The sequence below is a fragment of the Carassius auratus genome, unplaced genomic scaffold (genome assembly GCF_003368295.1).
Source record: "Carassius auratus strain Wakin unplaced genomic scaffold, ASM336829v1 scaf_tig00215778, whole genome shotgun sequence".
Lineage (NCBI taxonomy): Eukaryota > Metazoa > Chordata > Actinopteri > Cypriniformes > Cyprinidae > Carassius > Carassius auratus.
This window is the reverse complement of record NW_020528240.1, coordinates 68,728-140,816: the sequence shown is the minus strand read 5'-3', so window position 1 is coordinate 140,816 and position 72,089 is coordinate 68,728. Positions and strand designations below refer to the sequence as shown.

Genomic DNA, 72,089 nt, shown 5'->3' with positions numbered 1-72,089 from the left:
ATTGACAGGCTGTTTGACACTGTGTGTTGGGTCAAAGGTGTCAGACCTCTGCGAGCGAGAGGTGGGTTTTACTGATTACGATGCAAATTACAGCTGAGCAGAGCCGAGCAACTGAGCTTCATAATTACAAGGGATGTTTCCACCATGAAAGGCCTCTTGAGAGACTTCATCTATATGTGTGTGTGATGGCCCCGATGCAGCCACACATCAGTGAGCAGTATGTTGCACACGCATATGCATACAAACACTTATTATTCATATGTTCTTGTAATTTTTCCTGCACATTCTTTAGTATTTCGTTTTATTCTTTCAATAGTTTCTGTTTATATATTTATTTGGCAATAAGACCCAAACACGGTTTATTTTTTATTAAGATATTTATTTGAGTTGTATTACATCACTGACTGATTGAAGTGCACACAATTTAGTAGGTGTTGTGCAGTACATGCATCTATTAATATTACTTTCTTTGAGTTTAAGTTACCGCTTTGCTGCTGAGGAGTGGATGACTGGAGCTTTGGATGGTTCAGCTAGTTCCGGTTGGGGTCCGTGTGAATTAAGGGGCCGGCATGCCGCCTTAACCGCTATTTTAGTTCCGCTTGCCGCTATCAATCAGCAGATTAACTGGAGGGGGTGTGGTGGAGGAATTTTCGAATGTTTGTGTTTGTATTTTCTTTTCTAATTGTTTGTTCTTTCCCTTAGAGTTATTATTTGTGTTAAAATCATGCACTTAATTATAGTGCAATTATTTAACTGACCCTGGTCTTGATTTTGTCGTTGTTTTAGTAAAGTTGTTGGTTTTGTCTTCCCTTGTGTGTTAATGTGAACTAGTCCATTTGTATAAATGTGTCCCGGATTGTTTAACTGGTAGATCAGTTCAGTTTGTCTTTACACGCACTCAGTGTTTGAGTTTAGTTTGTTCTGTTGATCTCTTTTATAGGCCTAAACATTTGTTTTGATGATTTGGACATTGTTTCCATTTTGAAACTGTCACGTACAGTTATACAAGAAGCACGGGAGAGATTCAAATGCAGGTAAAAGGTTTATTGAGGGGCAATCCAAAAAGCATAAACAGTCCAGGCAGTGTCAAAACCAGAAAATCCAAAAACATAAAAACAAAACAAGAACACAAGGGAAAAGTAGACTCTGGAAGGTATCATTCTTACGACAAGGACTCTGTGACAAAGACTCAGACAGACCGGGTATAAATACGCAGAAGGATAATGGGGAAACTGGAGACAGGTGGGGGAACAATCAATTTACTAAAACAAGGAGGAAGGTGACCAAATAAGGGAACAGGAAGTGATAAGATGACAGACACTGTGGGAACGGAGGATCCCTAGTGGACACCCAGGGAACACAACCCAGACACTGTGACCGAACTCCCCCTCTACGGAGCGGCTTCCAGACGCTCCACGATAAACAACACAGAGACCAGGAGGGAGGTGGACAGGTGGAGGCTCAGGGGGAGGGACAGAGGGCCAGACTAACAGAGGGGAACAGAGACAGGAGTGAAGACACAAAACAAAAAACAAACAGTAACATGAAGCCCCCCCAGGGCGGAGCAGAAGACCACCATGTCCGTGTGGTCAGAGTGGAAGCCCCCCAGGGCGGAGCAGAAGACCACCACGTCCTCGTGGTCGACGCCAGAATCCCCCAGGGCGGAGCAGATGACCACCACGCCCCTGTGGTCGATGCCGGAGTCCAACAGGGTGGAGCAGAAGACAAGCACGCCCCTGTGGTTGAGGCCGGAGTCCCCCAGGGCGGAGCAGCAGACCACCCAGTGACTTGACTTGTCTCTGGAAAGTCCCCGGTGACTAGCCCTGACTCTGGAGGGTCCACTGGAACCTGACTCGACCTGACTCTGGAGGGTCCACTGGAACCTGACTCTGGAGGGTCCACTGGAACCTGACTCGACCTGACTCTGGAGGGTCCACTGGAACCTGACTCGACCTGACTCTGGAGGGTCCACTGGAACCTGACTCGACCTGACTCTGGAGGGTCCACTGGAACCTGACTCGACCTGACTCTGGAGGGTCCACTGGAACCTGACTCTGGAGGGTCCACTGGAACCTGACTCGACCTGACTCTGGAGGGTCCATTGGAACCTGACTCGACTCTGGAGGGTCCACTGGAACTAGCCCTGAGTCTGGATGGTCAACGGTAACTAACCCTGACACTGGAAGGTCGACGGTGACTAACCCTGACTCAGGAGGGTCCATGAACACCTGACTTGACTCAAGAGGGTCAACCGGGAACTGACTCAACTCTGGAAAGTCAATGGCCACCTGACCCGACTTTGGACTGCCTGTGGAGACGTGAGACGCCTCGGCTTCGGGCACCACCTCTGGAACGGCTTTGGGCACCGCCTCGGTAACAGCCTCGGGCACCGCCTCGGCCTCCGGAACAGCATCGGGCACCGTCTCGGCCTCCTGAACCGCAACGGACACTGCCTTAGCATCGGGCACCACCTCGGCCTCCGGAACAGCATCGGGCACCGCCTCGGTCTCCAGAACCGCAACGGACACTGCCTCAGCAATGTCCTCCTGGAAGGCATTGGCCCGCTCGGGAACATCCTCCTGGACGGCAGCGGCCTGCTCGGGAACGTTCTCTGGGCTTTGAGGAACGGTAGACGCCTGTCTCTTCCTCCTCCGCCCTCTATGATGGCGAGTCAGTGACACCTTGTCTGGAGACTCAGGCATTGAGTCAGCCATCTTGAGCTGTGGCGCTGGGCTGGCGGCCATCTTGTGCTGTGGCTCTAAGCTGGTGGCCATCTTGTGCTGTGGCTCTAAGCTGGTGGCCATCTTGTGCTGTGGCGCTGAGCTGGCGGCCATCTTGTGCTGTGGCGCTGAGCTGGCGGCCATCTTGTGCTGTGGCGCTGAGCTGGCGGCCATCTTGTGCTGTGGTGCTGGGCGGGTTCCCTCAAAGCAATCGCTTCTTTCCCTGCTCGGTGGCTGGGGAAGAAGCGTTAACCGACATACCGCTGTATCTCTGCGTGACGGAGTCCTTCTGTCACGTACGGTGATACAAGAAGCACGGGAGAGATCCAAATGCAGGTAAAAGGTTTATTGAGGGGCAATCCAAAAAGCATAAACATTCCAGGCAGGGTCAAAAACAGAAAATCCAAAAACATAAAAACAAAACAAGACCACACGGGAAGAGCAGACTCTGGAAGGTATCATTCTTACGACAAGGACTCCGTGACAAAGACTCAGACAGACCGGGTATAAATACACAGAAGGATAATGGGGAAACTGGAGACAGGTGGGGGAACAATCAATTAACTAAAACAAGGAGGAAGATGACCAAATAAGGGAACAGGAAGTGATAAGATGACAGACACCGTGGGAACGGAGGACACCTAGTGGACACCCAGGGAACACAACCCAGACACTGTGACAGAAACCTTGGTATATGATTTTTTTTAATTCAGTAAAATATATATTTTTGGAATATATTTCTATGATCCTCCTTCCTTGACTGCTTGGTCCCTTACAGTGTGCCTGTTTGATCTGTAAGTTGAAATGATCATCTACAATCACATCTGAACGAAATGCACCATCCGTGATGTTTGGGAGCAGTAAAATCATTTGGAGCTTCACAGGAATTTGTATGCATGCCGTAAGTGATTTGAAACCGGGTCTTTGCACACAGTAACCCATTAATCCTAAATTTTAACTTGTTCTTCTGTTCTGTGCAAGAAGTGTCTTAGTAGTTTTCAAAGACTTTCCTATGGTTGTGGGGGAATAAAATCCATATCCATACCCAAGCCATATGGGATCACAATATCATTGGCCATGTAAACACTACAGCTATATGCAGTTGTCAGTTCATCTGTTAGTGCTTAAACCTTTTCTTTATACACACAGTTCCGTCATTTACGTGAGTTACAACCACATTCTACAATCAAATCGACTCCTGCAAAATCAGATAATGACAACTATGATGTATTTAAACATATCAGAGTTGTGGTGCAAGAAATCACAGGTGTGGAGATCTTGACTCAGTGTTGCCAGATCTTACTATAATTAAGGCAAATAATAAAAAAACTTATAATAACTTAAATCAAAACTTGTTATTTTGGAAATAAGCCACATACCAAAATACTGTGTCCTGCACCTGTCTGCGTTATTAAATATGAGCCGTGCCCAAGCAACAGGCTCAAATATAATAGGCTTATAATATGTGGAAATGGCAACCCTTCAAGAGTGTGCTCTGCAAATTAGTCTTCCAAACATAAAACACGACTGCTCTCTTGACAGTAGTTTTAGTAAAGAATTTTTAGTTAGATTATTTGCTTTTTGTTGTTACAGAAATGACCATTCTAATGGCCAAAAATAACAATTAGTGATTGTTCAGAAAATACAAAATATGTCTACCCAGATAACAAATTTTGATTATAAAAAACCTAAACGTTTAGGGAACATTGTTTTGAAATGTTTCTAAAATGCTGAAATTCCCCCTTTTCTGGTCGCGATTATAAGTTTAATTAAAGGTTACAAAATCATTCCTTACAATATTCTTCTAACTATCTTTGACTGAAAATATAACATTATTTAAACACTTGTTTTGGATATCCTAAGAACATTAAAATGATCAGTTTTCTTTTTGTGATTATAACATTATTTAAAGGTTACTAAAACGTTTCTGATATTTTTTTTAAATCCAAATACATCATGTTATTTGAACATTTATTTTAAATATTTTAGGAATGTTTTCTCTCAGCAAGAACATCAAGTAAAAACAACATGATGGGGATCAGAAAGTGTTTGTGAAAGTAGGGATAATGTTCCCTGTTAGCTGGGTAGCTGCTTGACAACACTTTCAAAACTGCACCTCCAAAAAAAAAACAAAAAAAACAGATTAACAGCTGGATGTAGTTTGTTCTGTGCTCTTCTCATCTGTGTAATTAAACTAATTTGACTGCTGTTACTTTCACACAGTGTGCAAATTCATAAATGATATAGACGGTGTTAAACTTTTTGACTTAATTATTACATTCCAGCCATAAAATCTCAACTGTCTTTGACTCTGAGAACTCAAAACCTTGTCATTCTTCCAACCCGTTTACTTAATGACACAATAGAATACAAAAAAATTTCAAATTTAGATCATTACAAATTGCACCCTCATGTTCTATTAAGACTCTAAGCATAGTGAGGTCCAAAATCCCGGTTAAGACTCTCCATTTTTTAAGCTAAAATGGATAACGTAAAGAATCTTTTATCCTTTTATCCTGTTCAGATCCCTTAATCTTGTGGCCATTTCAGTTCTCTGCTGTTATTCTGTTCAGTGAAAACAGCACTTGCTTGGTTGTCTAGCTCTGGAATGCATCCGTACCGTAGAATTAAGGCCCGTTCACACCAAGCACGATAACTATAAAGATAACGATTAAAGATATCGTTCTAAAAATCGTTCTCAATATTAAAGGCTGTGTTGCAAGGTAAATTTTTTTACGAATTTGTGCAATTTGCTTGTTGGTTATAAACATTTAAACTGTTATCCATTGTATTTTATGTTGTATCACAAAATGGAATATAATACGAAAAAGTAGGTACTATCTTACAGCGGTCTCCTTTACCCCACAATGCATTGCATCACGTCACGATGGGGAGAGAATTTACCAAAGCACGCCTTGAGAGCATTGAGAGTGACTAGAGAGACGAGTAGTAGATGCGCAGTATTCAGATGGCGCAGATTATAGATAAATAGATAAATATATATATATATATATATATATATATATATAGATAGATAGATAGATAGACTACATATATAGATAGATAGACAGACAGACAGAGAGATAGAGAGATATCGACCAACAGCGACCCAAACGCACTCGCTTCCCTACAGCACAAACATATATATATATATATATGTGTGTGTGTGTGTGTGTGTGTGTGTATGTGTGTGTCGTTATTGTGCACTGCTGCTCATAGACTAGCTCCAGTGCTCATTGCTGCGATGCTAAATGATAGCAACTTACCAGGACACCTCACCAACTCTCCACTCATTCTCCTCCGACCAAGCATTTAATAAGCTTTGACAGACATCAGTTCTTGGCAATTCCTCATTTGCCCTCTAACGGCTGGCTCGATCGAAATTACACGACTGTGGGCCATCATACATGTTTTCTTGCCACCTCTTCCTCATCCCAGTCAGTCGCTATAACATTAGTTCTGATGCTGTGCGCATTCCAGGCAGGGTTTTTGAGCTCGTAATCACTATTTCATACCACTACTGATGACTTTGTACCATTCCAGGCGAGTTACACCAAACTTTCTGAGCGCAAGGAATTGTAACTAGATTATCTATTTTATTGCAACGTTACATTGACCTAAAATCGTTTTTTCTACATGTACCACTTGCATAAACACTGCATCCGTAGGCAGTATTATTCGTATGGGCTGTCATCGTTGTTTCTCGTGCTGTGTGACCTCGGAACTCGGGAGTACATCGATCTTGTACGAGACACGAGTTCACGGGTGGGAAGTCACGGGTTTGATTGCCGTTCCAGTGCACTTTCACGGGTTAAGGGTTGCCTGGAATGCGGCATCATACTAGGCTGAGGCTACCTTTCCTCGACTTTTCCCCAACATCACCGAGTTGCATAAAAAACATTAATATCAAAAACTAAAAAAATAGGTCTTTAAGACCATTTTTGAGACATTTTAAAAATTATATATACCTCTTGAGTGATTTATGTACCCATTAATCGAAAGTGGAGGTTAACCTGCACCATGGCCTTTAAAGAATAGCGGAGTCCACACCACAACTATAACGATAAAGGCACAGGGAAACGATATCGTTGGAATCACTTTCAGAACGATTTTTTTTTCTGATGAACGATAAAAACATTGGCAACCAATCAGAATCAATCCTGCTGTAACGAGCTCAAGAATTTAAAGCAGAAGACGGCGTCCACTTAGAATACACAAGCAATATCGTTCGCTGCGCGGGACGCTAATATCATTATCTTTATAGTTAATATATATATATATATATATATATATATATATATATATATATATATATATATATATATATATATATATATATATATATAATATTGTTTGACTGAGAAATGAAACTGCACTGTAGACGTGGAATTGTTGATTTTTTTTATCAGATTTATTCAGACATTATATATTTTCTGAATATCACCAATTCATCTCGCATTTTCTCACATTTTACCCGACAACAAACAACAGAGAATTGTAATATATATTTATTTAGTATTGCATCCATATACAGTTTTGCATGTTGCAGACACTGTCTAATTTGATATTTTCAAATACCCCCCCCCCCCATTTGTTCTAAATCCTTAATTAACCCCTAATTTACCCTGCGTTCAATGGCATCCCCAGTGTTGAGCGGTCAGACAGGGGGCTGGGCACTAAAATGCAATTACGGAGCAGAAGAATGGCCAAGCTTAGCAATTTGCCCGGTTTAAGGCAAGGAGATTGTAAGTCTGAGGCCACTTGGAATTTTGTGCCTGCCTTTTGTGGGAAAAACAGTGGGATGGCAAAAACCACCCTTTGTGAAGTAATTACTGGAACAGGTCATGAACAGCAGCAGCAGGCTTCACTAATGATAACCCCTCTCCTCTCCCCCTTCTAGTCACCTTGTCATTGATACACTTACGCTGATATAAGCACACTTCACTGCTGGGTGGGTTCACACAATGGAATTGTGCTGAAAAAGTGATTGGTTTTCTGCTTGTTAATTACATGTAACCAGTCCAAAATCCATCAGATTTAACCCATGTAATGCATCATCCACAAAAAGACAAAGTGCTAATTAATGAAAAACGTTTAAACATCTAAAGATTAAAGTCAAAAGTTGGTCAAAAGTCATGTCACCTTATTTCTATAGCGTCTTTCAACAATGCAAATGGTTTCAAAGTAGCTTCACAATAAGAAAAATTCTGCTTTAGGCTAAGCAGCTCTAAGCAGTGTCATTATTCAACTCAAGGCAGTTCAGTGTTGGTTAAGTTCAGTAAAGTTAATCTATTTTGAAAAGTAGTTCAATTCAAGCAGTTTTATAGGAGGCAGCAATTTTGGTTTTTAGCTGGATACGTCAAGTTACTAGTTATCAAATTTTTCATATCAACTGTGCATTCAGTTATTTTTATGAATTGGTATGTTTTGTTCATCTTCAAATAAATATTGAGCTGAGTCAGCTTAGAAGTAAAACTAACTCCATGTTTCTTAATGATGTATTCCAGGTAATATACAAGGTGAAAAGCAAACACTCCTAGTATTGAGCCCTGTGGTACTCCATACGGAACAATGGGAAACTTCTTCATTTACTGATAATGGAGTAACACCTCTTCCAGCAGCTACCTTAACTTTCCCCGAAAGTCTCCCATCCAGGTACTGAACAAGCTCAACCATGCTTAGCTTTACCAGTCAAGAGCTATGAGGCTGCCAGCTGCAGGTTATTGCAATGGAGCTTCTCAAATGTTCGCACACCCGTGATTATGTGATCATCACAAAGAAAACTTACAAAATCTAAGTTCATGTAAATTAAAAAAGACAAAAGTAATTCAAATCAAATCAGTAAAACATTTGTGCTTATTTAAAATGTCAGTTTTGTGAACTTAAAAGAAACAGAATGTTCTAAATGCTCATCAAGGTTAAATTAATTTAAACTAGTCAGGGTTATTAAATCATTTTTAACATTTAATTTCCCCCTGCTCCATACAATTAACTCCTTTGAGCATTAGGGTTTAAAGTGTAGTAATGACTAGAATTGAGCTAGAGCTGACTGTAATGATGACACTATGTGTAATTGCCTCAACAATATATATATAAAAAAAAAAAAAAAATGGCAGAGCCCTTTAATGATACATTCAGAGGTTTAAGCTCAGGTGTCTTTTCTGTGAATCCAAACGGAGCAGGCAGTCAAAACATGATGTTACAAGAACAACTGTGAGTGTCATGTCCCAACATTCTCATTACACATTGTTCGTAGTCATTTATCTAACACTTCAGAAAGGCTACCTGAAACCTTCCATAGCACCAGCATACTAAACCCCAAACATTATAATTTAGTAAAAAAAAAAAAAATGCTTCAGCATTGCAATTAATCCATGCACTAGATCTGAAATACATGACGTAAGGTCCATTGTTTTGAACAGTAATGAAAATACATTTTCAAGACTTCAAGATAAATTTATTTGTATAGTGATTTTATCAATACACATTGTCTCAAATTAGCTTTGCAGAAAATAATGATATGAATGTTGATAATATCTTAATATCTTCATGGCTTTAAATTGCATTTTGTAGATTAGAGCTGGGTGATAATATTGTTTACACCTTGTGTCGACACAAGCAATCAAGCAGTTGAGATTTGTTATAGTATGTGAGAAGAATGTATCTGTGTATGCAGATGAAGATGGGTGTATTGTTTCTGCTGTTACATTACTGTTTTGTTGATCTGAATTTGCCCTTGTTTACAGCTGGTATTAAAATGCTTTTTGGTTGATTGAAGTAGACAAGGGAGAGACATTCCCATTTATACATACTGTTTCAAAATATATTTGATGGGAGGGCTTTTCTGATCTCTTGCTCTAATATTGAGAAATAAGCCCTGCTATTATTTTATGAATGTGAAAGGTGAAAATGGAAATTAACATTTTTGCTCTGCTGCCCATTCATCAATATCACTGAAATAATTGTTTAGAATCAAGGAACCTAAATAGTTAGATGGAATAATAATAATAATGAATTTGTGCATTAAATCAAAGCAAAATTTAAATCTATTTTGCAAGTGAGTTTTAGATTAATCGACAGAATCTTAACAGTTACAAGCACACATATAATATAGAGATATTGCTTACCATTTGTCTTATCAATTTTATTTTGTAGTAAGGATATGATAGAGAAGTTACTTGCCAGGTGTTAAACTTTGCTTTTTTTATTGTCCCACATTAATGACCTTTCACACAATACCAGCACTTACTCCTCCACATTTTGTTGTCCTTTCAGAGTCCAGCTGAAAATGAATTTCCCTTTTAACAGCACAGTAATTTCACACCAAATACCTCAGACATCAAAGACTGTCATCTGTGAAATGAGAACTGTTTGAGCAGAGCTGTGACTTTTGTGTAGAGCCACCTACATTCACCCAAGAGAGCATTTATCTATCATAATGTGTTGGACCTTGGATGCATATGAGAGGCTCTGCATTCAGATGCACTGAGATGCTATTTTAAAAGTCTTCTGAACTTCAAGTCATTAGAAAAAGAGCGAAGCGTAGGAACATTGAGACAGAAGAGCTGCAGGACACTGATGGCAATTAGGTCCATTGTCTTCTATTTATATGGTTATTGGGAGGTACCGCTTTGACTGTGTCAAAATTCTCACACTCGTTGAGTGAAGTCTCACACAGTGGAGCTCTCAAGTCCACTTCAGGCAATTACCTGCTAACTAGGTTGCTGTCACCTTGGTGACAAGCTTGTTAGGTGCGTTTCTAATCTTTGAAAGCAGACAATTTCCTTCAGCCTGAAGAGAGGGTGAGGTGCTCGGCTAGATTCAGTTTAATTTGTTAATCCAATTCTGGCTCTGGTTCCTCTCTGTTTGATGGGAGAAATGTCTAAAATGGGTTGTTGTATCTCAACTTTGGGTCAAATATGGACTAACCCAACTTTTGGGTCAAAAATGTAATAAAAAAATGTAACCCAACAGTTGGGTTATAGTCTATATTTGACCCAAAGTTGAGTTGAAACAACCCAGCATTTTCTACAGCGCAGTTATGTTGTTTCCTTCAACTCATGCCTTTTATTGATGCACTAGAACCTCAAAAGTTATTTTAATTATTTTAGACATGCTCATTTAGAATATTGTTATTTATTTATTTATTTTTTCTCTATATAGTATAGGCAAGTGGGCATATTCGGATAAGGGTAGGTCTTCTGATGGAATTATATTATAACTTTTTTATAATATGAATTGATATTCTCTTTCAGGTAAGGAGGTTGTTTGACAAGCAGTAATATGTCAACCGCCAGACCTTAAATAAGTATTAACCTGTATCTGCTTATGAGGGGGCCATGTATGTCAATATTTTTTAGGATAGTGGGCTTATGCGATACTACGATCTGGCTTCTTGTGGGGACATTGTAAGAGTAAGAATGAGTTATTTGGGGTTCTGGGGTCCTCTATTAGCCCCTAGTATTGGTGGGCTCTATTCATGTTGGCCTATAATCTGCTTTAGGGGCCGATCATTGATGCTGTGCTGTCACTGCAGAGAATTTTTGCACTTATTGTCCCCCAGAGAACTAAGCTGGCTCCTGAGCTCTCTCAAAAGAATCAAGTTATTATTTTCTCTCACACCAAAATCAAGAAAGAATGATATCCTGTGTGTTCCCAGCTCCTAACTGTGGACAAGGCTGATAAGTATCCCAAATTTTAATCTGGTATATTTGCTGGATGGTTTACTCTTCAGTGGGTCAGTTGGGGACAGATTTCATATCAGCTGATGCTGTGATGTCCTTTAAGCTTTTTAAAAGTCATATACATGTTTTTAGCTATTTCAGTTTCAGCTTTAGCTAATTTTGTTGATCTGTTTCCTCATCTTAACATGGACATAATGGCACTTGCATCTGTCATGTTTGCTATAAGGAGAACTTAAGAGCAGAGGATTACTGAACTGAAATTGTATGTGTTTGCAGAGCAAACAGCAAAATTCTGGTTGTTTGCCAAGTCCCTAACAATACTTTACTATTTATTAAGTAACATATTTTATATGTCAAAAGTCTCTTCTCGAGAGTTTATCTCCACGTATGTCATAAAAATATAATAATGCTTTTTGTTTGGGAGCTTTCTAAAAGTGATGTATATAGGCTACTGTGACTACAAATAAACAGAAACAGACTCAACTGAATAAACTGAATAAAATGTTCTAACCACTTTATTTTTGTGTGACTAATTTTTATTTCATTATGATCAGTGTATCACTTATTATTGTAAAACATAGCTGCTTTTGGATTTAAATATTTAACAAAGCATGCAAACAAACGGTTTTATCATGTTCATTTTGTGATAGTGATCGTGATGTTCCAGTGACTTATTTCTTAATCGTTTTCTGATAACTTCTCTTTGTTGGTGAAATGATGGTGTTGCGTGATGTTGTTCCTGAGAAGCGTGTAAAGGGCAGGTTTTAGTGAAGTGCAGCGGAGCTTCTGGCCCGATGATGGAAACGCAGTGTGATTTTTGCCTTGGTGCTACAGGTGCGATGCTATTATTCCCGCCCCGTCCATTAAAAGCACTGGCTCGAACTGGCCCGAAAGTGGAAAAGCTGCTAATGAGCACATGGTCCAGGAAGTTCCAAGTCAAGACCCAGCATCTCCCTTTCGGGTCGGATCCCTCACAGTCCACCAAATACTGCAATCCTCTTTCACGCCAACTATAATCAAAAAGTCCTTCTATTGATGAATGGTGGAAAGCCCTCTATCACTGGGTGGATGAGGTAAGGAGCAGAAGCTGCACTGCCACCATACTGATCAATGTAGTGATAGGGTATTGCACAATGAATTGGTAATACCCAGTAACTGGAAAAGGCAGGTGTTTGGTGGAGATCTACACCATTTTCCCACGAATGTAGGTTAATGGTGCACCACAGTCCGATGTCAGTCAGCAGTTCTGGCCCTCTTTCAGGTGTGCCAGCAACATTGGATGAACATAATATAAAATAAATAAAAATTAACTGATAATAAATAATAAATAAATAATAACTGACCTTAATGTGTATCAGTCTCTCCTCTCTTCCTTCTCCGCTAATGTCTCCACTGCTAAAAGGACATACTACCATAACAAAATTAACAATTCGTCTAACTCTCACATGCTTTTTGAAACATTTTCCTCACTTCTTTGTTATCCTCCTCCCCCTCCTGCTTCATCTCTAATAGCTGACGACCCTAATAGTCACATTTTTCATTAATAAAATTAAAAACATCAGTGCACAATTTTCCACAACACAATCCGTCCAGCACATCTCACCAGCAAACATATACTCATTCACATTCTTCTCTTCAATATCTGAGGTATAAGTCTCCAAACTCATCCTTTCTAATCATCCTACTACTTGTCTGCTTGATCCTATTCCATCTAATCTCCTTCAAGCCATTTCTCCTACGTTGTACCTGCACTCACTCACATCATTAACATATCCCTCCTCACTGGTGTTTTTCTCTCAACATTTAGACAGGCTTGTATAATTCCACTACTTAAGAAACCCACCCTCAAACCATCCTTTTAGAGAACTACAGATCAGTTTCCCTTCTTCCTTTCATTGCAAAAACACTTAAACGAGCTGTGTTAAACCAAGTCTCTGCCTTTCTCACACAGAACAACCTCCTTGACAGCAACCAATCTGGCTTCAGGAGTGGACATTCAACTGAGACTGCCTTGCTCTCAGTTGTTGTAGCCCTAAGACTGGCAAGAGCAGAATCCAAATCTTCAGTACTTATCCTGCTTGATCTGTTCGCTGCTTTTGACACAGTTAACCCCCAGATCCTCCTGTCAAACCTACTGACTAAGGCCATCTCAGGAACCGCACTCCAGTGGTTTGAGTCTTACCTGTCAGGTAGGTTCTTCAGTATCTTGGAGAGGTGAGGTGTCCAAGTTGCAACATCTAACTACTGGGGTGCCTCAGGGCTCCGTTCTTGGACCACTTCTCTTCTCTGTCTACATGGCATCATTAGGTTCTGTCAGAAACATGGCTTTTCATACCACTGCTATGCTGATGACACTCAACTCTACTTCTCATTTCATCCTGATGATCCGACGGTAGCTGCTCACATCTCAGCTTGTCTAACAGACATTTCTTGTTGGATCAAGGACCATCACCTTCAACTCAACCTTACCAAGACAGAACTGCTTGTGGTTCCAGCAAACCCATCGTTTCATCACAATTTCACCATCAAGTTAGGCACATCAACAATAACTCCTTCAAAAACAGCCAGAAACCTTGGAGTTATGATTGATGATCAGCTAACTATCTTAGACCACATTGCTAAAACTGTCCGGTCCTGCAGATTTGCTTTATTCAACATCAAGAAGATCAAGCCCTTTCTTTGGGAACATGCTGCAAAACTCCTTGTTCAAGCTCTTGTTCTGTCCAGGCTGGACTATTGCAATGCTCTCTTGGCAGGTCTTCCAGCAAATTCTATCAAACCTTTACAATTAATCCAGAATGCGGCAGCAAGATTAATTTTTAATGGGCTGAAAAGAATACACGTCTGTTTTCAATTTACACTGGCTACCAATAGCTGCTTGAATAAAATTCAAGACATTGATGTTTGCATACAAAACCACCACTGGCTCTGCAACCTTTTACCTAAATTCATTACTTCAGACGTATGTGTAGGGTGACCATATGCGCCATTCATATGGAACACGTCCCAGCCAGGATTTTAATATTGCCTAAAATATCCAGGTTTTGGCTATTTGCACTGTGCAGGTTGATCGTTGTGTAACATTCATGAGAACTATAAAGAGCAGAGCAGACAGCTCCTTATGATTTTGAATCGCTTTCACATGTTTGTTCGTTCATTTGACTTGAAGCATTGTGGCGCACTTTGTTTTTTTGGGGGGATTTGTGCGCAGCAACGCTTCAAGTCAATCAAACGAACAAACACATGTGCATATTTGCATCGCTTTGATCGTTCCCTCTAGATCTCACCTTTTCACATGCAGCCCCACGATTGGTCGATTATGTACAAAATCTGTATGTTATTGGTCAAACTGCTCTGGATGTTTTAGGCATTATTAAAATCCTGGCTGGGACGTGTCCCGTATGAACGGCACATGTGGTCAACCTACTTATGTGTCCTCTAGAAGCTTGCATTTTTTACATGCAATTTTGCATTACTTTTTTTAATTTATTATATTATTTAAAAGCCCTTGCTATGTGTATTGCATTTAAGCTAACTGAGAATTATTATAGGACTTATAATCATTGCTCTTTTGTTGCTCTTAATTGCTTCCATTGTCCTCATTTGTAAGTCACTTTGGATAAAAACGTCTGCTAAATGACTAAATGTAAAATAATAGATTTATTATTATTATTTATTGCTTTTGCTAATATTTTGATTTGAACAAACCCCTAAACCTAAATATAAAATGTTGGCATGTTTTTTGGAGGTCTATTGTCAAATCCGGGTCCATAAAGCAAAAACACATTTGAATCCAAAGTCAATGACAGAAATTTTGTTATTTATTTATTTGGTTATAACATTAACAGGTAGAATTCTAACAACAGAGAGCAGGACATACAGTGCATCCTATGTGTTCATTGAAAAAAAAAAGCAACAACAGATTCGGGTTGCTGGTAAAACTGTTGCACAAAACAACATTTTCCTCATAAGTAATAATATTTTATCACCAAATATATACTCTTGCTAATATATACATTAACAGCAAAATAAATAAATCATAAAAAAATTCAGAACTTCCAGAAATTCATAAACACAGAACTAGTTCATACAAAACTTGGGTATATAAGACCATGTTTAGAATACAAATTAAACTGTGTTGAAGCAAACAAATGAAATTTAGATGCAGTGATGTACACATAAAAACTTGAAGTATTGATTTTGTAGTTATGTTAAATAAAGCTTTGTGGAACGTTGGACAGGGCATGTGCTTTGAAATGATCCCTGATTGATGAGAGATTAAATCTGTGTAAGATGGGCAAGAGGAAACATGAGTTCATTTTCTTTTGAGGAAAGATCTGTGCAAAGAACTTCTGCCAAAGTATTTTACAAGCTGGGGTTTTATCTCTGGCTTCGCACATTTCCCTGCAATATTAGACTGACTTATAGTTAATATTCAGAGAATGTTTACTAGTTACAAATATATATATTTTTTTTACTGTAATATCATAATTGTGAATGAACCATAGGTATGACGTTTTCTTCAGAAAGTTGGTTGTTTATCATTTTTCGATGCTACTTTGTCAAAATATGTGTCTTTTAATAACACAATATGCACTTATTTTCATACATTACATGTTTTATAAGCTATTGTTAAAAAGGACTCACAAAAGTGGTAGAATGTCTCTATTTGGTTGATGAACACAAACTTTCTATCAAGATTCCATTAGCAGAAAACTTCACATTTTAGTTCTTAAGTATGCTTACACAGTGTCTTTCACAGAAAGAAGAAAACAAAGAGTCATGCACATATACAGACAACTTTACATACGAACACCTAGACACATTCAGTAGATTTACACAGAGAAACACAAATGCACAAGCACAATCACGCATAAATATAACAAGAAACCTGTTATTAGTTAGCAGCATTATAAATGAGGGTAGTTCATTTAGTTTCTGCACTGCTGCTAACTTTCATGTACAACGGTGTAGGGAATATATATATATATATATATATATATATATATATATATATATATATATATATATATATATATATATATATAAAACATTAATTTTGTTCATGAATTCACTTACAGTATAATGGCTATTAAATTAGCTATTACCTTGTATATTCTTTCTGAAATGTAGTGTACCTCTCTGTTTGTGAAATATAAATAATACTGTCAAACACAAATAAGGAAAATTAATATCATTCATCAATTCATTTGAAGATAGAAGTGCTCACATCTTCATGTTTTAGCTTTTGTATTATTGATCTTCGGGGAAAACTGGGTGCTTTCACACTAGTACTTCTGGTGCACAACTGGGTTAGATTGAAGTCAGATTTCAGCTCGTTTGGATGATTTGATTGCTGTTTTCTGATCTCAAGTGGTAACTGTGTGTGAGTCCACAAGTTAAATTCACTGAAGATATTAACCCAATTGTCCTAAATTGCTTAAGTGAACATGTATAATATAGTCAGACTATGTGATTGTTCTTTGAAACCTTTGCAATACATTCGCGGCAGACAGATGCAAGTGGCATTCTGTGTTGAATCGTTTTGAAACTAGCACAAGGGCTAAAAACTAATTTACAAAACTGAGCAATGCTGTCCATTTTACAGCCTTCTCCTAAGTAGTTATCTAGCAACAGGGGAAAACAGCTGCTGTTTTGATGACACATATTTACCACGGTTTGGACCCAAAAATACAGTGTGAACACAATCCAGTAGGGCCAGGGAAAAAGCAGAGCAATTGATCTCTGGTTTGGACCAAGCAATCAAGTATAAGAATAATGACAATCTAAACAACTTTAGATAGAAGAGGTCTTGAGATGTGCGATGAGTTCTAAAATCATATCAAGAGAACAACGACATATAGACAATGCATGGACATTCACAAGTGCATTCGTAACCTAACGCTAGTAACTTACAATAAACTCAACCTAATGCATAAGTTCAGTGTTTAGTCTTACACACAGAGACAACATGACGTGTATTATTATTTTCGGAAATTAGTTTGTTAATCGGTTGTTTGCTGGTATTCAGGAATGTTAGAATGCACTTTGTACTAAAAAGATACAAAACGCTTCTTTAATGGTGTTAGTAGTAAGGCCACATTTCAAACCAACCCTTGTATGTTCTGCATTTGCTGTTACAGAGTTTTTCCATCGGGGTTTGCTTCCACGTGCCAACAAAACCTCTCCCTTTGAAAGGCTTTCTGTTCTTTTCTTGAAGACACAATTGATCAAGGTCCCAAGGGCCTCTAGTAATCTGATGCATCACTTATCACCTCCTGTATCAGACTGTTAATGATAAGACCCTTCCAGAGCAGAGCCACAACCCTGTATTTGTCCTCAGCAATGGAGAACCAAGCCTTTATGGGTTTTCTTTTTGTTTGTTAAAACAGCTTTCTTTGAAGGTGTTCTAGAATCACTTCACTGTCCACTGTATCCCTTTTTGGTGATTATCTTATTCGTGGAACCACAAACAACTCAGTCCACAAGTTTCGGACAAAAGGCCCTTGCATGTTTACAAGCCCAAATGTCTGGTCCAATCTGGTTTTGGTTTGGTGGTTTCTTACTTGCAGATGTGGACATCATAAACTCGTGTACACTCCTGGCACCTCACGTAGCAGCACCAGTGAAAAATGCAGTGGCATTTCTCCTTGCGTTTCTCAGTTTGAGTGTTGTGGCCTCGGCCGCAACAGAGCAAGTCGCAGCCATCGATACCATGTGATGTCATATTACATAAACGATCACGGGTGCCAAAGGAGCCGGTGTCTGGGTTGGGTTCACAGAAGTTTGGCGAACTTTCATAGTAGACCAGGTCAGTTTCGGTAGGGGGCTTGAAGAAGGTGTACTTTGGTCGTAAGGTCTCGACCCAGCCTCGCGATTCCCGATGTTTCTCCACCATCATTTCTGATGCGCTGTCATACTTGTCCTTTATGTAGTCACCTATCACCCGAAAGTCAGGCTGCGACCACCAGCAGGTTTTCACCTCACAGCTGCCTGAAAGGCCGTGACACTTACATTTCAGGTACATGTGTTCAGTGATTGACTAGTGGAAAAGGGAAAACAGAATATTGATCTTAGCAATGATATTAAGCTTTATTTATTTGTTTTTTTTTTAACACAGGAACAGTTCAAGTAAACAGCACTTCTGCATTTGGATATTGGTTCCTTGGTTTCTTGACCAATCATAACTTTTTTGAATAGTAAGACTTGCTTGTTCTCCAGCAAACAGCATAAACTAACCTGAGTAGGGCTGCAACTAACGATTATTTTGATAATCGATTAATCTGTCGATTATTTTTACGATTAATCGATTAATCGGTTTATGTACGTATATTTTAGTTTTTTCCATTTTTTCCCCAAGTAAATTATTAATAAAGGGTCTTTATCATTCAGCATAGATTTTTAAGAGATTTTAACCATTTTGCATTGTCATATGCCTATTAAAAATATACCTGGAGTTGTTTTATTATGTTAGTAATCCTTTGTCGAACTCTTCTGCAAAAGGAGATTTCAAATATTGTTTTCACCATGGCAGTCCTTAGAGCTCCTAAAGTAGTTTAACATCCCAAACAAAGCTTAAGGAATCTTTGAGAACATATTTTCACGAAGTATAAGGATAAAACAGAATAAAATTGCAGTGCATTGTATTTTATTATTTACTGGGAAAAAGCTTTATAGCTTATGCTGTGAAATTGTAAACAATCCTTCGAAAAAAAGTGCCAATGGCATGAAACCTGAATGGAACTCACAATTTAAAGTAAAATCCATCAGAAGGTTGTCCAGAAAAAAAAAAATTGGGACACACACAAAAAACCTTCTGTGTGGAAAAGAGCAGTGAATACTTAGAAAAGAAGTGCATTTTAAATATACTCAAACATTTACCTCTCTCATTCAGTCATAATTAGGCTGCAAGTCTGAATTATGAACTGGTAAACGACAAACTGATCACAAAACATGTTTGTAAAGCTTTAAATGTTAACTGTTAAAAAGCAATGTTATCAGCTTTTACGACTAAACATTTGCAAACAACCTTGTACTGGAGAATCTGCACAAATAAAATTCTTAGGGGCCGTTCACATATCGCACCTAAAAACGCGTGGAAAACGCTAGTCGCGCCGCTTTCTCCTTCTTTCCAAAGCGCTCGGGCAGAAGCGCCCCTGAGGCGTCTGCCTTTGCTAAGCAACCATGACGTGCCTTCTCCATGAAGACCCGGAAATTTCAGCAAAGGATAAATGGATGCGGTGTGGACGCGCCTGGAAAAACGGGCGCATCGCACCGCGTGCGTGTCGTGACCACGTCGCTTCCATTATGAGAGTGCATACTGCGCGCCTACATAGGAAATAACGAACTTGAGCACGCAAAAGACACGATATTTGAACGGCCCCTTAGACAGTTCAGTAGTGCTGAGTTTACAGGTTACTCTTCATTTTGAAGGCTCAAAGTAAAGTACTCCCACTTCCCGCTGAATGCTGCAGAGACGCTGTTCGGGAAGCACGTGACATAAAACGAGGCCAGCTATTGGCTATTCGCTACTTCACCTGCTGTACTGGCTGAGTAAAACCCCCGGTGGCTCATTACTGCCACACTTTGGTCACCGCAGATTTGAAATATGCACGAAATGAGCCGCTTATGGCAAATAAAATTTATTTAGCGACGAATCGATTACTAAATTAGTTGACAACTATTTTAATAATCGATTTTAATCGATTAAATCGATTCGTTGTTTCAGCTCTAAACCTGAGCATATACTACCTCTGAGCATAAAAAAAATAGTTCTCACCACACGTCCAGCTTCATTGTTTTGACGATTCATAGCTGAGCGAGCGTCTGGACGATTCTCACGAGCATCAGCGAACTCTCGGGATACCATGCTGCCAAACTCCACATCCTCACTGCAGCCACCCCACTTCCAGCCTTCACCTGGCGGTCCTTTCCTCTGCGTGTCACAGCCGCAGATGGTGGCGGAGCCCTCAGAGCAAGCCCGCGTCACAGCGAATGCCACCCCCGCTGAGGCAATTGCATGGACAAATGCTGATTCACGAGTGGCTATTGAAATGGACAGAGAAAACAAGCATATGTTATACCTCAAGATTTCGATCAAAGGTATTGGTCATTTGCGAGATATAACAAGTATCTGTCTTGACATTTATTAAATACACATCTTAGCACTTATGAGCGTGTTTGTATTTGTAGGTAAAGCAGTTTACTCAGATCTCACTGTGGATATGGTGTCGAATTATTGAGGCATGAGTCAGGGAAGACCAAACATCTACTTTCAGATGAGGTAAATACAAGGCTGACAAGTCTATAATTAGAAAGACTCAATTAAGCAACTCTGAGGTGGGGAAATAGACCTGCATTACTCACAGCTAAGACTCACTGTCAAATTGTGGTTACAAGACCCAACACGTTACTTTCAGAATTAATTTGAAGAATGAACAATGCTGGTTTATGTTGATTATAATCTCAAAGATGATCCAACATTCTGTCTAACCGGGGATTGTGACAATTCTTGCTGACGAAGGCCCTATACAAACTTAAAAATCGATTTACAACAGGCATCTAATGAGTGTTGGTAATTTTGATGAATATTCTGTTGTCTTGTGCAGTCTTGCACTTGCAGTAGATAGGAAACGGCTATGGAGACATTTGGAATCAAGTGTTACTTTGTTGCAGGTTTCAACTGGTTAGAAGAATCAAGGCTAGAGATCATGATGTTGCAAAACTGGCCATAAGTCTTTATTCCACAATGCTAATTCTAAAAAGAACCTTTCGGAGGCTTAGATTGAAATTACCATCCAAAATTATTCTTTGTTGTTCTTGACTACAAAAATATTAAAGTCTTTATCTGTAGCAAAGATGGCTTTGATTCCGCTTGCTCGAACTAGCAACTTCTGCTTCCATATCCATCATCTAAATCACATTGAAGTTTGGGGGTACAAAAAGTTGGGTCTGAAAGGGCCATTCAATTACAATTTAAAACCCACTGATTGACCTGTGATTTATGATCAGGAAGCCAATAAAATGTGGGTCAAATGGGGCTTGCAGACAATAACATGGCAGACTGGTTGGGGGAATAAAGGAGAGACAGTGGGGGAAAGTGGGGGCAGATTTAATATCCAGATGAAGAATGGATGAATGAGAGATAAGGAGACACTTCAGAGTGGTAGGGTGTCTTTACATGAAAAGAATGCAGGTGAAGCCAGATTAGACTGATTTTTGTTACATCAGTTGCTGCCCAACTTCTGGCTAACTTTTCTGGACCCTCACATGGCAAGTGGTCCCTGTTACCTGCTGGGACCCTGAATCCCTCATTGTGCTGCCACTGTCATGGTGAATTACACACACAAAAGCCCCCTGATATTTTATATGAAATTTGCCCTTGCCAGTGATAAGTGGGGACCAAGTTAAGTCATAGCAACGGAGAACTATGCATTGGTCGGACCTCACTTGTCGGCAGACAGGGAAATCCCCATTGAAATGGTTTCGTAAAACCATCTAAAGGGCGCGTGAATTGTGAAAGAAGCTTTCTCTCTGGCTTAATCTTATGGTCGCCCAGATATTGGGCCCAGCAGGAGGCGGGGCTAAGGTCCCACCATCAACTCTGCTTTTCACAACCAATTCTTTCTTTGTTGGGCAGAGTTAATAATATACTGGTGAGCAGACCTCCCCCGGCACGGTTAAACATGCATTTGATGAAAGGCACGGTGCTCTCAGTACATCCTAAATTGTAACAGTTTCTCTTCCTGAGGGCAGAGGTCATAACCTGGGTAGCATGACCTCATGAAAAGTTGGTTTAGGTGAGGGTGTTAGCATTAAGAGTCGTGGGATTCCTTTACTTATTTTGTGTTGGCTGGCAACATGGTGGATGCCCCTGAGGAATTCAAATGAAAAGGCTTTCCTTGACACCCAGATGTAATTTTATTGCTTGTTAAATGTCTGAGTGTGTTGCAAGGAAAGGCTGTTTTGAACAAATATCACGGAACAATATGATGGCAAGACAATGCATGTAAAAGGCCACAAAACTTTTCAGTTTAATGGCCTGATTTCAGTAACAACAGAAATCTTAAGTGACATTGAGAACAAGTTAATTCTGGTGTCCAATGACAGCTTGCATGCGACTGGCAGCGTTACCTGTAGGTGTGTTCAGCAAACCCTTCTAGAACACCTGCGCTGACTCTCCTTTCTTTGTGCATTCCAATGGGCCATGTTTTGACACTTTGGTTTATGTAAATTAATGAGCATTGATACAGACGTGGCCCGAGGCAGCACTGTGAAGTAGATAGATGAGGATGAGATTGGAGAGGTAGTTTACCATTACAAAACAATGCAATACTGTAGGCAACACATACACAGATTTATGAAAAGGTTTGTAACCAAAGAAAGCTGTCAAATGGTCAGTAAAAGTATCAAAGTAAAGGCCTTTAAAGGTGCACTTTCTGCTCAGAATTTGAATTTTTTTTGGTTGGGTTCAGACAGGTTTCCAGAAGACTCAACTCCCCTGTCTGTCAAACGACAAACAAACAGGACCTGTCCTAAATTACATCATTAGTTGAGCCAATGTCAGGTTGATCGGGATGCTTAAACAAACAGAACATATTCTTTTAGCCCCACATGGCCAGACTGCCATGCATATAAAGCAGGGATAGAGAAAGTAGATTTCTGAATGCTGAGGAAACATCATCCAGCCGTGTGATTGTCAGTAACAAGCCACTGAAAGACCAATTAAAGATCAGTGCTCCATTCAGTCCAGCACAAAACAGAAGAGGAAACCGACGCACATCCGTCTGCGCCCCAGACATTAAACACCAGCGCACAATAGCACTAGCTCCACAAAAGTGACAACGCAAGTCACAAAGGAGCGAAAGTGAGAGGTGCTCTTCTCTAAGCTCTGTGAAAAAAGCTTCTGAGCTTCGAAGCGGCCCTTTAACCGCCCCCAACAAGGCACTTAATCTGTCTGCTTTGACCTCTCACATTATTAAGAGCTTCAGAAGCTTTAATCCAATCAAAATGGTTTACTAAAGCCACCCCTGGACCCCGATGACTGACCTGGTTCAAACCCCCATCACCCCTGTCCCTGACCAATCTCCCCTTCAATTTAGACCGGAGGAGGGGGAACTGCAGGGGACATGGAGAGGCTATTAACACTACAATGGAGAAGACCTGAGTAGTCCTCCCATCATCAGTGGCCAGCTTGGGCCCAAGCCCTCTCCATCAATGTAACAATTACTTGAGAGTTTATTAAAAGCAACTGACACGACTGACACCACCTCCTGCCGTAACCAGTTATCAGTATTCATCCCACCTGCAGCCCCTCGATGAGCTCTGGCTCCTCGTACCCTGACTGCTCATTTCTCCTGGACACTTTTTCATAATGAGACAGACACTTCTATATACTCTCTCCAAATCTCAAACACCAGAGCAATATCCACTGACTGCGGTGCTGGGGAGTAACAATTCAAAAACCTAACTATAAACTTCTGTACAAGGGCTTAGCTGTTTTAAAAATGGAGTAATCCAGTAGCTACTCCACAAGGTGCTTTGTACAAAGTGTAGTGGTGTTGTGTGATAAAATGTATTTCTATATATTGTATCGCACGTGCATCTTAAAACCAAGGGAACTGGTAATAAAATCGAACCCACAGAAAATTGCCTAAAATGCCCTTTTTCTTACAGAGTACTAAAAGTGACGATAAAACCTGGGAGATGAATTCACCAATGGTTTCCACCAGATTTTCCTATGGTTTTTATCATGAGGCTCTTCAGTTTATTTGTAAAACAAGGTCTGCGGTAAAAATAATACGTTTTCTCTACAAAGTAAATTAAATACTCATGGATGGACAATGGAAGTGGAATCATTGTACACAAATATAGATCATGAAGATGGTTTTCTTCTTCTCACATTATCTAGAAATTAAATAATCTTTTGAGAAACAACCGGTTTGTTTTATTTAACAACTAGCAGAATAGACATTGAAAAATGTCTGACAGATGGTTGAATTTGTGATAAGAAGGAGGATTTTGATATCAAGGCTTATGATATGATTCAAAGATTTAAAGAACGAGGATATAAAAATTATCGTGTGATCTGTAAGGCATATAATAAAGCTAATAACATAAGTGAAAGTCATTACATTTGCCATATATGGTAGCCCATACTCGGATATGGTGCTCTGCATTTAACCCATACAAGTGCACACACACAGCATTGAGAAGTGAACACACCCCTGAATGTTCTGAATATTTTGAAGAATGTTGGTGACCAAACAGTTGAGGGCAGCCATTGACTTCCATGGTATTCTTTTACTAATAAATTTAAAAGGTAACGGCTTGGTTACTTGTGGATGAGTAAATGATACAATTTTTGGGTGAACTGTCCCTTGAAGCACTCTAATGGGAGGCTGATTAATTTAATGAAGCAGTTTGTTTTTAAATCAGTAAAAACTGGTTTATTGCAACATTTTGTGCCTTTACTTTTTGGTTTTGATAAAATGAAATATAACAGTCAGGTACAGTCATTTAAATATTAATATTATATGTACTTAATTGTGGATTTCCTTCATTATGTTTTGACTAAGTTATGCAATGTTAATAAATTGATCAAATGATAGTTTCGGGACCAATTCTCACTATTAATTAGTTGCATATTAGCATGCATATTATATATTATATAATATTAATGCATTATTCTGCCTCACCATATTTTAGTTCCCTTAATCTGTACCTTATACATAAACTTATCAACTACCTTACTAACTATTAATATGCAGCAAATTAGGACTTTACTGAGGCAAGATCATAGTTAATAGTTAACATGGAAAACTGGTCCACAAACTAAAGTGTGGCCAAAAATATTAACCCACACACAAATGTCATTTACATCAAATTTGATAAGTATCTTGCCAAGTTACAGTTGTTTAATATGAACAATAGCAATAATGGTGCTTACCTTAGCAAACGTTATACACACGCTGAGATACTTCGAAAAAATGCCTGTTAGGAACGTCAGCATGTTGCTGCTGTGAGATGCATTACCGTTAGTGCGCCGGGACAAACACAATGAGAAATGTGGGGATCCCCTTTGACAGAAACAAACAAAACATGTCCCACCCACTTTACACGCGTGCATCACAACATCTTTACAAACGGTCATAGTCCAGTGCACCTGATTAATGCCCATTGAGAGTGGGATTACAGAGCAGCAATTAAATAATGTGCACAAAACAAGTAATCTCAGCTGTGTGCAAAAAGGGACTTTTGTTGTAATTGAGAAGTCATAATGTTACATAGTCACTGAATACAAAGAAGCACTGAGTGATATATGATTTTCAAGTAGCTTTCATTATGGGGTGGTAAAGGGAAATCACATTCCTGTTCTCCAGTCTTTAAAATGTAGAATCTGAAATATTTTGTCAATAGACATTTTTTCATCATAAAAACAACATACTTTCACAATGAAACAAATGTTGCTTTCAGCTGATATTTGAAATGTATCTGTTAGTTGCTAAGCTTAGTCATTAATCACCATTTTGATATTAAGGAGAAAAAAGAAGACAACGTTTTTCTTGGTGTTGAGTTCAGCTATGTTACAGACAAACTGTGTTTGTGTTTACAGTTGACAATTTTACCATTTTGACTCAGAATTTCAATGGTAGGCCCTGTCTGACCAACCAAAGTGTATGTTCTTGATCAGGTTAACCTCATATTTATTTATAAATAATAATAATAATAATAATAATATAAAATCATAAAAATATTGCAAACCATAATGTACCCAACATAGTTTACAAGCAATTAATATACTTGTCAAAAGGTCAATGGACATCAAATATAGAAAAAAATGACCATAATTTGTTCAAAATGTCCATTACAGAAGAAAATGACATTACATGAATCTGGTCACATTTTTTTTGTTTTGTTTTCAGGGGTGCTCTTTTTTAAAGATATTTAGATTGCAGAAATGAATTTAATATATTTATGATCTTGACTAATACTATGATATTTCTGAATAAAATTATTGGAAAAAATTAAATTATCATCGATGGAGATGAAATGCACAATGACTCGATTGAAGTGAAGTGACATACAGCCAAGTATGGTGACCCATACTCAGAATTCATGCTCTGCATTTAACCAGAGAAAATTTATAATAGACACTTCCTCAATCCTCAATACAACTATATAAAGAAAACCCGTAGATTGTGGTTTTATGCACATGTCCCGCCCCTCACGCGGAAAGCCAATCATCTGCTTTTAACAGTCAAGCCGGGAAACATTTAAGCCTATCGTCTGGTTCCACTGACATATGTGCACAGGTGAGGAACCCTTGCGCATGCAGAGTAAAAGTATCACTTGTAAGGAAAAAGGCGTTTTAAACCTTATTTTGGGGCAAAGTCATCAAAAATTTCCAGCGATTTTTATCATATTTTACTGCTGTTTTTATACATGCAGTTTTTATGTCCCAGTGACCAATGAAAGTGCAGTTCTGACTCTATGCCCATTCATTTAGATAGGAGCCTGGTCTTGTTAGTCTGAAATAGCTGCCCGGAGGCATTGCCAAGATGGCGGCAGAGTGGCACGACTTGCCTAAAAGGACTTTGATTTAACCCATCCAAAGTGCACACACACAGAGCAGTGAACACACACAAACCGTGAACACACACCCGGAGCAGTGGGCAGCCATTTATGCTGCGGTGTACAGGGAGCAGTTGGGGGTTCAGTGCCTTGCTCAAGGGCACCTCAGTCATGGTATTGCCGGCCCGAGACTCGAACCCACCACCTTAGAGTTACCAGTCAAACTCTCTAACCATTAGGCCACGACTTCACCCATTGTTTTCCTCAATTATTTCCATCGATTCTCTTATTGTAGGCCTACCTTTATCCAGCACTGGTCCAAAGATGGCCAGGTTGTCATTAATAGTTGTGCAATTCCATCTGCGGCCTCGGAACTGATGCTGACACTCTTGGATGCCGATTTTCACCCCCTCTGCCACACTAGGCATGATTTCCACATAGTTGCGGCAGAAGCGGAGCTGTTTGGGTACCAGACCAGGAATTGAGCTGCACAGGATGGGCTGAGTACCCAGAGAAGTGTACTGGTGTCCCACCGCCAGAGACCTGCCGAGGAAAACATAGAGGTTAGCAGATAACTGGTACAGTTTTTGCCAGCACTTAATTTTACAGTCAATTTCTGCATGTACATTTCTATGGTTATTACGGTAACACTTTATTTTAAGGAGCATTTGTTAACTTTGAACTAACCCTATATGTCCAATTCCAAACCTATCCTTAACCCTTGTTAAATCCATGTAGTTACATTTCAGCTGGTAATACTATATATATATTTTTTTTTGATAAATCCACTCTATGCATCCGTACTGAAAAAATAAAAGTAAAACTGCTTTTTCTTGCATTTGCTGAACTTCAGTGCTACCTAAAATATGATTGTTGTCTTGAATGCCGACAAAACTGATCGATGCACCAGATTTAACAAAAAATCCACAATGCACAGCCACAGAGAAAGTGCCGAATGAATAAGTGAATATAAGACATCTTTACTGAAAATGCCAGTTTTGCTTTATAAATACAGATTGTGTCAAAGCAGCTTCAATAGCAATAAAAAAATAAATAAAATAAATAAATAAATATATATATATATATATATAATTCAACTTATGGAGACATAAGTCTCTAAAAGAGAACAGTGCCATTATTCAGCTCAAGTCAGATCAGTGTTGGTTCTGTTCAGACTATGAGTCATCTTTCAGTCCTGATCATGATTTCTGCTTCTCTCAAATTATTAAGCGTAATCATCTGTGATATTTGCCCGCTGGTTATATTTACCAAGGTATTATTAATGGTTTAGCTAGTAATGAGGCCTGTTGGGACATAGCAGCTCACTAGCATGTACCATGCTGGATCCAAACCAGAACATTTGATGCTGGTATTTTAAGTCAGGATTGAAAATTTGTTTTAATTTTGCTCAAAGCACAGACCTTCCTTTACTAACTACTCCTATTTACAGCATTATCACGGGTGTATCTTTGAAAGTTCGCTGAAAAAGCCAGAAGAGTGTAATTTGAACAATTACAGGATCAAAGTGTAACATATGGATGGACTCCATGTCCTTAAATGAGGAGATCAGTCTAACGCTTGGCATTGTATATTTACCAAACCAGCTAAAAAAAATTAGCAGAAGGAACTATTTTTGCTTGTGTTGTTTGAACCTGTCATAGGCATTGAAGATCTTTTGCTTTGTGGGAGGGGTTCAGATGAAGCCATAACACGTTGCTAAGTGGTAAACAAACATGAAAGCCCCAGCTGAGACAGGAGCAGTGTACTAATCAAAGATTCACAGTGCAGGACAGGTACCTTGTCATTAAGGGCCAGCGACATCCTTAAACTGTGATATAAGTCTGTGGCTTGCTGTAATAACACAATGTGCACAGGTCTGGCTGAGCACCAGAGGATGCTTGACTTATGTTAGTTTGAACTCAACCATTCTTTGATGACACACGGCTCAGATGCAACTCAAGTGCTGACATGCTTTTCACTTACAATTCAGAGTTTCCATTGCACTGCTGTTTGTCAGAGAGTTTGTCAGTCGGTACAAGGTGTTTAGCCACTGTTTTTCTACTTTGTTGTAATCAGTTTCAAATCTAACATCCTTACTCTTAACTATGCATAAGTCAATACGAGTAGTCTATCTGATATGCTAACAACTTACATAAAGAACAAGACATTTTGCAACACCTCTCATGATTTCAGAAATAAGATTTTTTTTTATCACAATATTTTAGAGAAACAACAACAAAAAATATTACTCAGCAGTAAGTGTGTAAAGTGAATATGTGTATATTTTATTTCATTTATTTTTTTATATAACGTAAACATTTTCGATAGGGCTGCACAACGAATCCTGTTTTAATTTTGGTCATAATTTCGGTTTCTCTCTATTTATTAGTCATCAGTAATAATTGCTTTTATGTAATAACCAATTTATTTGTAGCGACATTTGCGTTATCTTGTATCAGTAACAAGCTTTTATGGTTGCGGTTGCCAGATCTCAAGGGTTTTAATCTAATTAGTCTAATACAGACAGTCTGTTTTCTTTCACTCTTTCATTTGTGCTTGCAGTGACTCAATCTGCAACCAAACCATGCGAGTTGACACTTTTGTGATTTGTGCCTATGTGAAATTGCACTCACGCACTCAATTTCATTTTCTATGATTAAAGTTCATTTGGATTTTTTGGGGGATTTTTTGCAAGGTGAACTCTTTGATATCTTTCTATGACGGTTCTTGTTCAAACTTACTTGAAAAGCTTATGCTTTACATAAGTTGATCCCTGGCATTATTTTACTGTGAGTCAGGCAATTTTACATATTTCTCGGTAAGGAGCTTAATCTGAATTTTACTTTAAAGAGTCTAAGGGAGCACAGAACAAGAGGGAACTTGAATGAAACTGTCCCGAGAGAAGATCCAGACCTCATCTAGCAAGGTGCAGCGAAAATATGAGGATTTATTCACTAAGTAATTCCTATTACAATTTGACCTTTCCATAGCCTTTGCCTCAGGGGCCATGCAACCTCTCAAACCAATGGCACAGGATGTTCCCTCATTGCATTTCACCCAAAAAAGTTTTGGGGGTAATTATCATTATTCTCACTAGTGATTCTCCAGTAATTCTACATCTTTGTTACTGTAATTCTTAAAATGAATTATAGAAACAAAATAAACTACAGTATATTGCAATGATGTTTATTTAAATTAAGCGGTACAACAAATCATTATGAGTACATTGTTTCATTTACATAGATTTTTCAATACTTTTCAATAAAATTCTCCTGTAAATAAGATTCATAATTTACTATTTCTTTATTTATATTACTTTTTTTGCATGGCATTCAGAAGTTCCATTATATTTTCCCAAAACACCAAGAGAGGCTAGGTTACAATCATTTCACCACAGGTAAGCCTTGATTATGGTCTTCAGGTATACTGCAGTCAAGACTAAAGTGATAATTAATAGGCTCCGCTGACGGCTAGAATCAGCACCTCCTACTTTGGTTTTGTACTTTGCCAGAAGCTGATGAATTTGAGACGTCACCACCGCTGAGTGAGGTGAACAGGTGTTTCAGTGACACGTCCTCGTGCTCAGCTGTCTTGGGCGTGTGTCTTTCCCATCATCTGTTCTAGCTCATGATTCTGAGATCACCATCATTTAGAAAGAACAGAGAACTCAGGCCTCTAAAAACAAATACAAGCACATTTGGCCAAAACGAATTCATTGTTACTGCACCGAGATCGGATAAAATTGAAAGAATATGAAGATAGAATCAAATGCAATACAAACATTTATTTGCATCAGGCGTGTGAAACTCTTTGAACCAGACTTGTGGCAAACTTTCTTATTTTAGTGATGTTGTAATGAAAGGATGACCAGCTGACATCCACCATCCACCCTGGCAGAACAGTACCGTCTTTACCTCGCCGAAATCTCTTAAAGCCAGGTAATTAAAAGACAGAAGGAGAGAAATGAACATTCTTTATGCTCTGGAGTCTTAGATATATTTGCTCACTGTATCCAGTCTAGGTTTTAATGCATATTTCAGCAAGCCCAAGCAAGTGCACCTCTGAATTACCACTTTACTTGTAGGCCCTGGGGCCACAGAGCCGACTTTGACATCAAGAGAGAAGTGTTTTGGAGAAGGAATGTGCAGCAAGCTTTCACCTCCTCCAGGTATTTATCTTTTAAGGTGGAGCGCGGGATGGAGGTGCAGTCAGGCAACTCTCTGTCATGAAGAGATGCAGGAAGCCATGAACCTGGTCTCTATACCTGACCCACATCAAAAACATCCTTCATAGTGGCCTTCACAGCACCACCGAGCAAAAAGTTATTCAAAAGTAAATGTATAGATACACCTGTGCTGTCCAGGTCTCCTCTGCATGGACATCACAGTCCTGCGTTAAATCACCGCGGTCATGACTGCAGGTTATCAGATCACATAACTCTCTCAGCTGGAGAACCGCAGGCCACTCTGATGGGTTATATTGCCCAGCCATGTTTTCATGTATATGCACCTTCTGTTAGGGGAAACCGAAACTCTGTGGCTTGTTTCTTGGGAAAAATAAAGAAAACTCTGTCTACCTCAAACTTCAATGACTTTATTTATACCTCTATCAAAAGCTGATTGTTTAGAGAAACTGGCACATTCAGTCAGAAGCAGTACATTTCACATAAAAAAGAATAAAAAACAAACAGTGTAGACTGATCTAGGTCAAACTTGACACGTTCTGATGCGTCTAACTTTTAACTCACATTTTACCTTGAAGGTGAAGTTGAGGCTTGAACTGAAAAAAACATGTTCCTCCAGAAGTGTGACAGCTGCCTCTGTGTTTTTGTAGCTTTTTGCATTGATTAACTGACAGTTTTATACCTTGATGGTAAATGTTCTGTACTAGTATCACACACTCCTGAGCTCGAGACAGAAGAACACTTACTGTAAGCATTACTTTTAAAAAGAGTGCATATTATCAAAATATCACACCTTTAAAAGAACATATTTAATTGGGTTTCTGAAAACATTGCATTGTGTTCAGAAACCTAATTGCATTCTGTTAACAATTAAATGAGAGGTTAAATTTATATTAAATGCATTTAGTTGAATTTAAGAGGGGTTTGACCCAATTAAGTACATCTTTATATGTAATCTCATAATTACTATTACATAATAACTGAACTATGGTCAAAGTGTTGAAAGTACAGACAAGAATTTATGGTAAATTGAGATATAGGCTACTTTAATGTAAATTCTATTGAAACTTGTATGTCATGTATTTAAACATATTTGTAATTACACATTATGATCTTGCTATTTAGCACAAATATATTAACTTTAAATGTATCAAATAACTATTTTTAATAACTGCACTACAGTCACAGATATAACCAAGTACATTACATGTGCTTTAGTTTGTTAGTTAGCACTTAAAACATCAAAAGATTGTTACAAACATTATTAAAAGAGTTCAAATGTTCTTTTAAAGTAAAACCTTTCATTTGATTCTTCATTGCACTTTTTAAAAGTGTACTTTAATGTCTTAAATATAGTAAAGTAAGTGTATTTTCTTTAAGAGTGGGCTTTTATTTCATTTATATTATCTGCAAGTATTTTAAAAATATACTTGTACGATTTGAAGTACCTAACAAGTTCACATTCAATACAATAAAAAAACATTTTTTTTTCCACAAGGGTTGCAACTCATAATAAGCAACAGAAGTTTTTTGGATGATGTTCTCTGAACATTGTGAATGAGAAGGAAAGCAGAGTTTTCGCAATTTCAAGAGGGTCAGACAGACAACAGTTAACAAAAAAGAGCAGCCTGGACTGTGACTAATGACCTGCTCAATTACAGCTTTTACAACCTCGGAGAAAACTCAGTTTATTGTCTTGTCTCCCTGAAACAATGATCTTTTAGGTTTGTGAGTGAAAACGGTGGAGAACCCCTTGAATGTTTGCCAGTTCTGAACTTTCCTTTTTTTTTTTTCTTGTACAAGCATGAAGTTATTTTAAGAGAATATATGTAAAGAAATACATTGACTACATTGAGAATTCCAGTGGATTTTTAAAAATATGTTCTCAAGTGATGATGCATATCCGCATATTCTTAATAATCATTTTCCAACCTCACCAGCTACAATCTCCTATATTAGCCTACTTTATTGTCATTATTATAGTACGTGGTTTAGGCCTATTTAAAATACACTAATTACGAATAAGTTTTCAAAAGCCCAAAACAATAATGATTATAAACATATAACAACTAAAATCGAACATGCACGATACACAAGCCTGATTTTAATCAGTTCACCTTAAGCGAAATATCTGATTAACGAAACTAATTGAACAGCTACATTAACAACATTGTTTGATAATAAACAACACGTATAGCCTATCATTTTCTCACTTGGGTTTTATTTAAAGACAACCCGGTCTGACGTCCAGCCTGTCGTAAAATATTACAAAAATCAACATCTGAATCACTGAGACTTTTTTATTTATTATTGTTAAACCTTTAAGTATACGAAAATAACTAATTATACTAACAATTTTAATGAATGAATCGAACGCTTTAATTATTCCTACAAAAGTTGATCTTGCAATGCACTTACAGAACGATTAACAGGTGCATTATAGATAGATAGATAGATAGATAGATAGATAGATAGATAGATAGATAGATAGATAGATAGATAGATAGATAGATAGATAGATAGATAGATAGATAGATAGATAGATAGTGTCACCAATCATCATATCAATGCCGGTTTTAAACATTTTCAATACCCCAAATCATTGTCAAGTTGAAAGCTTGTCATTTATCCTCTCTAGACTACCAAACTCATTGTTTTAACAGAGAAAGGTTGAAAAAGTCATAAAACTTACCACCATATCGGGTAACTTGCCATGACACGCGTGAGCCCACAAAAAAGAAGCAGGAAATATCCAAGATATATCATCCTTTTAAAAAGTTAGGCTTAAACACGCACGCACGCATAAACACGCACGCACGCACACATACACACACACACGCTCACATGTACGCACACACGCGCGCGCGTGTCAATGAGAAAGCGCGAGGTGATGATGAGCGATATTTCTCTCCGGTAATCCTACAGTGTTCTCCTGCGCGCGCTCATGAGCCGCATATTAAAGTTGAGAGCAGCTCTGCGCTCGGACCCAATCACAGGCTTCTGCCACGGGCGAAATCCTGCTGATAGAGTCACTCAGACAGTCTGAACCGCAGAGCTCGGGACACGCACTGTCTTAATAGTTATTGGGACATGCAAGGCTTTTTGTGTTTATATATATCAGGTTGTCTAAGGGTGGGTGGGGGGACCCCTGTGGATTAGGTAACTATAACAACCTGTCCGGATTTCACCCCCCGGTTTAAAGCCCCTCATAGGAAAAATGAAAACGTGTGAATTGCTTGTTTGTCTTGTGTTAGTTTTTTTTTTTTAGTTTTTTTTTTTCTTGCGGTATTGCTTGCTTTGCTGCGCTCAAATGATTCCAATCTAGCACTTTTGTTATTTAAAAAATAAAGAAAACAAATTGAACCCACCTTTTTTAAATAAATGTTTAACGATACATAAACTGCAAATAAAAATAAATAATGTCATGATACTAAATACTAATTTGCAGCATTTTAAATAGGCTAGCTACATAACATCCAAATGAAATATTTAAAGACGGGCAATATTGCTCTGGATAAGTCTGATCTGTCCTTCTTATAAAAACTTTTAAACGCTAGGGTTGCCTCACGCTGAGCTCATGAAATTGATCAAAACTGACTACTGATAATCATAATGATAAGAAAAATAATCATAAACTTTGTTATAGTAATACAATAATAGCTATAGGTTATAATGCTGGTTTTCGCCAAACAGGAAACGTTGTTTTTATTTGCAGAAGTTGCACTATTTCTACAAGTCTCATTTCTACGTCGTGTTTCAGACCGGAAGTGTGTTAATCGATCCTCTACACACCTGCCCAAAACGGTCTGTGGTGGTCTTTACAGAGATCTGAAGGGGAACAGGAAATGCTGATTAATTAATTCATGAATCTCACGTTCTCCCTGAATCATAAAGTCTTAAAATGTAATGAGTAACTTGCAGATCTAATCAGAGAATTCTTTCCGACTATTACCTGTTAAATAACTATTGATCAACTGTTGCATAAAACTGCATATTTCTTTAACATAATAAGACACTATTCAAATATAACAGATTTCCTTATGGACCTACATTACATTTCTTCACAGGTCATAGAGACTTTTAATGATGACCTGCTTCCAGTTTCATCTCCACATCGTGTTCACATCATATCGATTAAAATACTTTGAGGATGTCATCTTCACATCTGAGTCGTTTCAACCCTTTCTTAACAGCTCATCCTATTATCATTCATTCACCTCAATGCGTTATAAACCCATTTCTGTTTCATATATCTCCATCTAGTGGCAACAATCAGCATCAAACTCGATGCTGCTCTTTTAAGTTGCTCCACACAAAACCAGCCTTTTTTGACAGAGTGAGTATTGTTCACAAGCATCAAATGTCTTTTCTTCCTCATCTTCTGTGCCAGTGAATGTTCTCTGTCTAAAGCTGTCAGTGTTTCTATTAACATCTGACCTGACCAACCTATGCACTCTATTGGAAATGAACTGTTATAATAAACAAGATTTAGCCCCTTATGCATCAAAAATAATGACAGATTACTTGATTGTGATTTGTGCATTACTACAATTAATAAACCTAAGAATCTGGAATGAAGAAAGCTGTGTTTCCTTGGGATATGCATGGTGAAATATCTCCTCCTGACAAACCAGCTTCCTGGTATGACAAACATTTACAGCCATTAAAGTCAGAAACTAGTGATTTCTGGAAGTCATTTCAAATGCCTCTGTGTTGTAATAAGTGACTCGCCTGTGTTTAATGAGAAAATTAACTTTTGGATTAGATATTCATTAATGGAATGGTTTACCCAAAAACTAATATATGTGTGGATCCATGTTTATTTTTATTTATTTATTTTAAATCAATTGACATATGACTTTCTTTCTTTATGTAAAATAAATAAACACATTTGAATGATTCATATTTAGTAAAAACTGATCCAGGCAGGGCATAATAAACACTCTTTTGCACGCAGACACATTGCTAGGGTGCTGGGAGGGGTTCTGTGCATGACATAAAGTGTGTTTATGCTTTTTATTTCTGGAAAAGAGACAGCAGAGGTGTGAATCGAGGTGTTTTTTCCAGCCGTTGTAATCATCATGACCTCACAGGCAGAGTCAGCACTGAAAACATACTCAAATGACACCAACAGCGTCCCGTCCACATCACTGGTGGAGGAGAAATATAAAACAGACAAAAATGTTTGAGGTTCTGCTTCAGAGTCCAGCTAACAGAGCTTGAACAGGGGGAGGTGTTGTTTAGTCATGGGTTATACAGGATATGGGCACAGTGTCAGCTCTATTATTTTAGCCATGAGAGTGGAATATGATTAATATTGCCCCCAGGTGACTGTGAACGCAGCGAACCTTTACACTTTTTCCTCATTTCTCCACATGACTACCAGATCATGTCTACAGTTTTACTGAAACTTCTTGACATTTGGGACATTTAAGCTGCCAATCAAGGGGTCATTTATTAGTATTTTATAATCTTCCTCGAGGATCAACTATATATATACATTTTTTAACATTATATCCTAATTTAGAAATAGTTGGTTTGGTTTGAATACTACTTTTAAAGCAACGTGAATATGAGTCGATGTTCAGTTGATGGCTTGATTTTGCCGATGCATAAACAGAAAAAAAAAAAAATCAGACAGAACGATGGTCGTGACAGTCATTTATCACAGATCAAGCTTTAGAATGAACATTACTGACATGATCAGGCACTTTATTGAACATAAATAGCCAAATGTTAGAATCCTTCAGGCCGTCTTGAAAGGTGTTTTTGTAGCACAATGACCTCTTGTCAAAAGATCAAGGAAATGTAGATTTCTCAGTTCATGCCTGTTTAAACAGAGCTACTCCTGAGCTACTGTAGACATTCATCAGCACATTACCTTAGTTAATCTAAAACTGCAGGGTAGGTGGAAGGTGAATATAAAGCAGTGAGGCATTTCTTCAACAGGAGAGTCATAAATTCTTCTTTCATAAATTTGTATAATACATATTTTTGTTGTTAAATATAAATGAATTATTAACTGTAATAAAAAAAATCACTATGTTTCAGCTGAGATGTAATTTCTACCATAACTAACTTTTCATTTCTTTTCTTTTTTAAAGTAGTATTCAGTGTTTAGTTTAGTAAGTTCTTGGCTATCATGAAGACAGACAGTGTCAGTAAAGTGCAAAGTTGAGAAAAGGTAAGTTTTCTTTTATTATGTATTATTATCAATATAGTATGTGTGAAAATATTTTAAGTGTGTGTATTTAGGACATGCTAGCTATGAAATTAGCTTTAACAAGAGAAAAGATACTGCTTTTTCTAGTCCTAAAAATTTTGAAAAAGTAATTTCTACCACAAAACCCAATAAATATTCTCGGGAGACAAAAATAAATAAATAAATTAAAAATTAAAAACCAAGACCCCTGGACAATAATAAATCCAACATCTTTTCATTATTTTTTTGGTTTCACAGCTTTAAATGCGCAATCTCTCACCCTCGCTCCTTTTTGCCCACCTTTCACTTTTTCTGTGGGTAACAGAGGGACCTTGTGTCTACATCATGGTGTTTTCTCGCTCCTACAGGATTCTGAGCTCACTGAGACCATGATGTCATGTAGAGAACTGCAAAGTCAAGGTGGTGTCCAGGAGAGTAAGTGCACTGGACGGACCGGACCTCCACATGAGCTGCACGTCACCGAACCTTCCTCTTTCCAAGTTCTGTTTCACCACCTCATATTGTACTAGGTCTGAATTTTCACTCCAGCATTATGTGAAACACAAAATATGGTACAATTAATGTAGATGTTAAAGGAGATCACCCATAATAAAAAAATAACAAATAATAAAATCACTCGTCAATTATGAAAAACACTTGCTTTTCTTTCTGAAGGATTGTGTTCACACTGCTCTTTTAATAAAATGGAAGCAAATTACTACACCGGAAGGCAAGATGTTCATAGAGTAAAGATGCATTTCATTTAATTGTACACATATCACAAGCACAAATGTTTTATGGATTACTTTTATGGTTCTATTTAGAGCTTTATATCCTCTGGTCACTATATGCTTTTGTGGGAAAGAGGTTTCTGCTTAACATCTTTTTTTGTTTCACTAAAGAAAAAAAATTAAACAACTTTAGGGTGAGTAATGTGAACTATTTGGTGAACTATTCCTTTAAGGAGAGATGATTTATTGTTCTGCAGAGCAAAGAGTGAAGTGGGGACCCCTGTGTGTGTTTGTGTGTGTGTTGTAATCTGAGGTTTTCTGGTCAGTTTTTCAGCAGCCACATGATTATTGTATGCAAGTCCTTCCCTTAAAAACTGTTAATGTTGACCGTGCTCTGTAAAAGCAGATGACAGAGCGCATATATGCTTCTATATTATAATTATACCTACCTTGTCACATGGCATTGGTTACAAATCCAAAAGTATCTCAAATGCGTTATATACAGCATATCGTTTTCTTAACGTGTTGCATACTTTTTTTGTTTTTACATTTTAGTTTAGTTAACATTTATTTTATCTCAAGTTTTAGTATATTTTATTAACCCCGCTCTCTTGTGAATTCTTATAGTTGAACATTTTTATTATAAAAATGTTGCACATTTAAAGTGAAATAAGAACAGTTCACGGTAGCCATTGACTTCAATTGTTTTTTGTTTTTTTTTCAATAATAATAATATATAGAAGTCAATGGCTACCATCAAATATTTGGTTACCCACATTACATTACCCACAATCAAACTTTGAAGATGTGCATGTGGGTATCAAACAGGTGGAGCTCTTAAGAGAAATATTTGTTGTTGAACATAACATTTAGATGACAAAGAACACAAGAAAGTATATCTTATAGTGATAGTAACTGTAACGTAACCTCATACTTTTACAGGAAAGATAATGACAGTAATGCCAGGTTTAAACTGCATGATTTTGGGCTGACAGTTTTCTGGAGATCACAGGTGAAAGCCAAAATCAGGGATATATGGTGCTCGTTTGGTGAGTGTGAATTATCAAAGACATGATCTGACAGAAGCACTGATGCAGAACTCAGAAGGCTCTTATATAAAAAAGTTAGACCAGTTCGGATGATTCTTTCTGATTTTATGCGTCTTTATTTCGCCAAAAAAAATTATTTAGATCTTTACTGGACAGAACAACTAAATCAAATCGGACAGCACAGGTTGAATGGAATCAGAAAAAAAGTACTTTAAAATGTTTTACAATGCTGTTTTTTTCTTGTGACTCATAAGGCTGAACTAATAATTTCCCCTAGATGACATGAATACATTCCAGTCTTGTCTCTTCACAGCAGGAATAAAATCTATTTCTTTTCCAAGAGCAGATGAGCAGAGAGCAAAGGACTTAAAACAGAAATTCCTATGCATCCTGTCTTATATCACGAGCGTCCCATCAATCCACTCAGCCTCACTTTCCTTCACAGCAGGCGGCCGGTCGTGCAGTATATTTCATGTTGCTCTTTCATAAGATGCTGCCTGGAACATCTGTCAGTTTAGGTCTATCTCAAGGGACCAGGTCTGTGGCGTAGGATACATGAAGAAATAAAATGTTGCAAGCAGGCAAAAGCATTAAGAGAATGATTTAGTTTTTCAAGGTTGTAGCAATGGAAAGAGCCAGTTGTTTAGCAGTAACTTTTAAAATATGAATCCTCACTTTCACTTTCCTGGTTCACTGTGGATTCATGTGAGCGATTTTAACATTGGGGTTCTTCTAAGTTCAACCGTCAATCCCAATCAAAGTCACTTGCCTGTAACTTTATAATAATCATATGTGTTTGTTTAGAGCTAGAGCTCGAATCTGCAGGACGGTGGTCCTCCAGGGGCCTGTACCACGAAGCTAGTTGAACAAACTCGGGGTTAAAGGATTGGTTTCAAATTGACCAAAGCAATCCAATCCAATCAGTCTTTGTTGGTACCAGCAACATTCTTTCCCAATTTAGGATTTGACCCCGAGTTCATGATTAACTATGGAGCATGTGCAATTAAAATGTGACATCAGCAGGGTACAGCAAATGCAGTTCACTAACTTTTCACTTATGGTGAAGATTAAGAGATTGTTATGAAAAATGCATTTACAGATTTTCACAAAGGAAGGTGACTAAACTAAAACAAAATGAAGTAAGCTTAGTAATATTTAATGATTTATAAATAGATTTCAATGCTTATTTATGTTACATGTTATCTGTATACACAAATTAAACTAAAAGCATTTTAATTGTAAAATAATAATTGCGTAAAGATGTGTTAAGGGTATGGCACAATACATAAACTAATAAGGACTTTAATTTAGGGATCAGTTATTATTATTAACTAGTTGCTTATTAGTATGCATATTACTAGCATACTGGTTGTTTATTAGAATTTATAAAGCCCATATAAATGCATTATTCTGCATTAAAATATTCTACATCTTTTAATTCAACCCCATACCTAATCTTAACGACTACCTTACTATTAATAAGCATCAAATTAGGAGTTTACTGAGGAGGAAAAAAAAAAAGTTATCTAATACTGAGAATTGGACCTTAAAATAGATTTGACCAAATGATTATAGCCTACTAAATTAACACTGAAAGCTAGGAGCTTTTGTCTTTAAAACTCTTTTACTATGAATTGACCTTTAATTTAGAGCAAAAGAACCCAAAGGAATGATTTTGTTGCATCAGAGGTGTCACATTGCTTAATGCTGGTCTAATTTCGGTTTTAGATCTCTTACCCAGAACAAAAACTGCCCCAGACCAGGTTAGCCTATGCAGGTGAGCGCAAGTTACTATGGCATTGAACACTGGTAAAAGTCGAGCTACTTTCATGGTACCAAAACCCAGGGTTGGCACAAACCAAACAGAAACCTATTTGTTTTATGATGGTATAGGCCTCAGGACCAGAGCCGAAGAGCCTCATTCTAGACAGATGGCTGTAAATTAAACCACTAGAGGCCAGTATTGTTTGAAAATTTGCTTGACTTTAACTCATTCACAGCTGTGTGTAATCTGTGTAATTTTGAAATATTTAATAATATGCAGGGACAACCACAACTCATCTGTATGTCTGTATATTGCTACCCAAAACATCTCTCTTTGTTTTTGCATTCCCATCATTTTGGCACAGCAACCTTGCCTCAACCACTGGTGTAAATTTGGGGCAGGATTATGTTTGTCCAAACAAAAGCAAACATTTTTTAAATTTGTATAAATGTATTGTATTAGATGCAAAGAAATTACACACGTAACACCTGTCTAATTTATAGCTTCAGCAATGTGTAATAATAATAAATTATAATTACAGAGAAAAATAAACAATAATATTCAGAGGCAAGAACACACAGAAGCAGAAACATTAAAGCATGATGACATTTAAAAGCCTGTAAAGAAGCACAATATTCTAATAACAAATGTTACAAATCAGCATTCCGGATGTGATCAGTTTAGCTAGGCATTGTTAAATGCAACATAAAAATGTGCAGCTTTTGCAATCAACATGTCACATTTTTTATGACTCACTGAATTTCTGAAAGCTTTCTGAATTCCAGAGAAGAATGTTAAGACAGAACACAATGAAATAACTGTAGCATTCAGTCCTTCTCCGCTGTTTTATCTGTCTCGCTCTTGCCATTTCTACACAGTATAAGGAGAAAAATTAGAAGCTTGTAAGGAATAGATGAGAAAATATCTTTATTTGCTGTGTAGTATTTCATAGATTACCCACACATTTTGAAGGCAGTTCCTGCAGTTCTTGTAGCATGTGTTTTGTAAAGGATTATGTACATCCAGCCAATTATGTACATTCACAGAATAAACCAGTAGTTTATTTTATTTAGAGTTAACAAACGGCTGGATGTACATTATCTCAGTTATAACAAGGCTACTTGGCTCATAAGTAAACAATTTGACACAAAATATTGATTTTAGTTGAAATTCTTTATAAGCTCTTTAAACTCAAAATTTATTTGAGAAGGAAGTCAAAATATTACCATAGGCCTGCCATTAATACTGCAGCCCTCCGTTTTCATTTTACTGTAAATACAGTCGATAATAGAAGCGCAAGATGACAGCAGGTGCGCTCAAATAAAATGAGCAAGAGCGCGGCGGTGGGATATGACAGACGATGACGTTTAAAGATGCGTCAATCTCAAATACCCAGAGCAGTGTGTTATTCTGCATTGCTATTGAACCAGTGTTGGAGAAAGTTACTTTTAAAAGGAATGCATTAAAATATTGCGTTACTCCCTACAAAAGTAACTATTGCATACTTAGTTACTATTTATGGAAAGAAAATTGTTACATTGCTTTTGGGTTACGTTTTTCTCACCTGGGCTGGCTTGTTTGTTTGTTTTTTATTATAAAATATTCTGTTTTTGGCAAATTTAAAAGCCCTTTTATTCCCTCAGACTAAAGGAATTGAAAAAAGTAATTCAGATATTTTCTTGTAAATTAAAAAGCAGTGAGTTGCTTAACAGTCACTTGCAAAAAGTAATCTGAGCAAGTAGCTTGCGTTATCCCCAACACTGGGAATAATAACACTTTTTGGCAAACTGAAATACATTTGCGCCGAACTTGTTGGGTGGTTAAAAGGTTGGCCAGTTTATTACCAAATCTGGTGACACAGTTTCTATGCTTAAAGTAACTTTTTTTTTTTAAGCAACATTTGTATCAAACCAGAATGCAATGTATCTGTTTGTTATGACAACTTCATGCTCTTGGTGCTGCACATCAGACATGCAATGCAGCTGATCGTGCTGCGCTTATTTCTTTTTTATTTGTACTGTAGTTTAGACACATTTCCTTTACATGCTTACTATTGCATTATATTTTTGGTTGTTTATCTGAAATATCATGCTCCCATAGGGCAAATATTAATCTTTGTTTATTCATTGCATCCACCTTTTGAAACAAGAGGTGAAACACGATGTGACTGTGTCTTAATTATTCCAGACATCAACATCATTACAGCTATGTCCAACTGTGTCAGTTTTATTCCACTGAATCATTACTTAACTGAAATCAGTCGGTCGGATGTTGTGTTCCTCCCTTCACTGACCTGCTTATCTGCCCCAGGCCTTTGAAAACTGGGCTCTTCCCTGGAAAGCACTCACCCACTACTGTCATTTTGTCAATCCCAGAGTCTGAAGAGACAGGGAAGGAAGGGACTTTTGGGCTGAAGGTAGTGCCTTCTTTGATTATCATGGTGAGCTTTCATCAGTTATCAGGTTTGATAAACCAAGACAAAGCTCTAAGAATCATGTTTTATGAGGTTAACTGCAGGACAAAGTAGGCAAATCCCCCAAAACCTTGGTTGAAATACCACATAATTTACTAAATGTGGGAAGTAGTGGATGAAAATGAGATGAAATTTATGGTAGGAGGTGGAGTAGGTCTGGTGAATAGTTTTGTGGTATGTTGCACACATATTCTGGCGGAGAATGATGTCTAAACTAATGGCTGTCATGGACATCTCAGTGGGAATATGAGGGAAAGAGAAACATGTTTGCAGTACGTTAATCCAGCATTAGTGCAAAAGAAGTCGTATAGGTTTCTGCCTGCTGCTACACGACTTTAGAAATTAACCATGTAGTGCAAGGGCATAAGCCATATAAATTAATTTCTGTAATATACATGCTGTTATATCTGTGAATGAATCTGCATTTTTAAGCAATTATAAAATGAACAGTAAATTAAAAGGAGGGAAAGTGTTAGATCTGCTCTGTGTCGTGTGCAGAATACTTTTCCACACTCTTTCGAGTCGCTTGTACATACATGAAGTTCAATAAAAATATCAAGACCTGGTTCGTTCTTGAAGGACTTAAAGAGTTGTTGTTGTTGCAAATGTAAAGATTCACTTCCCCAGAATTATTGCACAAAATTAACACCATACATGTTTTGTTTTTTTAAACCTGAACACTAGACATCATATACTTGCTAGATTTGTAAATAGTTACAGAGGAAAAACTGGGGATCATACATTAAACAAAAAGGATCACATAATTTTAAGTCATTATGAACACAACAAACTTACACAGAAACACATGCCTTTTTGCTAGGAGATGCATTAAAAATTAAAACCATATGTGTTCTAACAGAGTCTATGACCTTCATACACTACGTGATTTTCAATTAAATCTTTCAACTCAGATCTGCAGACTGCCTCTGACTTCTACAACTAGTATCAACCTAACCAGTTAACTCCATTAACTAGAACACAGTCTGACTTGGACAAAGAGTAAGAACTCTTTTTGGTGAACTAATTCAAAAGAATCAAGTAACTGGGATGACTCAAAATAAGCACATATTTACATACAGTTCTACTTTACATTAATATTGTAATAGAAAAGAAAAAGCTGCATGCATAAATTATACAAAACATATTTGCTCAAAGGGAACTTCAAATCAAAATGTGTGCTTTGATTTAAGACCCAACATGGTCAGTGGTCAAATTTACACTGCCACCTAACTGACCTCTCTGCTTTCAACATTTTTACACTAAATGCAATCAGCTTCTTTTCTTGTGATGTTGGGGTTGATTGCTATGGTACTGTGTTTCCCTCAGGGCTAGCAGCCATGGAATTTAAGCCCCAGGAATCTTTTTCTTTATAATGTTTAACTAAAAAAAACTAGGTTGTATTGTGAGGACAAGGAGTCTACAGAGAACGCCTTAAGGAGATGGACATGCACCTACATGTCTTTACATATTGGCAGAGGAATTTCACAACAATTAGAGACGAAATGTGCATTAACAGTAGCTTACTGATATTTAACACTAACAGACAGTGTTTCCATTATAACAGACAAACTTTTCCATTCTGATATGCACTAATCATGCCATGCAATAAAATCCATTAATACACAGTACAAAGAGCAGTCTATGGTTTCTATGTAAGCTGTATTCTTCATGCACATTCCTCAGACACCTTCAATGAGGGGCTCCTCTGGACCAGATCTATCAGTTGAGGAAATGATGCTTAAAAAGAATTCTTTACATTCTCTTTACATGCCTGTTGTCTGTCACCAATCATTTCCATGAGCATTCAATATGCTAGCTAAATATGATGCATGAAAAGAGTAGCAATGTTCTGGAATTACAGAGTATACGTAGAAGACCTCGGATTTAACAGTTTGATATATGCACACAGCTTTTACTTTTAAACATGGTGAATTTGTAAAAAAACAACAACAACAACAACAAAAACACCTTTAAAATCTATAAGGAAGCATATCAAGCCTGTTTGATTTCATGTTACTGGACTTAATCAATGGATTCACATTATTATAGAGAAAATATTCACTTCCACTATTATTCAATATTCAGCCACTTGCCCCATCTTTAATAATTTTTTATTTTGGCCTTCATCTTTAACTAAAATTAAAGTCACTGCAAGCATTAATTTTAAGGTGCATTTCACATATGTTATTAATTTGTTATTACATTAGTGTTTTTAAATATTAACATCTCGGTTACGCATGGTAACCCTCATTCCCAGAGGAGGGAATGGAGATGTGAGTCAGAAGTGATTCTGACGAATGGAGATTGCTTACAAGAGCCTATCTACTTCAAGTGAAATAAAACGAGCCAAGGCATATTGGCATGCGATAATTGCTGTGCATCGCAGCGCGAGTATATAACAAGCAGCAGGTGCATTCACATACCTGTTATTCCGCTGAGGAGCCAGACCTGTGACTCGACCGTACAGCGGAAGCTCAGCAACTGTGGTGAGGCGACTCACGTCTCCGTTCCCTACTTGGAGAACGAGGGTTACTATACGTAACCGAGATGATCCCCTTCGTCAGATCACTACAACGTGAGTCAGAAGTGATTCTGATGAATGTGGATATCTACCAAAACGCCACGGCAGCTAGCCTTTCCAGCACTCTGCTTGAGCCTCCTGGCCTGACCCGAGTGTGGGGCAGAAGTAGGGGCTCTAAGCAGAGAAGGTCAGTCACCGCTGTTCCGCAAGACCCACTCAGTGTGACATCGGGTAACGCTGGGAAAGCGTACTCTTGGGAAAGGGAATGCTGCGGAAGCCACGTCCTACCCCGGAGAGAGGCACAGTGACGGTTACACATATGGACTAGACCAACAGGGTAGTACAACATATGGCAATCTCTGGGGTGGTTCCAGCCTAGTTACTAGTTACCTAGTCCCTGGGAGGAAAGAACACCAGCAGAGACGACAGAGCACCTCTGTCAAGGGAAAGACATGGCTCGACTGCAGTGGAGCTTATCGTGGAAGAATACACATACGGGGTCGCTGTATGGACCGCTACATATGGACACCCAGCCTAACACAGGTTCCACAATGCAGATGAGTGTAGGCCTGAGGTCAGACGCTCCACCACGTCTGACTGTCACAGGGGTGATGGAGGAACTCACAGGGTTAGCCATACTGGGGAACACTACTGGAGCAATGGACGCACTTATCCAGCCCAAGGGGGTGGGAGTGGCATCGCAAGCTGACACTAAGAACGGATTACTTGCGCTACTAACCACTGGGGGTGAGTATACGGGAAGATACCGGCTCTACACAGAGTCTATAGAATCTAGCGAACATATTAGATGTCGCCCAGCCTGCAGCTCTACATATATCTGTCAGTGAAGAACCTTGCGCCAGCACCCAGGAGGAAGAAACACTTCCAAGCCGGGGTCCCAGGACAACATGAGAGTTGGCTGGCCCGAATTCTAGGCATGATTCGTTGAACAAAAATGCTTGCAGGTCCCCTACCCTCTTGACGGAAGGCAGAGCAGTCAGGAGCATGGTCTTTAGTGACAGGAACTTTAACTCAGCTGATGTTTCAAAGGGAGGGCCCATGCAGTGGGCTGAGCACCAGAGAAATGTCCCAAGAGGGTATAGAGGGTGGGGGGGGTGAGGCGGATACAGTCTCCTCACTTCCCTCAGTAATATGCTTTCCCAATGACTTAACTGCATCGTGATGTGTATCAATAGCGGCGACACACACTTTGAGGGTGGAGGGAGACAGCCTTCGCTCCAACCCATCCTGCAGCTAAGAATGTACTTGCTTCTGACTCCATAGGAGGAGATGGCGGCCGAGCTGCAACATGCGGCAGGAGCGTAGACCACCTTGACGACTGGATGTAGGCAGCAGCTGGTCATTGTGGCAGTGTGTGTGCTTAATCGGCTCCATCTCCTTCTGTGCCGCAGAAAACTGCTGGGCAAAGTTTTCCACAGCGTCTCTGAAGAGGTCGGCCTGGCTCCGCCAGGTTCAGCCACAGGTGTCGCTCCTGGACCACTAACGTGGACATCACTCGACCCAGGGAGCGTGCAGTGACTTTCGTCACCTGGAGGGCGAGGTCCATCACCACACGCAGTCCCTGCATAACCCCTGGGTCGGAACTACCCTCGGGCAATTCCTTGAGCGCCTTGGCCTGGTAGACCTGGTAGACAGGCTGAGTAAGCATTGCAGGTGAGAGCGGACAAGAACTTACATGCCCAAGAGGGGAGGCATGGATTTCCACAACAGGAAGTAGCGGTCTTGGGACACAGCTGCATCGCCACAGACCACTCCACCGGGGGAATCTCCACGTAACTCTTAGCTAGGATTCTCGACCGTAATGCCGTGATGGTCATGTTCTTGCAATGAGAACATGAGTCATCCATGAGCACCATCTCAGCGTGCCTATAGCCCAAGCACTTGTATGCATCGTCACACCAACACCACACAGAGGCTTCCTCGCAGAGACTCGAATCGCCATTCTGTAGAATCTTGAAGGAGACAGGAACAGCATTCACTGTCTAGCTCCAAAGCGAAAAACAGGTATGTGAATGCACTTGCTACTTGTTATATACTTGCACTGCAATGCACAGCAGCTGGTGCAACTATTGCATACCAATATGCATTGGTTCGTTTTATTTCACTCGAAGTTGATAGGCTCTCACAAGCGATCCCCATTCGTCAGAATCACTTCTGACTCACATTGTAGTGATCTGACGAAGGGGAACTTTAAGTGAGTGTTAGACAATAATATAATAGTATTAATGAGCATGTACAAATAAGTATCACCTGCCAATACAATTAGTATTAGCTGATACTTAAACATAGTCAAGTGCAATATTGGTCCATAATAAACATGCTACATATATATTGTGCATCTCTTATAAATGCATATAATGGAATTAAATTAGGTTGTGAAAGCCATTGCATGTTGACTTTAAATTTAATTTCTTAGCCACTATAGCAGCACTGAACAGTTTCCAATGAAACAACCAACCATTTAACTTCTGTAATATGATGTGCTTCAAAGTGAAAAAGGATATTCAATGAGAAAAAAAAGCGTTGGGTGAAACTTGATTTTATCCATCTGGAATTGATTGGATCATGAAAAGTGGTCTCGAAATGACAGGAGGTTAGAGTTGGAGGAGTTGAAAAAAATTCAACTTCTTGATTACATCAGCCAAAAAAGAAAGTCATTTTAGAGCCAAAGCAAGATGTTACATTTTGATTAAATATTACAGAGACAAACTTTTTTCTTTGGAATGGCTTTGCACTGATGAGAGAGTAAATATGTGTGGTTAAAGGCTCTTGTATATGTCAGGGTGTAGTGAAGGTTGTACCCTCAGACAGGGACGGACTGGGACTAAAAAACGGCCCTGGACTTTGACTAGGCCCGGCCCAAAGCAGTCGGTGCGCGTAAACTCGACAACAACAACAATAACGCCTGGCATGAGTGTCACTAGACTTTAATTGTGGCTCATGATACCATACCATCCAAATTATAGCAATAGCACTGATGTTGACTAGATGTTGAGCTGGAGTGGGTGTCTTTCTCTTCTCTTGGTCTAAGCTCGACCTGAATAAACAACGATGGAATGGATTTTTTTTTTTTAACAGGTTTTACTCCAGGATGGCAAGGAATAGTTTATATAATATTCTGTTATAACATTATATTATACAATATATTCCATGCTGTCTTAAAATGAATTTGTTACTTAATAATAATAATTTATGCAGTTATTAATTAATTAATCCTTCTGCACAGATAATAATACCACATCTAAATGAAAATACACCATTACAAATTTAACTTCTGTATTCAAAATCTTCAAAGTTTGTAAGCATTAACTGTAATGTTACCAACATTTTTAAAAGTAAAAGCACAACATATTTCTTAATATTAGCTACTGCATGTGACATTTTACAGCTAAAATGATGAAGTTTAGCTGTTTTAACTACTGTGATCATTAAAAATGTAGCAACCTGAATATCACTTCTTAACATCATCTCAAGTACCTCTCTTTATCCTTTCATGTTCTATACTTGGATCTGGATCTGCCTGTGGAACCAGCTCATCTTTCTGTTCCTCATCATCACTGGTGGCACGTTGCTGCTGTCTGGCTCACTTCACTGCTGCTAATATTTAACTGCGAGGTGCTGCTGCTGGAAAATATTGCTATATATTTCAGTTAGTTTGGGAAATTTAGCGGCTTCAGTATCTAAATTCCGCTTTTTTTCTCTCTCGCCTTCTCAGCCCCACCCTTTACTTTCCTTTTTTTTTTTTTTTTTACCCCCCGCCGCGTTATGCATATTGTTTGTTTGTTTCTATGCTTCTTCTATCTAACGTTAACGTCATTTCTTCCTACTCTTCCACTTCTTATTCTTACTTGGCGGCCACGGCCAGTGCAGCTGGCCTCCAACTTAAAGGTGTATTACTGCCACCTACAGTACTGGAGTGTAAAACAGATTAGCGGGGGGAAAAGGTTATGACTGCGTGCGTGGCGGGTGGTGGGCCTGGAGTACCGGCCGTTCTGTGATTCTCCAGATCACACAGATGGCCAGTCCGCCCCTGACCTCAGAAAGTTCAGAGAAAACTAACACTAGAAGGTGACTCCTCAGTTGTCTGAGGTGCGAGACATGAGAGTCTCTCTGCACAGATGCAATGTCAGCCTCCACATCCCAAACCACTAATGATGCCTAAAAATCCTGAAAATACCACAAGGGCCCTGAAAAGTTTGGCAGGGTAGTCTGACTGTAATGCTTTAATGTTAACTGGATGGAATCTACATCTTAAACACACAGACATATTCACTACACAAGGAATATATTTTATGAGAAGAGCCCCACAACCCAGTTCCCAGCCTATTTATCCTCACCTTTACTTACTGCATGCATGGTATTCACAAGAGTTAGATAGTTGGCAGGAAGCTAACACCTATTTATTTTGTTTCAGGTTCTACATATGCAAAGACAAAGAGAAGACATAATGTTGAGCTCCACACGAGTCTACATGCTCTGTGGAAACAGATTTGTACAGTAAATCATCATAAAATATAAAATAGTTGAAGAGCTGTTTAATTTGCAATAATAATAATAATAATAAAAAACACCTTGAATACAATATTCGTTGCTTTGCATAAGAAGAAATGTTGAAATAAAAAATAATAATACATTTTTCAAAAAGTTGTAATCACTGTGGCATCTCAGTAGCTGCAAAGAATTATGACAACAAATTTTGAATGGACATGCCCATTTTTTTTCTTTTCTTTCTAAAATCACAAAACATTTCATTAAAGTGAAAAACATTTTTCTTATGTTTTCTTAAACGTGACATTAGCACAGAAAAAATATAAATCATTTTAAGTGGGTGCTCAAAATGAGATTTCAACTTTTCACTGGTTCATCACTCCTGTGCATATGTTCAAATCTCCGTTATTATGACAATTAACAGACATATGTTCAGGCACATCTGATCTGGAAAAACACAAGTATAAATCCATGGACATGGATGCACTGTGTGTGAAGCAGTGAATTTGTCTTACACACCTACCTAACCATAAAAACCTGGAAGGCAACATGCACGATTATTCACTAACCATGACACCGCTTTACACATCAGTGCAAATGGCCTGTCAATCATCTTCTTCAGCTGTCTTTTTTTTAAAATCTCCATGCATACCTAACAGAAACATAAACATGTATGTCTCTATGAGCTAATTCTTTCCATAAAATTCCACTCATTGAAACTGGTGTGAACATATATTGCAAACTTACGTGCGAAAAGTGAAGTTTTGCTTCTGTCCCCTTAACATTTTATTAAATTGTCTTTTTATACAATGCACTAACTTATTATCCTCTGTACAAAACCCATCAATTTTTACAGCTGTTTTCCATTAATTTAATTTTAAACTCTTATGAACTTACAAACAGTGCAATGTGGTAAAGTGATGGTTTGTAATACCATCACTTTACCACATTGCAATAATCCAGGATTTCCTAATGCACTATTTGCAGAATTAAAATATTATCACCCCTAACCATTTGTTATATTATCTTTTCTAGAATCAAAACTCCTACATTTCAGAATCATCATACATTTTAATGTCTTGTCATAAATACGTCCATAGAAAAATAAGTAAGCTGCTATGAGAAAAAAACATGACAGGGTATGTGAGCATTTCATCTCAACTAAGTGTACTTCACATGTCCTGAAAAGTGAAGCTAAAACATTTTGGGGTAGGGTTAGTTGAGTGGGGATTGAGTGGCTATGAACAAATGAATGAAATGCATTTGTCTGTGTTTCACTCTGTCTCGAATCACGCTTGTGGAGAGCGCTTGAGAAACAATGTCTCTTCCACAGCTCTCTACCCTTTCAAATAGTTTTTTTTTAGCCTTGAGCAAGATATCCACGAAATACACGACTTGACTAATTTTACGTAAAAAGGGTGACAGCACACCGCATTAAAAGAAATGTAATAACATTTCATAACTGCTGGCCAAATTCAAAAACTAAACAATTAAATCATCTTTGAGAGCAAGGGGGCCCCCTGCTGTTTCGGACCCTATGAAGCTTGCATATTTTGCTATAGGGAGGATGGACTCTGCACTGGCTGATCAAGATGACAGTGACCATGCCTGGGACTTTTAGCATCACTTTTCAACAGTGGAAAGAAATAAAGACGCATCATCCAATTTCACTTATTTTTATTTATTTTTTAATCTTTAGTCTCAACAGTAACATATGGCACAGATTTGGTTGCGTATCCTTGAATGTGTGCTTGTTAAAACAACAAACATTGTATAAGCAGGTTTGGACTCTGAAATGACTTAACAAAACAGACTTGTTTAGAACATGCTTGATGATGCATTTCGTGTGAATCTCTGGTTAAAGAGATTTCATTCAAAAGGTTGTGAGAGATGATGGTGGTCTTTCCAAGCAGCACAACACGGTCTGCTGTCCAGGCCTGTGCTTGAATTTAAGGTAGGTGGATGGTTAGGATAAATGGCTCATTCCAATGCAATGGATGGGATTCGGGAATTCATTATAACAGGTGTTTGTAGGGGAGGGGTTGATGAATGAGGGGGATTTATGTCGTCAGATGAAAAAGAGACCTAGGCTTAAAGGAATTATGGAATCATGTCATTTGGTCTTTAACAAATCCAGTTCTTTAATTTGTGAGGTTGAACTCCACATCATCTGGTGTCAACAAAGCAGACGTCATTGCCTCGTGGTTGCTCAGGTAGATCCTCAGTAATGCCAGTTCCACCCGTACCTGTGTCATGATCCAGCAGAACAGGCAGCTTGGCAAATAGAAACTTGGCAAACGGTTCCAGTAGCCCACCTGTTGCTACTGTGATCCTTGTGATGAAAAGGTCCATATTGTTGCCACATTCAAGGGATGTCATTTCAAGCATGTCAATGGCTCCTTCCAGGTGTGCCCAAGAGTGAGCTGGAACCAGCCCAAAAGATCTCACTAACAATTGGCTGCAAAAACAAAGATGTGTAAGTGGTAATGATGCCAATATTTGTGTTTCATCTGTACTTTTTATGTTATGTCATTGACACATCATTATGTCAATAACTGCTATCTCCTTGAAGGCAGAGCAGATTAGCTCAATAGTGTGGTGTATGTTGTCTTCACCGCTCATCAAAAAAAAAAAAGCATTCAAACAAGAATTTACAACCTTTTCTTCTTTGCTCTTGCCAAAACAAATCCCTCATCTTGATTTATAACTTCCAATAACTCATTTTTTTCTTGCTTATTAAAACATTAATCTAGATCTTGCGAAACTTGTAAGGATAGAACACAAATAATTGGTCTGTAATTGCTCACTGCCGCTGAACTTGTGCCAGTATGTCCTCTCAGAAATGTATAAAAGGAATCACGACACTGCTGGACAAGTGTTGAAAGGATAGTTGACCCAAATGAAAGTTCACTCGCTCCCATGTTGTTCCAAACCTGCATGAGTTTGTTTCTTCTGTTGAACATAAAATAAGATATTTTGAAAAATGTTGCTGGTCCCCACTGACTTCAGTATGGGGGAAAATACTGTGGAGGTCACTGTGGACCAGCAACATTTTACAAAATATCCTCTTTTGTGTTTAACATTGGAACAACTTGTGGAAAATTATGACAGTAGGCCTATTTACGTTTTTGGGTGAGCTATCCCTTTAACATAATGGATCATGAATAATCGGATAATACTTATTCCATTTCAGAAATATCACAATTATTCTTGCACATGCTTAGACACAGTCTATTAGCCCTCATATTTCAGTCCCCCCGACCCTTTCTCTCTCTCTCTCTCTCTCTCTCTCTCTCTCTCTCTCTCTCTCTCTCCTGTTCTAAGTGATTGGGAGGGGCGCAGAAATCCTCGGAGTGTATAAGAAGTGCAGTTCTCACAAGCAGGGATTTTACACAGCAACTCAGGACGAACGAAATGAGCTGCCCCAGAGCCGCTACAAAATGCTGGATGGACACCTTCTCCTGGGATGGTTATCATTCACCATTATAGTGCATCTAATCAGCTTGCCTGGACCGAGCACAGCTTACTTCGGGTAGGCAGAGGAACTCTTCCTCGATCCTTAAATGCTTGTTTATCTTCAAGTTTGTAATGCATAGACTAAGACAGATATGCAATTATGAATCAGAGATCATAAAAAAGACAACGCGATGTTATGTAAACTTCTCATAACAACCTGTGGAGTTGCGATTCAGTGTGAGTGATGTTCTCATTAAAGCAACATGTTTGCGCGAGGTCTCCGGTTAATTAACGATTCACACGTTTAACAAATATGCCCGTATTTACCAGTTCATTAAATCGTGCATATCGGGACATTCATCAGTGTGTTAATTCAATGGCAGGTACTAGCCGGTCAGGGTTGTCTTTCTCATAGATGCTCGCAGAAGAAAGAAAACAGACACGAGCAGCTCATAACAGCTGTTAACAATAAAAGCTACGAAGATCTCTAACCTGGTGGCCAAAACGTCTGTTCAGATCGCAGATAATATTTCTTCATCCAGCATAAACACTCGTTTTGGCACCCCATTGCATGTTCATAGGAGTTTAATAAGTTCAAGAATGTGTGTTGAATTTACAGTTTCCCCTGTTCCCCCTATAAACATTCCCCTAGCATAATTTTAATTGAGGTAATTGTGATACCGCGGGAACGCCTTTGGAATATGTTTCTCTATGACGCGTGCATGTCTGCTTATTGATATTCTTCCATTACGCGCCTTCCTGATTCGAGAAACGTGTTTAACTTTTAATCATCGTCTTTAAATCATTTAAGTCACTTGTATCAATAAGTTTGAAACCAAATTTGGAGGGTAAAAGAGAAGATGTTGATTGGTTTGTGTCTTTTATATACAGATACAGAAGTGTTATAATGACAATTCTGATCTAAATGACTACATATAATCCGAAAGTGTTGGACATAATCCACGGACAGGTGTGCGCTTGATACTGTCCCAGATTTCCATCCCAGAATTTGCAGTAATGTTTTCAGATAGAAAAGTTTCACCTTCAACAACTGTTCAGAAGTTCGTGCCTTGTCTTTAGTGATGGAAGATTAAAAAGTGTGCTTTTTAGGAGAGGATATTGTTAGGGCAAATCAAGGGCCAGGGTGGGAGTGGCTCCCTCGGGCCCCATTGAATATTATGAAGCAGTAAACCGGTTTGTTGGGCTTCAGTGGTTATAGACCGGGTCTAAGACTATTCTACCCCTTCTTAGGAAGTCAATAAATTTAATAAATGCTGGCCTGTGTTAGCATGGGTGGGACAGTACTTCATATAAAGATTTATAGTCTCCATTATTTGATCTGAAAGATTGTTATCAATTGGAGTTAGCCTCTTAAGAATATTTTCCCCTTTTTTTTGGCTCATGGAAAACAATGCGTGATCATGAGCAGATATGCAGTGTCAAGTGGCTGTGTCTAATAAATGTCTGGATATTTTTTACATTCAATTTGTCATGTGTATGTGAGGCTAACTAGCCATTGTTCAGAAGTGCTCAAACTTTGCCAGTTTCAGCACTTTGTCTACTTTGACGGAAACCGCTTGTACTTCCATGTTATCGGGCCATGAAAACAAACTATAGGAAACTCATTAGTGATATATTTCACTATGGCATTATGGGTGTTCTTTCTTATCTCACACAATGAGTGTTAATTTTGAACGCTGATATGGGTAAGACTTTTTGTTGAACTCTACAGTCAAGGGGCTACTTTTCAAGACAAGGACACAATCACAAATCAAACAAATCATTTCAACCTTGTGCAAGCAACAGCATGAAACTATTACCTTCTGACATGTTGTCACACTTGCTTCCACTAACGTGCAAATAAATACCTTCCATGAGGTGAATGCATCTTCTGGCCACTGATTTACTTAAATAGAGGGTCAATGTTGCATACCCAATTTCCCCAGTGCAGTGGAGCGTATGTGAAACCTAAACACAGTTTCTGTTTAACCTCAGTCTGTGTCTCTGAGGGTTGGGTGGGATTCCTTGCCTAGTTGAGCCACTGCTGAAGTTGTCCTCCTGGCCACAAGAATGCAAAGCCTTAGTTTTACCAGCCGTCCCCTCCAGCCTGTAGCAGCAGGTGCCCAGTGTTGAATCTCATTCAACAGCAGTCTCAGGGCGACCAGGTTCGGTGGGTTGGGGACAGAATGGTGGTGGAACAATACAGCAATATGGAGGCTGCACACTTTTTGTCTAGGTGTAGAGCTCATCTCAAACAGCCTGAGGGACGAAAGGGGTAGAGGTTAAATGCTGGGAAAACATGGGGAAAATAAGCCCTGAATATCCATGGAATGAGTTTCTTTTGTACCTGGCTTTGACAAGTTTATGCAGATCTCCTGAGGAAGCCAGCCTGGGGTCACATGTGGGGAACTGCTGTCCTAAAAGTAAACCTGAATTGAAATGAGGGTGCATTTTTAAGACTTATATGTGAGATTGCCACCAAAATTATGATTCTAGCGATGGAAATTATTTTTAAGTTTGAAAAGACCAAAACTGTTGCATTTCTATCTCAACAATAGGTTATGATGGATGTCTTGTTATTTACAAGGAAGACTGGTGAAATGCACTTGACCTATTAGCAAGGAACTATTTATCAGTTCATAAGGTTGAAGTGTCAGACACATTTCTTTAACATCAGCTGTTACTCGCATGTTTCAAAATCCTGTGTTGAAGATGTTGGCTGTAACAACATGCAAGTCTATGTGCATAATAACCCTGTAATAAATACTCAACCAGTTTTGGTTCTGGTGTAGTTCTGTCCTCTAGAATCCAGTCAGAATCAGTCCAAGGCTTTCCATAGAAATACTGTGCTTCTATCCCTTAGACTCTGTAATTCCTCTGTCATTTATTCTGATTTAGTTGACTAAATGAAGAGTTTTGTATCATGGTTTGTTACAACCTGTCCATCATTAGGTGTAGCAGTACTTGCATTGCCTGATGTTTCCACCAGGGGGTGGAGTCACTTCTGTAAAAAGCCCTGCTCTTCAGTCATCATCTGCTTCTTTATGAAACCTTAGCACAGTGGGAAATGAGTGGCAGAAACAGATATGAGCGCAGAGAGCTGTGTGACCAGAATACAGGGAGAAGGTCAACAGAGCGGCAGTTTTATTCAAAGGTAGCTGTGGTCAGTTTGATCTGTTTGCATTGGCATTTTTTGGTCGCAACTCTCAGGAAAGCCCCAGTTTGCTGCATAAGACTTCATATTAAATCTCCCGACTAGACTTGGGCTTGGGAATGTTGATGAGAGCGGCTGCCTGAGCTGCGGTGGATCGCCTTTCAGGGCCGGAGAATAGCAGTGTCTGCAACTGAAGATCCTCACATGCGACCACTCCCTATGCACACCCAAAGACATTTTATTGAATCACACGCATATTTCCTTTACATCTTGTTAAAATGTGTTTCATTTTTCTAAAGGTACAACTTCACAGAAGTGTGAAGCATTGCTGGACCTCTTAACACAGTGTGATGAATCTACTATAAACACACTTAAGATTATGAACATTTCTTAGGCTTTCATGACGTTTCAAGTGACCACTTGAAAAACATAAATCCATGTCTCTATATTTCTACCGGTTTGTTTTTCCTCAATGGCTTTCTCGACAAGCTGTGAGAATGGCTTCTCCCGCAGGAGTCATCCCAACCCTGCCTTGATTATATGGTATTATTGCTCTGGGGAATGTCTTTAAATGTGTTTGGCACACTTGCATCCAAATGGCTCAATATTCTGGTAGTATGACTCTGACCACAGTTTGGAGGTCTGCCTTGATTTTTTAAAAGAGGGTGGGTCCGCTCCTGCCATAACCCAGTCAGCGGTGTGTTTTGTAGATATGTAGGCTGTTGTTGGGAATGCATCGCAGACAGGATCAAATAGCCAGGCAAAACCGGAAAGCCAATATGGAGTCTGAATAGCTTTTGGTGGTCAAGGATTGATGAAATAACGTTAATTAGTGGCACTACCATGTCATGTGTTTTCCGTCTCTCGCCACAGGCTGTTTTCCACCACAAAGGGCTTAGGGTGGACTCTGGGGCCAAAATGATCAGTGACTACAGCCAAGATTAGATGAATGAAAAACCATAAGATGACTGTAAAAACCCCGAGTTATGAACCATACATGCACATTTATTACATGGACTGGGTGTTGATGTCAGAACAGTAGGCAAGACGAACCAAGAATGTACCTTGAGTTCATGCTTTTCTGTTTCATTGCATCAAACTAGGAGTTTTTAATTAAATCTGTTTTTCTTTTCATTTAGGCTGTAACCGCTGTTCTGCCTGAATAAAGTGAACAAACAAACAAAAACACTCAACCACAGATGAATGTATCAATAGATGCTTTTGGCTTGGGTTGGTTATGCACATGACTTTAAGACTGAAATGGGGAACAAAATACTGCTAAATAATTTGGTAGCAAACATATGATTTGAATAAATATATAATAGATGTTTTTTGGCTATAGTAACAACAAATTCAAGCAATTCAACTGGTTCCTCTAGGCATCAATAGTAGTACTTGTACACTTAGATTTCATGAGTCTCTAATATGTAGAATAAGATATATAATCTCTGTCAGTAGAAACCAACTAATGGATTTTAAGAGTAATTGGTTCTGTAAAAGGCGTTTTGGTCTTTGGTTCCTAAAGGCACCAGCTGTAGTACAAGGTACACATTACCGTAGGCTTTACCATAGTCTCTAATATGCAGAAAAAACTATATAATTTCTGTCAGCAGGAAATATAAATAGCTGTAACTAATATAGCTGTCATTTTAAGATTAATTGGTTCCGTAAAAGACATTTTGGTCTTCTATTTGGAATGAAGATGATCAATGTATCAGTGCGCCCATAATATTAGTGTCATAGTTGCCATGCCATTATATCATCACACAGCTTACAATAAGAACCATAAATGCTACGTTACTGATCCCCGCAGTCAAATCATGTTAGGATTCCCATCTTCTCAAGTCCATTTTTATGCTTTTATGTTAAGGACAAACACATCATTAAGGTCTATGTTTGCATGCTTTTAGAAAAGGCTTTTAGTGGAAGCCCAAATGAGAGAGTGGGGCAGCTCTCGTACCTGTCACTGGGATCTGGGGTTGTCAGTGCCATGGTGTGAGGTCGATAGGTAGAGTCATGTGGAGCTCTGTGGTGCACCCACGCTGTGCCAGTCACACAGTCACCATTGCTGAGCAGCTGACCCGTGTCGAGCCCCGTGGTTAAACCTCTTACTAATGCTAACCACACGCATGGTACTGTACGCACCAACCTACTGTGTGTGTCCTACTCTACTACCCCTACATTTATGTTCAATTACAGTTGAATTATTTTTTAAGATATTGCGGCCTGTTAGGATTGTTTCTCATAGATGTATGTAGTGCTTCTCAGGTTAGTCTCCAAATAAAATAACCTTAGTAAATACATTTGTGTTTCCTTTTGCATTTAAATAGATCACAACAATTTGAAAAACCATTCCTTAATTCATTTTTTTTTTTATCTTACTGTATGTTCCCAAGTTACTTATATTATGCAGTTATTGTCAAGTATGTGAATTATGCACCAATCACACGCATTTGGATACCTGCCGATCGAGTAAGCTATATTTGACTCAAACCCGGTAGCGAGACTCGAACCTTCTACAATTGGGTTACAAGTCAATGACTGCACCCTTTAGGAATTTTTTTGGAACCACTTTATTTTGATGGTCTTCTTTAGACATTCTGTTGATTATAAATACCTTTGCAACTACATGTCAACTACTAGTCATTAAAGTATTTGTAGTCTATAACCTTAACCCTAACCTAACAGTCTACTAACACCACTACTAATACTTTAATGACTGGTAGTTGACATGTAGTTGCAAAGTTACTTTTAGTCAACTGAATGTCTTTAGGGGATCATCAAAATAATAGTTTTGCTATGAATAAATTAGTTTTGGCTTGGTGTTTATACTAAATGTAGTTTGTAATGAATGGCACTATAATTTATGTTTTTTTTAATACTTATTTTTCATTCCTGTTTTAAATAACATTAAAGTAAAAGGATTTGCTTTGGAGTTGAAGGAAATAAAATGTATGTTTATAGTCTTTCATTGTTCATAAACATTTTATTTACCTGTATTTTACATTATTTCTGAATGAAATAATAAAATGCAACTTTTACATTAATGCTACTTATCTGTGTTCTTTTTTTATTTTCTCTTTTTCTTAAAACTGCAGTTTTGACCTGATGTGACTTGTATTCATTTTCTGGAAAATAAGGTACCAGTCTACAAACAAACGCCAATGGATGACATTTTATTCTGTTAATTTCTCATCAGATTCTTCCAAGACCAAGTTCTCTCAGCAATGTAATCCACATTAATTATATTAATAATGCTTTACAAAGGAAACCTCACTATTACTATTGCTCAAGTATTAAACAAAAAAATTATTAATTTGTTAAATGCTTTACTTGCCATTTGTGGTACAGACATAAGCCATACCTCAAATCATGATGTAAAGATGTACTATTACTTTTTCAAAGACTCTTGCATTTATTGTTAGTGCATCTCAACAACTTACTTATTTCTAAAGTTTTAGAATAACATCCGTGACTAATTTTATATTGAATTAAAGCATAACTGCAAAATCCCCTTAGAAGTAAAGTTTTCCTTTAGGATGTGCTAGGTGTTGTCCATTAACTTTTCCTTTGGATATTACACCTGGTTACAGCTGTAGCAGACTGGCAACTCTGTTAATGATTTTAAGTACATACTCATGTGACCTTGCCAAACAAAATATTAGTGCCGTGTGAATAAACATCTCATCCTCATCCATCTGGCCGCTCTACCACATGGAAAATTCTTTTCTTTGCAAAGTGTTTCTGGATTGTCTATCTGTGTCTGATTGATTTTTAGCCATCCTGTTTGTGTACATCTGCAGATTTCCTGCATCCTATCATGACTAGAACTGACAAATTTACAACATGATGTTTCTCAACATCTCAGCTATTGTGCCAGTTGTCAGCCCACAGTGACTCTAAAGGTCATGGCGACTCGTTCACATCCTGTGTATGTCACTCTACTGTTGGCGTCATGTCCCGTCATCGTCTTGCTATTTGGAGCACTTAGTTCTTGTGAGGCAGTCCTTTTGCTGGTGAATTCACAGATAATTTTAGGGGTGCAGACTGTCTTCATTCATTCATGTCGTCATATAGAGTAGTTTCTGAATGCTGACTGGCACTGAGTGGTCATGATTAATTACAGTCTAAAAAATTATATATGTGAACTGACTACAATGCTTTTTGTCAAAAAGTATTTTAAGAAAAAAGATGGAAAAGTCAAGACTGATTTGCAATAGGTCTCAGTCAGGTTCTTTCTGAGACATATGCAATTATTTAAACCATTACAATAATGGACAACGTTTGGTTAAAGTTCATCATATATATACACACACACACACACACACACACACACACACACACACACACACACACACACATATATAAATGGTTCTAGGTTTCTTTGGTCACTTTTCCACGTGTTCGACTTGTAAACAGAAACAGAATATATTTTAATATGCTGATTGAAGCATTGTCATTGAATGCACCACTTTTTGACAGTTTTGTGATTGTACGGAAGTGAAGATATTGGCTAAATGCATCTTTGGGGAGACGTCTTTACTTCTAAAGAGGACACTGAGATTCAAATTGCTCTAAAACCTGTGTACATATAAAATAAATAATGTCTAGTAGTAAGTAGCACTGTAAGTAGTACACTTTTATCAGTACATCAAAACATTAACCAGTTACTGCTCTCTTAACATACTTTTGTTCACAACACTTGTATATAATTCACTCCTTCACAGCTGCCACAATTCCTTCACAATTCAGAAACTCATAAACAATAAACACATCCAGCAAGTCTTATCATATATCCACCTGTCAAAGTGGTAATCACTAACCTGCAATGCTATCACAGGTAAACATTCGCTTTAGCGCGATCACTATGACGGGAGTGATTAGGATTTTTTGGCTGCCACAAGTGAGGGCGGAAAGATGTAAAACAGGCTTCCACTGCTGTTTGGCTGGATCCACCACAGTAACACTATTGCTTTCCTACTCTGCCAAGCCAGTCAAACTCTAGATGGGACTCCAGGACTGCAGCCTGAAATTCTTCTTGCTCTCTGAAATGTTCTTCTATCTACCCCTGGAGAAGGAGGAGGCGTTTTTCAGTACCCAGTAGAGGTGGTGTTCTTTTTCTAGTGGAGTGTTTCTTAGACCCCTCATCTCCTGGGGGAGCTGTTCTGACAGCAAAGTCAGATCAGACAGGGTAAGGGTTGGAGGCCACAGGTTCATTTCACTGACTCAGAGCAGATACTGTGCAATTGTGATATGCTTGCTATCTTTCTGGAAGCTATAACATTCATTGTGATATGTGAAATGTCATTAAAGCATATTGAAACACTCTTTCTGAATGAGCATCAAGGACTTACGCTACTTATGGAGTTTTTGCTACAATTGGCATGTTTTTTTTTCCAGAGAATTGAAAAAGTGCATTCCAAACCAAATCAGAAACACGAATAGACTTCTCGGAGGTTTTTGTTTGGCTTGTGCCATTAACTCACTCACTTTGTCTTTGTTTTGGGTTACTGTGGTAGACAGCTGGGGGTTGGGTGGGGGTGTCTGAGAAAAGGCTTTGTTTGGGGTCAACAGCTGGGGGGAATGATTGCCATGCATTTGAATAATTGGGGTCCCTGACTTGCCAGCATGTCAGGAGACCACACAACCAGCAAGCCCAAACATGTTGAAAGCAAGTTCACTTTGTCTAGGTTCAAGACTGTTAACTGTCTTGTGTGTGTGAGGACTTGTTTCTGTGGTGGGACTGAAGCAGAGAGATTGAGTGTTGCTGTGTAGTTTGTTTGCGGATATCTACTATAAACACTATGACTTTTAAACTCACTGAAGTGCACCCTAAAAGAAAAAAAATAAACCGTATTTAAAGGGGTCATATGATGCTTTTTTAAAGATCATTATTTTGTGTATTTGGTGTAACACAATACGCTGACATTCTTTGATGTTCAAAAACACATAATTTTTCAGATACTATACATTATTTTAGATCCTCTATGGCCCGCCTCTCTCAAAAGCATCATTTTCTACAAAGTCCCTCCTTCCGACAAGTGCAGTCTGCTCTGATTGGCCAATTGACCCAGTCCATTGTGATCGGCTGTTCACAATAAGCACTCATCTGCAATATAACGCCCCTTTCCATAATAGTGAGCTTCTTTCAAAATAAATGTAAAGACACTTAATGATGTCCTTAGTTTTACCATCAGTTCAAGCCCGAAAGAGGAACTTAGTGGAGTGGCAGACAGTGATGAAACTCGTATGTGTTTGCAGTACATAAGACACGGACGGTTAAGACAGCTGACTCCACTGTTATGTGAGTGACCGGTCTCTATCTCTCTCTCTCTCTTTCACATATGCGCTCATGCACACACACAAACACACACACACACACAATGCCCAAAACTCCTCATTTGAAAAGTCAATAGCAAATACTTCAACTAATAACAAAACATACTAATAGTAGCTGATTTACAAGCACCAGATTATTATAGCAAAGTCAGAATGACCTCCTCTACTAAGTTCACGAAACGGTCTTCCATAAAATGCATTGCTGTTCTGTCGTAAGTCATTTTAAAGATTCCTAAATGCATCCTAAATGCAAGGCAAATAAAGTGCTTTTGCTTTCACCTAGATACACACAGCATCTCCCTGACATGACTGCTTTAACACTAACTGCGGTTACTAAAACCACGTCTTCTTTCTTTGCGTGAACATTTGGGCGGCATTACACATATATTTCCACATAGTGATGTAGACATTTGGGGGTGTGTTTAAACGAGATGTTTAAGGGGGGTGTGACAGAGTCTTAACTCTGATAAATAATATCTCCTTGGATTTGAGACTTTAGTCTTTGCAACTTTACAGATCTTCTTTATGTACCAAGAGCTTGTAACACTCCAAAGAGGAAGGAAAAATATAAAAATTAAATCACATCATATGACCCCTTTAAAGGTATAGTTCACCCCAAAAATAAAATTTACTCAGTCTAACGCTATCGTACATGTAGTTTGTTTCTTCATTGGAACAGATTTGGAGAAATATAGCATTACATCACTTGCTCATCAAAAATTCTCTGACATATTGTTTAGAACTTTTTTGGATTGTTTGTGTATGTAAAAAGTTTGGCTGGGTATCGTGTTTGATACTTTTTATGCACTGACCAAACTGGGTCGATACTATCGAGTATCAAAACATGTCTTGTCATTCGGTACCGAATTTCGATACCTAAGGGTTTAATCTCATCAACATCAGTGAGCCATTAAGAGTGCAGTATGCGTGATGTGCCTAAATCATGAGCTGGTGATAGGCTCTAGTGTATGGAGCCAAAAGAGTGTCAATAATGATAAATGCACACACTACATTCACATATGCACACATAGGATTCATACATGCACATGATTCATAAATACACACACAGGATACACAAATGCCTCAAAATTCACAAATGCACACACAAAATTTAAAAAGCACAGAAGATTCACAAATGCATACAAAATTCAGAAATGCACACAAAATTCAGAAATACACACACAATTCAGAAATGCAAACAACATTTACAAATGCACTCAAGATTCACAAATGCACAGGACAAGATTCAGAAATGTATTTCTGATGCACAAACACATATATCTTGATTTACAAAACTGCTTGCGGTCTGTGATGCATTTTTTTAAACAGGGAATGATGTGCAACCAAACAGATATCTCCCTTGTTTTAGCCAATCACAAGAATGCACCCCACGTGGGGGATTGTTTACTTATAAGCCAATCAGCGAATGACTCACTTTCCTCAGCGAACGATTCACTTTCCTCAAGCAGCGAACGACTCACTTACCTCACGCAGCTGGCGACTCATTTTGCACAGCCTGCGACCCACTTTGCGCAGCCGGACACCCACTTTGCGCAGCAGGAGACTCACTTTCCGCAGCCGGAGAGTCACTTTCCTCTCGCAGCGAATGACTCACTTTCCTCATCGAACGATTCACTTTCCTCACGAGTCACGCAGCGAACGACTCACTTTCCTCAGCGAACGATTCACTTTCCTCACGAGTCATGCAGCGAACAACTCACTTTCGTCAGTTAACGATTCACTTTCCTCACGCAGCGAAGTTGAGCGAACGATTCACTTTCCTCACGCAGCGATCAACTCACTTTCCTCAGCGAACGACTCACTTTCCTCATCGAACAATTCACTTTCCTCACGAGTCACGCAGCGAACGACTCACTTTCCTCAGCGAACGACTCACTTTCCTCAGCGAACGATTCACTTTCCTCACGCAGCGAAGTTGAGCGAACGATTCACTTTCCTCACAAAGCAATCAACTCACTTTCCTAAGCGAACGACTCACTTTCCTCACGCAGCTGGAGACCCACTTTGCGCAGCCGGAGAGTCACTTTCCTCTCACAGCGGACCACTGACTCTCTCTTCATGTATGGACCGAATATTGTAATTAATGTGACTTCTATATTGCATCCAAAAGAATATTTAGATATATTTAAATATTCAAAAAAGGGGTCAATTTTTTTTTTTTTTACTTTCATTAAAATATTTCAATAAAATGAAATAATTGCCTATTGCAAATTTATGAATCCATGGTTAACTTTTTTTCTGCAGTCGCTGGGCTATATGTATTGAGACATTTTTAAATGTATATTTTGTAAAAAAAAAAAAAAAAAAAAAAACCTGAATTGTAATCTAAACATCTGTATTTTCATATAATTGCATAAATAAGTAGGCTATAATATGCTGCACCACAGGCATATCGCAATGTGTAAACGCGTTCATGTGATTGGCTTATAAGTAAACAATCCCCCACGTGGAGTGCGTTCTTGTGATTGGCTAAAAGAAGGGAGATATCTGATTGGTTGCTGATAATTCCCTGTTTAAAAAAAAAGCATTTGTGTGTCGAGCCAAGTCAGAGGAGTCTCAAAATTCACACACAAATGCAGTGAAGTTCACAGACCGCAAGCAGTTTGTAAATCAAGATATATGTGTGTATTCAACAGAAATACATTTCTGAATCTTGTCCTGTGCATTTGTGAATCTTGAGTGCATTTGTAAATGTTGTTTGCATTTCTGAATTGTGTGCGTGTATTTCTGAATTTTGTGTGCATTTCTGAATTTTGTGTGCATTTCTGAATTTTGAATGCATTTGTGAATCTTCTGTGCTTTTTAAATTTTGTGTGTGCATTTGTAAATTTTGTGCGTATTTGTGTATCCTGTGTGTGTATTTATGAATCATGTGTGTGCATGTATGAATCCTGTGTGTGCATATGTGAATGTAGTGTGTGCATTTATCTTTATTGAGACTCTTTTGGCTCCATACTAGTGAAGCGTCAAGGAAAACACGTGTTACGTGACCATTATAGCACACTATAGCATCATGCTACATATTACAATGTATCATATTTATACTATGCTTTTACTCAAAACTCATTATAAAAAACACATACAAATCATACACTGTCATAATCCTGTGTTTCTTAGCTTCATATTTCATCCATGTAAATGTTTTCTGAAAGAGTAATGCATACTTGTCATCGGAGACAAGGCGGTTATGAACGCACAATTTGATTGACATATATTATGAACTTTATTAAACCTATTTGCACTGATTTATTGTGTTGGTTGAACTCTGTTCCTTTGTGCAGTGGCTCAGTTGAATATTTGAATCTGTAAAAACCTCAACGAACTGAAAAAAAAGTTTTACAAGTTAATGTATAATGTAATCTTTTTAAAATGGATTTTATAAAATTGCTTTCGAAAAAAGTATCGTTCAGGAACCATTATCAATGTCACGGTATCGGTATTTATATTGACATTACATTTTTTTTAATGATACCCAGCCTTAGTAAAAAAGTGCTTGATCTGTTCTCTCCTGATTTAGATGAGATTACTTTTTCACTGGAGAAATCAATATTATGGATAGAGGAAGCTATGGATAGATATATCTCATTAAGAAGCAATAGTTTGAAGTTAAAAACGCCCTAATAAAGGATTTATTAAATCTTGGATGGTCATCAGTAGTGACACTTCAAGTGCAAAATAAAACATTTGTTGCATGCCAAATAGAAATGGGTCCTGATAGTGCTGCAAGTCATAGCTAGGGGAAGGGAGACTGAGGCGGAGTCAGATAGGCTGGAGAACCAAATGAAGCTGGAGGGGACCAAGGACCAAGGCAGATCCCACTGGAACAAAGGAATGATGGACTACAGTGGAGGTGGGTGATACTAGGGCCAAGTCAGAGCTGAAAGTCAGAAAGTCTCAGCCAGAGTCAGTGAGTCAGTCTGAGCAAGTGGGGAAGGAGGAGCCAGAAGCCTGGAAGGGACCAGTGGAGACGAAGGAGCTAGGAGGCTGGAGGAAGGTCCAGAAATCCTCAAATGGAACTGGCAGGGAGAGATACATCCTGGGGGTTGGAACATAGACAGGAGCATAGTCGTGAGCATCTAGCTCTATGAGCTCCAGAACTAACAATTCGGCAAGCGTCAGCTCTGTGATAAACGTGGCATAGCCTGATGCTCCTGGGATGGCAGTGGCAGCAGGCTCTGGCCCCATGGCAAGAATAGACTCTGGTTTCATGGTAGGTGTGGACTTTAGGCACTACGACCATGGTGGGTGTGGACTGTAGCTCTGGATCTGTTGCAGGTTTGGGGAGAAGCTGGATGATCTCAAGAGGGTGACTGGGATTGGTGCAGACACTGGTGGGAGTTGAGATCCTCCTCTCTTTCTCACGTATGGTGAAGGCAAATGCTCAAAGGATGAGCACCCAGTCAAACTACTCACTAAGGGTCCCTTAAGGACCATCTCTGAGCAGATATGCTCTCGTCTAAGCATTGAGGCTGTCATTGGTGTAGTGGAGAAAGTGAGCCACATCTAAAAAATCCTGTTTTGTTCTCAACGGAGCAATCTCCTGTCAAAAGAGGAGAATCCATACTGCTGATGGATCCATTTTAAAAATCTGTTGCCTTGTCAGTGGTTGGTGTGGAAGCAATGAAACGTAGGACTATATTTACTGTACATGGGAACAAACATGAAACAAAATAAGACACAGGTGTACACAATGTGTAGCTATGGCAACAAGTAAGAACACTCTAGGGCAAACAAACAAACAAGGGCAACTAAGTAAACAGTAACTAAACAAAGGAAACAGAGAGGAAAGGAAATAGATACACATATCAAAATAATAGTACATGGAACAGAACATAAACGTCATAGTAAGCTGAATTTAAGATTTTTTTACCCCCTCATGTAGGACCTAAGTACATTCTTATACGTAATTTCAAACTTACTTATGTTGTCTTTGAAATATTGTTCAAGTGTACTAGTGAATGTACTTACTGTACAAGCAAGGTATGATGAACTAAAATATACTCAAAATTAATTTCTATTGAAATTAGTATGTTGTGTATTTCAGTATATTTACAAGTACACATTTGCAATGAAGTTGCCGTAAAAGTACATTTAAAATACATTAACTTTAAATGTAATACCAAATAAACAGTTCAAATTATAATTACCTAGTAGTTTACACATCAAAACAAGTCTACATTTTTGAAGCACAACAAATTGTTATTCAAACATAAATATTTAAAATGCACTTTAAAGTAAAGGTTTACATTTGACAAGTGTGTCAAGAAACAGTCATACTCTCAGTACACATACGTGGCTTTTTTCATTAATATTATCAGCAAGTACAGTTTTTTTTTCTAAGTAAACTTTTAAAGATTTAAAGGCATGCTAAAGGTCACGGGGGTGATGTACTGTAAGCACATGATAAACAAGCTCCTCCTGAACTTTTGTTTAGTAGTCTATATCTCAAACTGTCAGGATTTTGAGTATGATTAGTTATACTGTGTTTCTTCACATCTGTTTTCTATAATCTCTTTCCCATCATATGAACAACATCAGGTTTTTAATATTATCCACTGACCTTTCCTCTCCCACAGGAGCCTTTTCTTTTCCCAAATGATCTCTACTCTTCTGACACCATGTTGTTCGTGAGCCAAACAATTTCATAGCTCACATGCAACACTTACCGTTATGGTGCATGCAAAGAACTGTTTAACAGAAGGTCATGATCTTGAGCTTGTGAATGGAATGTCACTCATTTGTCATGTCATGGACAGCAAGCACGGAGAATGGCAAAGTTTGAAACCCCATTTGCACACAGTGGTGTGGAAAAGTTGCAATTCAGTATGATCTTGTTTCTGTGGACAACATAAACAGATGCCTTTTGAATTCAGATAAAAGCTCTTGACGAGAAGGAACCGTTTTGTTCTCCCTGATTCTTATCCCCAAGTGTGAACTTGCCTTGCAGTATGTTTGATAGAGAACAGCCACCCATAACACTCTATATAAACGTACCGATTATGGGTGAACGTTAACATAACTGCCAGTAACTGCTTGCATTTATACATTTTATGCCCTTTTTTCTTTATCCATTATTTTGATGTTGTGTTAGTTACTCGTTTCTATTTTTTTTTTGTTAATAAAATTCCTTTTATTAAACTTCTTTAATAAAGTCTTTAGTGTGTTGATAATACAGTAAGAGGCCAGATTGGTCAGCTGACAAACTTCCTCCAATTTACATTTTATTTCCTTCCTTGATTGTTCTTTTACTGTTAAGGTGAAATTCCTTAGCTGGTACCCGAGTTAAAAGAGAGAGGGGTCATCTAAGACTCTCACACTCACCTTAAGTGACATGAACAAAACTCATAACTTTAATTTGGTGCCACATGTGAGATCCAGTACAGTCAGTGTGCAGTATGTTTAGTTTTTGACTTAGTAAACCCTCAGGTTTACAGGCAAGGGGCATCAGTTGCTCAGTTTCATCTTTGAGATCTACTGTGGTGCTCATCCGTTTTTAATTTTGTTGACATTTTAATATTCATAAACACTTTGTTGCAAGCTCTAATCTCAAATATGCTGAACAGAGAGACAACAGAGTTTAGAACAAACAACAACTTTAAGGATCCTGGAAAGAACCTGCAGAGTGTGTAATGAACCATTTTAGTTGAACCGTCACTATGGAAAATGCATATGACGGTAATGTCACGGGTAATATGAAGTGCTGACAGTAATAAAAAAGGGGCAAACAAGCCCCAGAGCGCAGACTGACAGAACTGCAGCAATGACTTTTGTGAGAGAGCATGATGGAAAAAGCCAAGTGGTAAAAAATCATACAACCCTACAGATAACACATCAGCGCTGTTAGAATCCCATGCATGTTTAAACAATTGTAATAAAAACTGTAAATAAGAATAAGGACAATTTTTTTATAATGCTATTCACACATTTTTTCAAAAGAATCTTTACAGTAAGTCGTAATGTTATGCCTGTAATGTCTTTAATCTTTAACATAGATTGCTTTTTAGAGCTGGTTGATATGCCAGTATATAACAATGGTATAAATGATCCTCAAAATTTAGATCTGGCTATAGTGTATTTATTTTATTTATTTGTGTAGCAGGTAACATCGCCTGAGCATTCTAATGTAAGTCTATCATTTTTACTGGAAGTGCAATTTATATCATTTTGATTAAATATTACAATGTAATTTTTTTAGATCTAAAAACAGACATGGGTGAATAGTTCACAATGCGATCTATAATATGCATTTACAACTTATTAAAATATAAATATTAGTAGGCTTTGAAGGAGGCAATTCTCAAAATGTATTAACTGAAAATATTAAATAATCTAACATTTTATTTCAAGTTGTAACATCTCAGTATGCAGACAAGACAAATATCACACAGAATTATTATATTGTGGTCTATGTGGTTAAAAATGACTCAAACTGTGATAAGGATTTGGTCACATGTATTTGTGTTTTTTAGTGTCCAGAGACTCTTATTTTGAGTATTTCTATGGACCCTTCATTTATTTCACATTCTTTGTACCGGTATTCACATTTTCTGTGTTCACGTTTGTTACCTTAGTTCCTCATTTTATTTTATATATACACTAATCAGCCACAACAATAAAACCACCTGGCTAAAATCATGTAAGTCCTCCACATGCTGCCAAAATTGCTGTTAAGTTTTAAGTCATGGACTCTCCGAGACCTCTGAACTTGTCCTATGACATCTGGCACCAAGACAATGGCAGCAGATCCTTTAAAGGAATAAACATGGGTTGCCAATGATAATAGTGTATAAAGTTTTAAGTAAGGATTTTTTTTCTTACAAAAACCCATTACTTCACTTCAGAATGCATTCATAAACCCACTGAAGTCGTATGGATTACTTGATGGATTAATGTGCTTTTTGAAGCTTCAAAAACTCGGGCACCATTCAGTGCCATTACAAAGATTGGAAAAGCCAGGATATTATTTAATATAACTCTGATTGTTTTCATCTGAAAGAAGAAAGCCATATACACCTAGGATGGCTTCAGGTTGAGTAAATTATGGGATAATTTTCATTTTTAGTTGAATTATTTCTTAAAGTCCTGTAAGTTGTGAGTTGTCTCAATTTTGAAAAACTGACACTTAAGACACTTGGTTTAGTTGTTCAGGGTCACAAATGGTGTTTGTGGTCTGCAACAATCTTTAGGTAGGTGGTACATGTCATAGTAACATAAATGCCAGGACCCAAGTCTTCCCAGCAGAACATTGTCCAGAGAATAACACTGCCTCCAATACCCTGCCTTCTTCCCATAATACATCTCTTCCCTAGGTAAACAACACATACACTCAGCCATCCAGCTAATTTAAAAGACAACGCGATTCATCAGACCAGGCAACCGTCGTCCATTACTCCATGGTCCATTTCTGACACTCTTGTGCCCAGACACTCAGCGGTGGACGGGGGTCATCTTGAGAACTCTGTTTGTTCTGATGCCTCTTTATCATTGACAGCATTAAGTTAAGTCTTTTGCGCTACAATAGCTCTTCTGTGTAATCTGACCAGACGGAGAAGCCTTTGCTCCCCACAAGCATCAATGAGACTTGGGCACCCATGACCCTGCCTCCTGTTCACTGGTTGTCCTTCCTTGCACTATTTTTGTTAGGTAATAACCACTGCATACAACCCACAACCCTGCTTATTTTCTGTTGTAAAAAAGGCCACACTTAGG

The 72,089-nt window shown here is 38.4% G+C and overlaps 2 protein-coding genes across 2 annotated transcripts in view; one reads left to right on the top strand and one right to left on the bottom strand.

The window, feature by feature from the left end:
• Positions 1-16,473: 16,473 nt before the first annotated feature.
• Positions 16,474-34,319, bottom strand: LOC113095726 (protein Wnt-3a-like). The gene is made up of 4 exons (XM_026261069.1): positions 33,853-34,319; positions 27,279-27,520; positions 20,184-20,449; positions 16,474-18,446 (listed from the first exon to the last, which is right to left on the bottom strand). Exons 1-4 carry the CDS (start codon positions 33,924-33,926, stop codon positions 17,967-17,969), a joined length of 1,062 nt encoding a protein of 353 aa, XP_026116854.1. The 5' UTR covers positions 33,927-34,319; the 3' UTR covers positions 16,474-17,966.
• Positions 34,320-53,761: 19,442 nt separating this feature from the next.
• LOC113095724 (protein Wnt-9a-like) overlaps positions 53,762-72,089 on the top strand; it is a 39,110-nt gene continuing 20,782 nt past the window's right edge. Inside the window, exon 1 of the mRNA XM_026261068.1 lies at positions 53,762-53,942. Within this exon, the coding sequence (XP_026116853.1) occupies positions 53,851-53,942 (92 nt within the window). The 5' untranslated portion in view covers positions 53,762-53,850. The remainder of the gene's footprint in view (positions 53,943-72,089) is intronic.

Bases quoted from the DNA above. Each gene is read 5' to 3' on its own strand.
- LOC113095726 (XM_026261069.1), bottom strand. From the start codon at position 33,926: ATGATATATCTTGGATATTTCCTGCTTCTTTTTTGTGGGCTCACGCGT. The intron at 20,450-27,278 runs GTAGGCCTACAA...CCATTTCAATAG, and splicing joins TGGACCAGTGCTGGATAAAG to CCACTCGTGAATCAGCATTT. The intron at 18,447-20,183 runs GTGAGAACTATT...CTTTTCCACTAG, and splicing joins ACAATGAAGCTGGACGTGTG to TCAATCACTGAACACATGTA.